The following is a 72,089-nucleotide window of genomic DNA, read 5'->3' as shown; positions in this document are numbered from 1 at the left end:
CATTGACAGTGGCTTGATGGAAAATGCAGACTGACCCCACACTCATCTGGTGCCTTCGGGAAGTGGAGATGTTTGGGATATATATCTCGAACTATCTACTTCTTTTGTAAGGTCTGATGGTGTAGTGGGTTAAAGCAAACTAGTTATGCCAGCTACTGGAAGGTAGTTGTGCTTTCTGGGTTCGAGTCCCACTGGTGGGTGTTGTCCAAAGATTATTAATCTTCACTTGTGGTTTATGCAAGTATAGGCTTATAAGCTGGACACGAGTTCTCTCACATTGACAGTGGCTTGATGGACAATGCAGACTGACCCCACACTCATCTGGTGCCTTCGGGAAGTGGAGATGTTTGGGATATATATCTCGAACTATCTACTTCTTTTGTAAGGTCTGATGGTGTAGTGGGTTAAAGCATACTAGTTATGCCAGCTACTGGAAGGTAGTTGTGCTTTCTGGGTTTGAGTCCCACTGGTGGGTGTTGTCCAAAGATTATTAATCTTCACTTGTGGTTTATGCAAGTATAGGCTTATAAGCTGGACACGAGTTCTCTCACATTGACAGTGGCTTGATGGAAAATGCAGACTGACCCCACACTCATCTGGTGCCTTCGGGAAGTGGAGATGTTTGGGATATATATCTCGAACTATCTACTTCTTTTGTAAGGTCTGATGGTGTAGTGGGTTAAAGCATACTAGTTATGCCAGCTACTGGAAGGTAGTTGTGCTTTCTGGGTTCGAGTCCCACTGGTGGGTGTTGTCCAAAGATTATTAATCTTCACTTGTGGTTTATGCAAGTATAGGCTTATAAGCTGGACACGAGTTCTCTCACATTGACAGTGGCTTGATGGAAAATGCAGACTGACCCCACACTCATCTGGTGTCTTCGGGAAGTGGAGATGTTTGGGATATATATCTCGAACTATCTACTTCTTTTGTAAGGGCTGATGGTGTAGTGGGTTAAAGCATACTAGTTATGCCAGCTACTGGAAGGTAGTTGTGCTTTCTGGGTTCGAGTCCCACTGGTGGGTGTTGTCCAAAGATTATTAATCTTCACTTGTGGTTTATGCAAGTATAGGCATATATATATATATATATATATATATATATATATATATATATATATATATATATATATATATATATAACTGAAAACTCACACCCCAGAAGTGACTCGAACCCATACTCCCAGAAGCAACGCAACTGATATGTACAAGACGCCTTAATCCACTTGACCATCACGACCGGACATAATGAGGTGATAGCCGAGGCTATATGAACCACCCCACCGCCGGCACTCGGATAGTTATCTTGGGCATAGCATTTTACCAAATCACCTCATTCTTTGGGGCACACGTGAGGAACACAAATGCGAACAAGCCTGAATGGTCCCCAGGACATATGCAACTGAAAACTCACACCCCAGAAGTGACTCGAACCCATACTCCCAGAAGCAACGCAACTGGTATGTACAAGACGCCTTAATCCACTTGAAAATCACGACCGGACATAATGAGGTGATAGCCGAGGCTATATGAACCACCCCACCGCCGGCACTCGGATAGTTATCTTGGGCATAGCATTTTACCAAATCACCTCATTCTTTGGGGCACACGTGAGGAACACAAATGCGAACAAGCCTGAATGGTCCCCAGGACATATGCAACTGAAAACTCACACTCCAGAAGTGACTCGAACCCATACTCCCAGAAGCAACGCAACTGGTATGTACAAGACGCCTTAATCCACTTGACCATCATGACCGGACATAATGAGGTGATAGCCGAGGCTATATGAACCACCCCACCGCCGGCACTCGGATAGTTATCTTGGGCATAGCATTTTACCAAATCACCTCATTCTTTGGGGCACACGTGAGGAACACAAATGCGAACAAGCCTGAATGGTCCCCAGGACATATGCAACTGAAAACTCACACCCCAGTTTTCAGTTGCATATGTCCTGGGGACCATTCAGGCTTGTTCGCATTTGTGTTCCTCACGTGTGCCCCAAAGAATGAGGTGATTTGGTAAAATGCTATGCCCAAGATAACTATCCGAGTGCCGGCGGTGGGGTGGTTCATATAGCCTCGGCTATCACCTCATTATGTCCGGTCGTGATGGTCAAGTGGATTAAGGCGTCTTGTACATACCAGTTGCGTTGCTTCTGGGAGTATGGGTTCGAGTCACTTCTGGGGTGTGAGTTTTCAGTTGCATATGTCCTGGGGACCATTCAGGCTTGTTCGCATTTGTGTTCCTCACGTGTGCCCCAAAGAATGAGGTGATTTGGTAAAATGCTATGCCCAAGATAACTATCCGAGTGCCGGCGGTGGGGTGGTTCATATAGCCTCGGCTATCACCTCATTATGTCCGGTCGTGATGGTCAAGTGGATTAAGGCGTCTTGTACATACCAGTTGCGTTGCTTCTGGGAGTATGGGTTCGAGTCACTTCTGGGGTGTGAGTTTTCAGTTGCATATGTCCTGGGGACCATTCAGGCTTGTTCGCATTTGTGTTCCTCACGTGTGCCCCAAAGAATGAGGTGATTTGGTAAAATGCTATGCCCAAGATAACTATCCGAGTGCCGGCGGTGGGGTGGTTCATATAGCCTCAGCTATCACCTCATTATGTCCGGTCGTGATGGTCAAGTGGATTAAGGCGTCTTGTACATACCAGTTGCGTTGCTTCTGGGAGTATGGGTTCGAGTCACTTCTGGGGTGTGAGTTTTCAGTTGCATATGTCCTGGGGACCATTCAGGCTTGTTCGCATATATATATATATATATATATATATATATATATATATATATATATATATATATATATATATATATATTATGCAAGGTTATACAGTTACATATCTGATTTTATACAAAAAATGAACATTAAGAGGACACAAGAAAAAGTTCGCTTCCTAGAGGCTGTAGATTTCCTCGAACTCCTCCGACGCCGGGCAGGAACCGAGGATGCAGCGGGCATTTCCCCTCTGGATCGCGACACTGAGGCGCTGAAAGAGAAAACTTGCTGCTCTAGGGTCTCTTGTGGTGTCAATGAGCTTGGAACCAAGATCCTTAAGAAACCTTCTTGCACTCTCACCCCATGGGCCTAGGGTCTCAGACCCTATTGGAACGAAATTGTACCTTTGATCTAATTGCCTGTACTTGACTGACTTTTGTTTTTCTCTGTGTGTCGCTGCGGCTCCTGCCGTGCCGGCAGAGAGGGTGATGTATGTCGTTGCCAGGGTGGATACGCAAGTATAGTCCCATGCTAACTGCCTGCCACCCTTCCATGGACGCAGTGTGATTCCGTTTGGTCGGCCGGCAAAGCTAACAGAGTCACGGTTCAGTAGGTTGCGGGGCTCTCTCTCCGCTGGACACTGAGCAGAGGCAAGGCTTCTTTTAATGATGTCGTTGACTTCGTCGTGTCTAGTGTGCCAACCACCCGATTTTCCACAGTGCAGGCCATGCAATCCATATTCGTCAGCATCTGCCTCGCCGCAAATACACCTGTGAACAGTGTGGATAGGGGCAGCAAGGCGGAGAGCGACTGCAATACGGAGCTCCTGCGGATCAAGACGTGTGCCTGTCGCAGACATAGGGACTGCCAGAAGGAAGTCCCCTGCATGGGGAGCCTGCACAGCTGTGAGGCGTGCACGATCACTGGGGGTTGTTGCTGCCTCCAGCAAAGCTGTGGCTTCTTTGTCTACAATGGGGCTGTCCCAACTGGATTGTTTCTTGGCTTTCGGCATGGCTGGTCTGAGTGCTGGGTCTGTCATGGCACCCCATTTCGTGTCACATTCCGTGTAGTGGGGGTCCTGTATCCCCGCTACATCACTCAGGGTGTCAGGTAGAATTTCCTTAACCAGGTCATCTGATGCTGAGGAGGAAGACAGGAAGGCTGGGACTGCAATTTGGGTGGCGGTGCGGACACCCAAGCCACCAAGCCTGACAGGAAGAGTGGCTTGTTTCCACTGGCATTCGTTGAGAGAGAGGTTAACAACTTTTTCCAGCATGGTCTTCAGTAGGAGGTCATACTCGTCAAGCTTTGGGTTGTTGTAAGATGGGGCGCACCTCAGAAAGTAGGTTAGCCTCGGAAGGGATAGGCATTTGGTGAGGAGATAAAAGCATATATATATATATATATATATATATATATATATATATATATATATATATATATATATATATATATATATATATATATATATATATATATATATATATATATATATATATATATATATGTAAACATATATTGTTAAATATGACCGAAAAAGTAAGATTAATAATTCTAACACGAATTTTCTCAATATATTTTATGTTTCTTTTCACTGTCGATGGTAATTGAAAAATTAATTCTCCAAAATTAATTTTTATTTCAAGTCAGACGTGACCCTTGAGTGCGTTTCGTAATAACTTATTACATTTTCAAAGACTTTACAGGTTACAGTTGTGTGTGTAAACTAAACATGCTAATCTGTCATACTTATACTCGCATTTGGGTGAGGTGATATGGTGCAACAGCTTTGGATGAGGTTATCATGAGGTTATCTTGAGATGATTTCGGGGCTTTTTAGTGTCCCCGCAGCCTGGTCCTCGACCAGGCCTCCACCCCCAGGAAGCAGCCCGTGACAGCTGACTAACACCCAGGTACCTATTTTACTGCTAGGTAACAGGGGCATAGGGTGAAAGAAACTCTGCCCATTGTTTCTTGCCAGCACGTGGGATCGAACCCAGGACCACAGGATCGCAAGTCCAGCGTGCTGTCCGCTCGGCCGACCGGCTCCGGAGGTGAACAAACTTGTGACAAACACAAGACAGAACACGAAACTATGGGTATTAATTGCATACGAGAGCATAAGAATGGAAGTAACTGCAGAGGGCCTATTGGCCCATACTTCCCCTTGATGCCTCTATATTGGTTCGGAGTCTTGAAGTGGGTAAAATATAGTTGTGCATTAATTGGCTGTTGATTGCTGTTGTTGACTTTTTGATGTGTAGTGCCTCGCAGATGTCGAGCCCCCTACTATCGCTGTACCTATTGATGATTTCTGTGTTGTTTGTTACGACTTCTCTGGTGATTGTCTGGTTGTGAAAGGAGATTATATGTTCCTTTACGGAGTCCTGTTGTTAATCGCCTGGAAAGAGACGTTGTTGTCTTGCCTTGCCTTGCAAGAATGTTGTCAACGCTTACGTCGACCATGCTCTCAACCACAGCTCTGATTGGAAGCAAGTGGATGAAGAACTCTGTAGGGTAAGGCAGGTCCTAGTCAACAAGTATATTGAGAAGTGATGACGGGTCGTCGCCACCCTGACTCAAGCCTCCAGTCAACGAAGAGATCCAGCCACCGACACTGCCTGTAGTTGGAGAAGAGATTCAGTCACCACCCCGAGTCGAGGAAGAGATTCAGCCACTAGGCTGTCTCTAGATGGAGAAGAAACCGACGTAGAGATACAGTCATCGCTTCTACCTGATGAATGGAACCAGCCCTCGAGGCCACCCAGGGCAGAAGAGCTCCAGCCCTTGGGCGCGCCTCCTCCCCAGCACGACCCCCAACCAGGCACCCTTAGCCAGAACATTGAAGAACTCATCCACCAGGGAAGGAACGGCCAACTTGCTCCTGTAGAAGATGGAGACAGCCGTTCAAGTATCGGTAACAACCAAGAAGCTGCAGATGGACCGACACCTCCACAACCCCATGTAACACGGGTTAGGGGTGCCTCTCTCTTTACTTCCTTCTTTCTACTCCCTCTACCCGTATTCTTACTTTTATTTCTAAACCAAGGGACTCCAAAACTTTTACCAAAGCCAACTCCACGCCACGTGGTCCTAAGACGATTGACCGACTTAGGATTCTACACCCAGTATGACGTGACCTAAGCTCTGAACAAAACCCTAGAGTCACCTCTGCTGCCACCACCAGACCAGTAATACAAGAGCAATGATCGAGGTCTGGATCGATCACGCTAATTAATCAACCTAGGGGCTTGATCCCCACTATAAACGATGACCTTGAGTGTGGAATAAATTACACGGTAATGATAATTCCGATTCGATGTTAGAATCGGCGCCCAATGCAACTCTGCCTCGTGTGGACCACGTGACCAGGACAAGTATACACACAAAACACATGGAAACAATAAAATGCAAATTAATAACAAATTTAATTTATTAAACGAAAACTAAAACAAAATCTAAATATGTTCACTCCCTATCAATTTAACACTCCCTACTTGACCTGAGTGGCAAATGAGACTATTTCTATACTTAACAATAGCAACTATACCTTGGGCGACCACAGTTCTAGGTGTTGGGCCTGTTCTTGGGGAGAGGTAAGATGTTTGACCTCTCCTAGCTGCTTCCGTGACCACACTAATTTTTTCCTTGTCTGGACTACCCCAGACAGAGTATTGTATCCTTCCGCCTAGTCAGTCAAAGTTCTACCAAGTTACTAGCCAGGTTTAAGTTATAACAATTAACCTCTGTTGTACTTAATTGATCCAGACTGGTTGAATTATTTTACTGAATTAAATTACAAACATCTAACGGCAGAGCTGTTCCCGATCACAAAAATGGTTATTAAAACTTTGAGAAATATTAGACCTGTCAACCCTGCTGACCTATGACCGCCAGTCACTCCGCCTTAAAAGTTAGATCTGATTCGTGACGTCACTGATGGTGACTTAAACTCAATAATTAGAATACTCTTGATATTGTATCCAGTACTATTATACAATACAATTTTAATGCAAAATGAATAAAGGCTAATTTTCTCTAAATTATTGAATACTATAGGATGGTTCATTATACAAAATTATGAACAAAGCGTTGGTTATTTCCACCGCGAATTCCCCTGGGGGTCAGGTCACCATGCGGCTCAGCTTCCCATTCTCTTTTGTCGATAAACCACTCTGGATAATTCTTACAACAGCCTAGTTTGTTACAACCCCCCCGCACAAGCACTTAGTAAACCTTGTTAATTTGTTAAAATTCACGAGGTTTAGTATCCAAACCCACAATTCAACTCCTGCCACAAACAAAAGCTAACCTAACTAATAAAATTTGACAAATAATAGTCCAACATCATAATGAACATGTTCATATTTCATAAATTTCTCAGCTGTCAACTGACAGCAATCCTCTAATATCAGGAAACATACATCCTATCCTTACTGACATAGCTAAATAACATGTCCCTACTCTACCATCAAAAACTAGCTATTAAACTCTCTTGGCTCTTCACTAGCCAAGTCCATGTGTCCTCTAGAGCCGGCCACACCGTGCTCAAACAAACATTAAAGTTATATCATCAGACTGAACTTTCAGTCATCCGGGAGCGTACTACGGAACTATCAGGTTCACATCCGTGTACTAACCACTCCCCCTCAATGTCAACCTTGACATGCTAAGGAACACACCTAACGTTTATTACATGTATCTAAAAATAAAAATTCCTATACTATATCACAGGTTTCAGCTGACTGTACAGCCAAGTGTTCTCACTCACTAGAAGTGTCAATGTTTATATTGGTCCGCCTCTCCTGTGTTCAAACATTCTGCAAAAAATAGCACAACATAATTTTCCATAACCGTTTGTTCTGGGCTGAGACAGTTACACAGGGGCTTCGATTTTGATTACTGACCAATTTATAGAGTAAAATTTTCATATATTATACCAGAATTATTTTAAATCTGTTTTTCAACATTTAAAAGTATTGATTCTAAATCTCTTTTTCAACATTTAAACAAAAGTGTCCAGATGTTCTTTACACAGATGTTCAGAGCCAACTTTGTTGTTTGTATCAATTGTTCATATTGAGTAATCGAAAAAAAAAAAAATCGATGCTGCTGGATGCTGAATGTAGTCGCTGACGATGACGGTGTCGATCTTGCTTCTTCTCATGTGTAGACATCAATACCTGGTCCTCTTGTACTCCCATCCGGTACTCTTGAATGACGACAGAGTGTAGTAGAGCGGAGTGCCAAGTGACAGCTGTAGAATACTGTTACTTCGGCCATTAATCTTGCTCTCGACAGTCCACACGCCTTCGTATCAATCACAGTTCACACGGTAGTCTTGATGTTAAACTTGTCGCAGATGACCACAGCAGAGCAGAACTGGATGTACCAACGGTGTCTCTTAGCAGGAGTGATGTTAGAAGGTCGTAGAGGCGGGTTGCTTGTTTGCAGAACAGGTGAATCTCGTCTTCCATCATTGCTCACGTCATCTCAGGCGTTTCTTGATGTCACCAGGTTACTAGGCCGTAAACACCAACTGTGCATACCCTCGTACCGCCGACTTTAGGCCAAAGGAGACAATTTTGCGACCTTCTATTGGCGAGTCCCGGTACTCTGTAGGGAAACCGTGCCTTCCACCTGTGACCGCCTTACTTCTGCTTTCTTGTTACTTCAGATGGCGTAATCATTAATCTTCCGGCGAAATTCTTGAGTACTGCTACGTGCTTTCCATTTCTTGACCTCTCCTCCAACACTGCTGGAATGGCTGCAGTCTTGATGACGCAGCAGGTGGGTAGTGGTGATCTCGAGACAGCTACCCCGGCGTTGTATGGCACCTCCGGTGACTGCTATAATGTGGACAGCTCGCTGGCCCTGACAACCTCGTTAGTGACGTGAGGCGTCGGCCGGGTGACTCTTGGACAGTCACTCATCCCCAAAGTAACTGATGTATGGGTTACTGGGTCTAGTGGGGGGAGGGCTTTGTGTAACGTGCCTCCCCCCTCGGTCTTTACAGACAAGGGTTCACGTGTGGCTGGAACAACTGGGTCGGTGTACCAATCAGACCTGGGAACAGACAGACACAACACAGCGGAAGCATAGATATACTCTGGGTTTGGTGGAGGTGGAACCCCAGAGCACGGTAAAAGTTGCTACCTGAGTTAAGTATAGACATAGTACATCTCATTGCCTTTACAGGAAAATCTAATCAATACTAAATTATACTAACTAAGGAAGTTACTTTACTGTATAGCGCGAGATCTCGTCACCATAGGGTGGCGAGACTGCACCTGACTACTGATGAGCGATGACAGAGGGTCATCCTCATCTTCTGACTCGTCGGTGAAGCCATGAGTCAGCACTGCTGAGTCAGGAACTAGACCCGCTGAAGGCAGTTCTAATTCCTCTCTAGCATGATAATGTTTCAATTTATTCACGTGAATTGTCCTTTCCACCTGGTCCTCGAACACTCCTTTTATAACAAGATTAACCGGCCCCGCCCTTTTAATTACTCTATATGGTCCTCGCCACCTCGGAGCTAGTTTCCTGCTCTGATTGGCGGGCGCAGCCTCATTCACTCTCAATACGAGGCTTCCTTCTGTCAACTCAAGAGGGCGCACTTTCTTGTCATAAAAATGAGCATACCGAGTCCGTGCCTTCTTGGACGCTTCAGCTGCAATATTCCATGCATTTCTCATTTTACCAAGAACCTCTGAAGGATAGTCCTCCCCGTATGCAACATTATGTCTGTTAAGCAGACCTGACGGGAAATTGCATGAATTACCAGTAAACAAATGAAGTGGTTGGGTGTTAATTGATTGGTGGATGGCAGTATTCAAGGCGAACTGAACATAGGGTAGGTGTTCATCCCAGGTGTTTGCATCATGTTCAGCAAGGATTGCAAGCATATCCTTGACTGAACGATTAGTCCGTTCCGTCATTCCGTTTGCTTGTGGGTGGTAGGCCGTTGTAAAAGCCGAAGTTGTCTCTAAAATCTTACAAACTTCTCTAAATATATTCCCATTGAATTCTTGACCCCGGTCAGAGACTAAAACTTTAGGAGGTCCGAATACAGTAACGAACCTACGCAAGAACGCATCTGCAACCGTACGAGAATCCTTCTGAGGTAATGCAACTAGTGTAGTGTATCTAGACAGATGGTCAACTAGCACCAACACGTATCTGTTACCCGCATGACTGTGGTGTAAATCAATCAGATCGGCCCCCACACGATCTAACGGTTCACGAATTTCAGGAAATTCCTGAAGTGGGGCTTGTACCTTAAGGGTGCCTTTCCTCCTCTGGCAACGAGGGCACGACTTCACGAAATTGATTACCTCAGAAAGTAATCCTGGAAAATAAAATAGAGACTTTGCTTTTAAGTGGGTTTTAAAGATCCCCGGATGCCCTGCAATTTTTGAAGCATGCGCAAGCTTTAACGCTGATGACCGCAACGCGTCCGGAATAACTAGCTGAAATACTGCCCTATCATTCTGGCTGTTGACATAATACAGGACGCCCTGTTTCATTTCAAAATCATGAATAGGTAAATTCTTTTTCTTTTTCGGGTATTTTCCTCCCTCTAAATACTCAATAATTTCTTTCCATCTAGGCTCGCTCATCTGGTATTTTCTCATTTTATCTGATGGAATGGTTTCAATGTTTTCATTAATCTGCATTGCCGCTATATTTCTACTTAGCGTATCTGGCACAACATGTGCTGGACCAGGCTTGTACAAGATCTGGAATGAGTGGGCCGAAAGTTCGTGAGACCAGCGTGACATTCGTGGGCATTTTGTTCGCTTCTTAAATATGTGTGTTAACGCTCGATGGTCTGTGTAGATTACAAAATGCCGCTGAAATAGGTAAGGCTCGAAATACCTAACTGATTCTACTACTGCCAGTGCCTCCCGATCCGTAGCTGAATAACGAACTTCAGGTCCTTTGACCTTCCTACTGAAATAGGCTACTGGATGGGGTAAATTATCTGCGTCTCGCTGAATTAAGCACCCGCCAATAGCAATACCGCTGGCGTCAGTGTGCACTTCCCACTCTTTCTCAAAATCAGGAATAGCCAATACCGGTGTCGTGATTAGTTGGTCTTTCAGTTTGCGATAGGCCTCGTCATGTTCAGATTTCCACACAAACTTCGCATTTTTCTTTGTCAGATCAGTCAGGGGTGCTGAAATGCCAGCGAAACCTTCAATGTGACGACGAAAATATCCGGCCGCCCCCAAAAACCTACGCACGTCCTTTGCTGTCCTTGGAGTAGGCATGTCAGCAATGGCGCGGCAAGAATCTGGGTCAGGTCGGATACCGTCTGGGCACACCTGGAACCCCAGAAATTTGAATTTCTGAGCCGCCAAGGTGCACTTCTGAACATTCAGCCTGAAACCTGCCTGATCTAACAACTTCAAAGTCTCAGTCAAGTCCTGTAGGTGTTCCTCAAACGTCCTGGAATATATCACAACATCATCCAGGTACGCTAAAGAATGCCTACCCAGTACCGGACTAAGGATAAAGTTGATGGCCCTCTGAAACGACGAAGGCGCTGTCTTCAAACCAAACGGCATCCTACGGAATTGATAAGTGTGCCTACCATCCGAGAATGCTGTTTTTTCCCTATCTTGTTCTGCCACCGGAATCGCCCAATACGCCGATTTTGCGTCAAGAGTTGAGAAATACTTAGCAGCACCAAATTGATCTATTATCTCCTGTATTCGGGGCAACGGATACACATCACCCTTAGTTAGTTCGTTCACCTTCCGGTAGTCAACACAGAAACGATAACTACCGTCCGGTTTCCGAACAAGCACAACAGGAGAGAGCCATGGTGACGTACTAGGCTCTATCACGCCCTGTCTCAACATTTTCTGGCACTCCTCCCTGATAATGTTCTTTGCCTGTTCCGGCAACCTCCACTGTCTTGTGTACACAGGCAAATGATCACCAGTTGGAATGGTGTGCTCGATCTTATCAAGGAGACCAATCTGGTCATCCTCTGTCGCAAACAATTTCGGGAATTTTCGTAAAACTCCTCTCAGTGCCTTCCTATCTGCCTGTGCAACATGTTGCAAATCAAGTGCTGAAATTAATTTTTCCACTTCCTCTACATTCTGTGCAACATTTCTCGTCTCGTATTGTACTTTGGATGGTGTTTTAGTTTTCAACATATTCAGTGCACTACATTGTGCAGTGACGGCTGGCGTCTCAGCTGACTCATGGTGAAAGATTTCTGTGTCCTCCACCATGGTTCCCTGAGATACCCTATCACCTGCCCTGAAGCGAAAAGTCTTATGTGAAAGATTGACAACTGGAATGAGTGCACCTTTATCGAGCACTACAACTAAGTGATGAGGAATTAATAAACTATCACATCTCCCAGCCACCTGAAGGGTGGTACCTGGTTGTATGTGACGTCCCACGGCTACTTTAATAAATTTAACAGAATGTGGTGGGCAACTCTGTTTGGTCAATGCATGCAATGCGCATGACCTCTTAACTGTGTCTGGAAGAGACTTAAAAATCAATTTTGGATAGTGCGCATTATATTTCAGCTTCCTCTTAATTGAAGCTACAACTGGGGGATGGTCGATCATCTCCACTGGGTAGGAAGTCTGTCCCAACTGCAACCTGCAGTTCCTAGCCCCTTTTTGAGCTGACAAGGAATAATTAAATCGCGACAGAAAATCAGTTCCCATTAGGATGTGACCAGGAAAATCAAGGTTCTCTACGATCGTACATGTGTGAGGCTGCAATTCCCCATCAATCTCAAAATTAACTGTACCTTGACCTACGATCTCAATCTTTTCCCCATTGACTGCTGTTAATGTCTTTGCGCAACGTTGAAGACGTGTATACTTAAAATTGCTGAAGGCTGACTTTTTAATTACCGTTGCCTGGCTTCCTGTATCAACAAAAGCTGTCAATCTCACACCTTCCACTTTCACCTCAAAAGTAGGCCTACCATCACTAGGAGCCTGCTTTCATGCTTTCGTAATAGTGACTTTACAGTCCCTCTGTATATGCCCGCGCTTCCAGCAGGAGTAACACCTCCGCGGATCTCTGTTGGTACCCCGCGCAGGGTGGCTCGAACTTGCAGCTGAGGGCTGCTTCCCGCCTGATGAACCCGCGCCACAGTTCCTCGGCTTGGCTCCCTCGCCTTTACTTAACGCCTCTACGTATGGCGACAACTGAGTGCCCGGCGTCTCCGTGCGCATCTGCCTGTCTAAGGCTGTGGCGGCCTGGGGTTGGGGTTGAGGTATGGTGTGGGTGGCCTCGGGTTGGGGTGTGGGTGGAGGTTGGGGTTGAGGTATGGTGTGGGTGGCCTCGGGTTGGGGTGTGGATTGAGGTTGGGGTTGAGGTATGGTGTGGGTGACCTCAGGCTGGGGTGTGGATTGAGGTTGGGGTAGGTATGGGGTGGCCTGGGGCTGGAATGGGTATGGGTATGGGGTGGCCTGGGGTTGGAATGGGTATGGGTATGGGGTGGCCTGGGGTTGGAATGGGTATGGGGTGGCCTGGGGTTGGAATGGGTATGGGTATGGGGTGGCCTGGGGTTGGAATGGGTATGGAGTGGCCTGGGGTTGGGGGAAGGGTTGGTATGGGAACTGAGGATGGGGTTGGGGTTGTTGTAGTGACGGATGAGGTGTACCTAGGTGTTGTGGGTGCTGTGGTATTGGTGTTATGTTGGGTAGTTCCTGCTGTTGGTGTGGTTGTTCATGTTCCCGTTGAACAGGTTGCTGTTCTCTACCGAGCGAAGTGGGACGTCCTGCCATACTAACTGAGGCCCCATGTCTGCCCTGCTGGCATGGCGTCGATGTTATTTGTGGGGGAACCCAAGACGGCTCTCCCCACTCATGGGACGACTCCCCGCAAGACTCCCCACTCATGTCAATAATAGTATCTCTCCAGGGATGGAAAGATACCCTCGACTGCCCAGTCCCATGCAGAACCCGTGAACTCGTCGCTTCAGTTCCACTGACCCCACCTGTGGTGCCAGTTGAGCTACCTGAGCGGTCCCCAGTGGTGTCGGAAGAGGTGCTGTCCTCTACACTCCCATTCCCACTGGTCCCTACTGACTGGTCATTATCTGGGTTAAACATTTTCTGTGATTCCTGGTGTGCCACGTCTCTTCTAAACTACCCTTTAGTACACCCTCGACCCGGACTCACTACAACCGTGATCTTACACAAATAAAAAAAAAAAATCGCAACTCTTTTCCAAGAAATAACTACTAAATCCCCAAAATAGGAAATACACCGATTTATCGAGAGAATCGTTGAAGTGAATCCAATGAATGAGTGTCTACCCCGCACTCGTGTCTGACCGTGAAATATCCCGCAGTTCTATTGCTGAAACCTAAGTCCTTTACGTTAAAAAAATTAAAGAATCTAATTTATATAAAACAATTTAAATGATAACGCAACTAACGCGCAGCACTCGTGATGGATTAATAAAGAATATTTACTGTACTTGAATACTAAGCGCACTTGAAGTGAGCAGCGTGGCCCCTGATGACTGATGGAGCGGGACCAGCTGCGCTGAAAAAACTAAGTCCCGCGCTTTTTCGCTTAAACGCTGAAAAATCAAAATTTTTGTTCTGAAGGAAAATAACTAGTTTTACGTTAATAAACCGCTCTAGCGATTAATATAGACACCCAGGACCTATAAATGCTTACTAAAAATTGAATTTTTATCAAAACTGCGTTTTTACTCAATTGCTGGACTCTGCCAATTTTCCTGACTCCGAGGGAAAAATATTCTATCACCCCAAATATCACAAAACTCCTTTAATTCACAAAAATTTGGGTTTCTCGTTCCCAGATATAAATACGTTATTATTTAATACTGACGTTGTATACAGAACAATACTGCCACCATTGTAACACGGGTTAGGGGTGCCTCTCTCTTTACTTCCTTCTTTCTACTCCCTCTACCCGTATTCTTACTTTTATTTCTAAACCAAGGGACTCCAAAACTTTTACCAAAGCCAACTCCACGCCACGTGGTCCTAAGACGATTGACCGACTTAGGATTCTACACCCAGTATGACGTGACCTAAGCTCTGAACAAAACCCTAGAGTCACCTCTGCTGCCACCACCAGACCAGTAATACAAGAGCAATGATCGAGGTCTGGATCGATCACGCTAATTAATCAACCTAGGGGCTTGATCCCCACTATAAACGATGACCTTGAGTGTGGAATAAATTACACGGTAATGATAATTCCGATTCGATGTTAGAATCGGCGCCCAATGCAACTCTGCCTCGTGTGGACCACGTGACCAGGACAAGTATACACACAAAACACATGGAAACAATAAAATGCAAATTAATAACAAATTTAATTTATTAAACGAAAACTAAAACAAAATCTAAATATGTTCACTCCCTATCAATTTAACACTCCCTACTTGACCTGAGTGGCAAATGAGACTATTTCTATACTTAACAATAGCAACTATACCTTGGGCGACCACAGTTCTAGGTGTTGGGCCTGTTCTTGGGGAGAGGTAAGATGTTTGACCTCTCCTAGCTGCTTCCGTGACCACACTAATTTTTTCCTTGTCTGGACTACCCCAGACAGAGTATTGTATCCTTCCGCCTAGTCAGTCAAAGTTCTACCAAGTTACTAGCCAGGTTTAAGTTATAACAATTAACCTCTGTTGTACTTAATTGATCCAGACTGGTTGAATTATTTTACTGAATTAAATTACAAACATCTAACGGCAGAGCTGTTCCCGATCACAAAAATGGTTATTAAAACTTTGAGAAATATTAGACCTGTCAACCCTGCTGACCTATGACCGCCAGTCACTCCGCCTTAAAAGTTAGATCTGATTCGTGACGTCACTGATGGTGACTTAAACTCAATAATTAGAATACTCTTGATATTGTATCCAGTACTATTATACAATACAATTTTAATGCAAAATGAATAAAGGCTAATTTTCTCTAAATTATTGAATACTATAGGATGGTTCATTATACAAAATTATGAACAAAGCGTTGGTTATTTCCACCGCGAATTCCCCTGGGGGTCAGGTCACCATGCGGCTCAGCTTCCCATTCTCTTTTGTCGATAAACCACTCTGGATAATTCTTACAACAGCCTAGTTTGTTACACCCAGTCACCGAATCTAGTACGACAACCCCAGCGAGATGGCGAGGTGCTCACCACATGGTTCCCTCTGCCCCCTCACTTCATCTGCCCTGAGATGTACTGCCGTAAGAAATACACAGGAAATGTATGGACGAGCAAACAGCAGTCACTCACCCGCCACCTTCGTGAGATCCATACCCTCCCAATAACCAGGATTATTCAGAAGTGTGCAGGTTGCTTCGAAGTCTTAGGAGCCTGCCCCACCAGACACAAATGCCAGACAATACGACGATTCTTTGATGGCAGACCCCAACAAGAAGTAGTTAGACACTGCTTCCAGTGTCCCAAATGCACCTCAAGCTTCTCCACCAGAACAGGACTCGACAACCATGGCAGAACCCACCGAGACCAAGATGCAGTGGCCCGCCGACGACCCAGACCCGACTCCCCACCCAACCCACAGCCTGCCCAGTCCTCACCTGCCTCCTCCTCTCCTCGCTCAACCTCCAGTCTGCCCATTCCTCACCTGCCCCCTCCCCTCCTCATCCGCCACCCAGCCGACACTCTGCCTACTCCACACCTGTCTCCTCTCCAGCCCATCCTGCACCTGACAGCCCCCCGACCCAACATCACCTGCCTCAACAACCGATCCTCTCCCATCCCACCTTACCCCCACTCCCACCTCTTAGCCCTGTTCCAGAGCCTGCTGATAACGCCCCGCTGTCTCCAGCTTCCAACACAGACCACCAAGACCAGTCACAACCCCAAGAAGATGAAGACGGTGGAGACGACGCTGGTGATGAAGTAGAGGACCAACCCCAACAACAAGAGGAGAATGTCCCAGATGAAGCAGAAGAAGAATGGCTACTAGAAGAATTCTCTGCACCCCTGCACAATATCCTCCACCACCCAGACTGGGATGCTTTCACCGAGCTACTGCAGCAGATAACAACAACAATGCAGGAGCACTTCAAGATAACAACTGACGGTAGTTCGACAACATCAACTCCAATCGACGTTAACGCCTGTGCCGCTATCCAACGACTGTATAGAAGAAATCGGAGGAGGGCAATTAGACTCATTACGACAAGGGAAAGTGCCCGCTGCACCATACCCAAGGAACGAGTTGAGGAGCACTTTACCGCACACTTAGTGCACAAGACCCCCCTCCAGAACTTCGACATCATCACTGCCATTCCTGAACCACCTGAGGACCGCACGGAAATGGACACAGGAGAGTTTAGAGAACGAGAAGTGGCAATGAGTCTTTCCAGAACAGAAAACACGGCTCCAGGAGATGACAGACTAACCTACAGCCACTGGAAGCGAGCAGACCCAGAATGCCGTGTGATCACAGCAATCTTCAACATCTGCTTGAGCCAACAGAGGATCCCAGAGGCTTGGAAGTCTTCCTGGACAGTGCTCATTCCCAAACCAGGCGACCCTGACGACATTGCAAACTGGAGACCCATCGCACTCTGCTGCACCATATACAAGTTGTATACTGGCTGCCTCTCCTCCAGATTGCGAAACTGGATCGTAGATAACAAAGTGCTGTGCCCTGCCCAGAAAGGATTCATGCCAACTGACAGAGTTCTAGAACATAACTTCGTCTTGTAACATTACCTGGATGCAGCAAGAATGGGGCATGGCCATAAGGACATCTACATCGCTTCCCTCGACATCACTAACGCCTTCGGCTCAGTCCCAACTGAGCTCATCTCTGCAGCACTCCAGAGGATGGGAGCTGGAGATGACTTCCTTGCAGTGGTCAACAGCATCACCAATGGAAACACCACTAGAATTATGACGGTTGGCGGCGAAACGACCGAGATCCCAGCCAACTGTGGAGTCAGGCAAGGATGCCCAATTAGTGGACTCCTCTTCAACATCGCCATCGAAGCTATTCTGAGGACTGCAATCAATGCTGGCCTCGAAGCTGACCCAGACCTGAAACACCCCTGCCTAGCATATGCTGACGACATCACTTTGCTTGCTGGGACACAAGAGAGGCTAAAAGCTCTACTAGACACAGTTGGAAGAGCCTGCCAAGCCGCAAAACTCACATTCAATCCGAACAAGTGCTACTCCATGCACTTGTCAGGACGGACACCAGTGAGATTGAGGGAGACCCAGTTCCAGATCGAAGGAAGAGACATCTAGTATCGGCTTGGTGGAGAACACTCCAAGTTCCTGGGACGCCCCGTCGGCTTCCAACTGATGTCTGGTGACGCCTCAATCGACGACTACATTGAACTTGGGAAGAAAGTTCTCATGAGCAAGTTGGCCCCATGGCAGAGACTCGACGCACTGAAGACATTCGTTTTCTCCTCGACAGTCTTTGCGATGAGAACTTGGCAATTTAAATAGACTACGTGGGCCAGGTTAGACGACGCGCTGAAACCGCACATTAAGAAGACTCTCTACCTGCCAAGCTGCGCAACAACCGGATACCTATATGGCAGCACACGAGCGGGATCCTGTGGGATCCCTCTAGCAGCAGAAGACTCCGACTTATTCCTCATCGACACTGCATTCAAACTTCTAAACTCGCCAGATGTTGACACAAGGGCTATTGCAAGAGAAGACTGCCACCTCGTAGTGGGCAAGAGAAGACGAGAAGAAGTGGAAGAAGTAACACCTTAACATGTCTGTTATTATCTCTCCAAGGACGAACTACCTGGAAGATCAAGCAATATCCAAACCATCTGGTTTCGGGCAAGAGATGCCTCCGGAAGAACGGAAACGACATGGACAGCTGATGGAGAAAACATCTCCATAACATGTGGTGACAAGACCCTGAAGGCTACCGCAAGAAGAATTGTAGCCAGAACCATCAGAAACCACCACGGACAACTTCGCGACGCCCGCCTGCAGACATTGAACTTGGGAAGAAAGTTCTCATGAGCAAGTTGGCCCCATGGCAGAGACTCGACGCACTGAAGACATTCGTTTTCTCCTCGACAGTCTTTGCGATGAGAACTTGGCAATTTAAATAGACTACGTGGGCCAGGTTAGACGACGCGCTGAAACCGCACATTAAGAAGACTCTCTACCTGCCAAGCTGCGCAACAACCGGATACCTATATGGCAGCACACGAGCGGGATCCTGTGGGATCCCTCTAGCAGCAGAAGACTCCGACTTATTCCTCATCGACACTGCATTCAAACTTCTAAACTCGCCAGATGTTGACACAAGGGCTATTGCAAGAGAAGACTGCCACCTCGTAGTGGGCAAGAGAAGACGAGAAGAAGTGGAAGAAGTAACACCTTAACATGTCTGTTATTATCTCTCCAAGGACGAACTACCTGGAAGATCAAGCAATATCCAAACCATCTGGTTTCGGGCAAGAGATGCCTCCGGAAGAACGGAAACGACATTGACAGCTGATGGAGAAAACATCTCCATAACATGTGGTGACAAGACCCTGAAGGCTACCGCAAGAAGAATTGTAGCCAGAACCATCAGAAACCACCACGGACAACTTCGCGACGCCCGCCTGCAGACCCTACGAGACCAAGGAAAAGTGATGTGTGTGGTCTCACAAGAAAAAGCTTCCTCTCACTTCATGAGAGAGGGGGAGTATACAACGTTTGCTGACTGGCGCTTCATACACCGAGCAAGACTGAACTTGCTACCCCTGAATGGAGCCACCTGACGACAAAACGCAAATATGAACTGCCGACGATGTACCTGACAAAACGAAACCTTGCCACATGTCATGTGCCATTGCATGACGTACTTCGATGCCTACAGAAGACGCCACAACGCCTTAGTAGACAGGATCAAGATAGCCGCTGTGACGGTGTTCTCCCCCTTATATTTCTCCCACGCCAGCTGTAAGAGTCATATCTACGTTACCCGAACGTTCTCTGCCTTCCAGAGAACAATTTGACATATGTGGGAGCATGAGGTGTTCTCGCGTTGGCGAGAAATTAACTAAAGAAGAGTGTTTTGGCCAGTGGCTTAGGCCCTTTTGGACGCCAAGATGGCGCCGACCCCTACGTTTTCGCACCAAGACGTTATGACGTCAGTGGCACAAGATTGGCCAAGAACGGTGACGTGGTACTGGGAGCCAATGAGAAACGCCCCTGGCAAGTATGACGTCACGAGTGAATGGGGGTCCAGGCAGCGCGTCCCGTGGTGCCAGGAGTTAGATACGACACGTCGTCAAGGGCGGACGTGCGATAGGGGGTCCTGTCAGTCTGACAGTTTTCGCCCCTCTTCGGTGAATGTACGCATCTCCAGTGGTCTGCGAGCATCCTGTGAGGTCTTCCTGAACTCCATGAGGCAGACAGAAGAAGGAATTGACGGGAAATGAGCGACTAGTGCTCCAGTGACAGGTGCTTAGCAAGAGTGAAGCCTGGGCAGTGACGTCAGGGACGATTGTACAGTTTCACCAGTTGAGTGATGACGTAGTGGCTGGGCCAGTTCACCGTGAGGAAGAAGAAGAACGAACTAGCTGGGAATACGCATGACTGCAGCCGTGAGTAAGGACTGCAGACGTAGTTGTGAGGAGGCGGCGATGGCCAGGAGACCGACTCCAACCCTTTAAGAGGTTGTGGAGGAGCACGGAGCCTGCAGAGGGAAGCAGTACGAAGAAGACGCACTTTTTGGGTGATGATTGAGGTCCTGGGAAGAGCATCAGAGAGTGTGTGTGTGGGGGTGTTCCCTACAGCAAGTCGTGAGCCGAGACCATGAGCTTCAATTCAACCCTCAACAGAGGATGAGTCCACATCATTGATGGTGGAAGTAGGTAATTCAGATTTCCCTCCCATTCCCCTTTAGTTAGCGATTAGCCAGAGTATCTTCTATGTCGTGAGCAGGGCTCACCAATGTCTATGTTTATAGTAAGACACAGTTGTGAAGGGAGATGATATAGAGCTCTCATGAGATATATATATGTGGTGTGTGATTACACCTGTGGTTTGATGAAGAGATTACTGTGACGAGGACATTTATATTTACGTGTCATTTATATTAGAAGTTCGTGCTAGAGGATATATTTATAAATGTACAATTTAGTAGTGTAAGGCTGTGTGCCTCGAGTTACCTTATTATTATGAATATTGATGAAGTGAACTATATAAATACTGTGATAAATATAAACTAAATATAAATAGTGAAATATAACTAAATAAATATAGTGAACTATAAATACTGAGCTAAATAAAGTCCGTCTTTGGCTAACTGCCAACAAACTCACCCTTAACATTGACAAAACTTTCTATATTCTGTTTGGCAATAAATCCTCTAATCAAATAAATCTCAAAATAAACAATACCCAAATTTGTAACAAATTAGATGGCAAATTCCTTGGCATTCTCATTGACCACAAACTGAATTTCCAGGGCCACATTCTAAATATATCAAAAAAAGTTTCAAAAACTGTTGGCATTCTTTCTAAGATCAGATATTATGTACCCCGCCCTGCCCTGGTGACTCTCTATTACTCCCTCGTCTATCCATATCTCAACTATGGTATTTGTGCTTGGGGTTCTACTACCCAAAATCATTTACGTCCTCTAATTACTCAACACAAAGCTGCTATTAGGACAATATCCAACTCTGGCCCCAGACATCACTCGGTACCCCTACTCAAATCTCTGAATATGTTAGACATTAAGTCACTGCACATTCTCTCATGTGTATTATACATATATAAAACGCTAAACTGTAATGCCAATCCTGACCTCAAAAGCTTCATAGAAGGTTGTAACAGAACCCATGAGCACCACACCAGAAATAAATACAGTTTTGATATTCCTAGAGTACGACTTAATCAAACTAGAAATGCTCTACAAATCAAGGGACCCAGATTGTGGAGTGACCTTCCCAACCATGTTAAAGACTGTACCTCTCTCAACCAGTTTAAGATTAAAACGAAGCTATACCTAATAAATTCCCTGTAACCTACCTTACCCCTCTAATGTCATCCAATGTCTGTGTTTTTTTAAAGAGCGCTGTTTGTCGACAGAATTGTATTTGTGCTGCTTTTTCAGCTATGTTTTCTTTCCATGTTTTCATTTTACTCTTTATGCTCAATTAGTATTAAGCTTTAGTCATTTAAGTTTTTTATGCCCGAAACGCTTTGCGTAATAGTGGCTTTAGGCATTGTATGTACTATAGCCCTAACTATAAATCCACCACTCTTTTTAAAATCTCTTTTATGTATGTATCTTACCTAAATAAACATTTTGATTTTGATTTTTTTTTATATATTCTGGAGTTATTAAATGATATGTTCGTATGTCTAGTGGTTAACTGATTATGCCAGTGTTGTGATAAACCTTGAATACGAAGGAATAAGAGGCGCCTCACGCCAATAGTGTGAGTATAAGTGAGGAAGTGAGCAGTGTGAGGAACAGTGAATAGTGTGAGTGGGCGTGGCATCTCGCGAGTTGCCAAACGTCCGATAATACTGCATGTGGAGCGTGGGAACGCACGACAGCTGGGAGTGTTGCCATTTCCCGGAGTGTTCCAGAATTGTGAAGAGGTGGAGAGAAGACTACTCATTTGTTCCTTTGATATGTATTGATGCAGAGTTGTGATTCTTTAATATTTTAGGTAAACTACAAAACCGCCACCGTGTTTGTGTCAACCCTCCATTACCTTATTGCTATTGAGAGTGAGTTGAAATTGAATTGAAATTGAAATAAGTTTATTGAGGTAAAATACACACAAAGGGATGAGGTAGCTCAAGCTATTCTCACCCCATTCAGTACAACGTGTTAATATATACATAGACACACATCACAAATAAACACATTACCAACATTTTGAGAGATAAAAATATACATTTCCTCCCTCACAAGTAGTATGGTATCAGACGTACACACAAATACTTTTATGACCTAGGTATACTGTATAGACAATTTGCAAGACACCTGCAGATAATTCAACAAAATATTACAATCTTGGTGCAAAATTCTTATATCTCTCAAGAATATCATCAACCTTTCCGTTGTGACACATCCAGGCTATTTGTTCAGGAACAGTCCTTATCTCAGTGTTTCTATATACATTAATCAACGGACAATCAAGAATATAATGGGCAAGGGTGTGAGACCTTAACATACCACATAGTTTACACTTCGTGTCATTACCATGAACATCTATCCCATATTCCCAGTAATATTTGTACCCAAGCCTGAGCCGCATGTACACAGAGTCACTCCAAGCATTTCTCCTTTTACCATAAGTGTAAGGTGTTTTGACTCACATACATGTAGTGTTGCATGGTTTGACTTCTCTCATACATTATCTCTCTCCTCTCCACTCCCGCCTGTGCCTGAATATTTCTGATTTTGTTTCTTATTTGTCTCATTGTGAATTCACATTCAATGTCAACTTGTGGTTTTGATGTGGCACGTTTGGCCAAGTCATCCGCCACCTCGTTGAGCACTATTCCAACATGAGATGGAATCCACATGAATTTCACACTATAACCTTTCAGCTGTATCTCAGTTATTCTTCTCTTACAGTCCTCCACTATAGACATGAAGACTGGGTTTCGACTGTTTAAGGACTCCAGTGCTCCTCGGCTATCGACAAATACAAAAACATTTTTGTCGTCATGACGTACTTCCTCCAAACACGCCAGAATGGCCTGCAGTTCAGCTTGTGTGGATGATATATAATTACTAAGCCGGAGTTCAATTATCCTGTCCACAGTCCCAAACTCCGTATAATCCCTTATTAGGACACCACACCCTGCCCTGCCATCTTCCGCCACCGACCCGTCGCAATATACATGTAAACTGTTGCCTCTTGGTAACCGAGATATCATGCTTCCATACAAACACCGTAATTGTCCCGGTTCATGATGTATCTTTTTCACCTTGAGGGGTACAATTTCGACGTCTATTTTCTGTACTTTCCAGGGAGCAGACATATTACACTGTCGAGAGGGTTTACAGCAGTCAAGTACGTCGTATTCCCTGAGGTCATGAGCTAATCCTCTCGTATAGCGTGTCTCCCTCAGTTTCCTGGAAGTGTGTACGTCACTCAAGCAGGTCTGAACGCTCTCAAACAGCTTATCCCCTCCTTTTCTCCGCATGAAACGAATAGATACTCTAGTGTTAATGTCACGGACTCTATCACACACACTCTGTAAATTTAATTCCATTCTCATTATTTCAATCATTGCATTTCTTTGACATCCAAGAATAATCCTCATAGCCTCGTTCTGTATCAGCTCTATTTTTTTAATTCTGCCTTGGCCTGTGTAAGACAATACGGGTGCTGCGTAGTCTATCAGGGATCGAACAGTGCTTATGTATAACATCCGCAAGATAGGTACCCCAACACCTTTACCAGAAAAAGCCAGTGCTTTTAGAGGATGCAGACGGGCTTTACATAAGGTGCTGATATGATTTATTTCAGCATTTTTACTCTCACATGTGTATCCAACATACATGCCCAGATACTTGTACTTCTGTACACGGCTCAGTTCCACACCATTTAGAGTAAGTGTTATATTTCTTCGTTTCCTATACTCGTATTTGGTTTTATCTGCATTTATAACTAAGCCTAACTTGTGACAGGTTGTACCAAGTATGTTAAGAGCATCTTGAATTTTGTTCCCAGAAGTGCCTTGTATAAGAATGTTATCAGCATATATGATCGTCGTGACCCCTGGAGGATACATCTCTGATGCTAATCTGTTCATTAATACATTGAATAAGGTGGGACTTAATACTCCCCCTTGTGGGGTACCTAACTGAAACCTCCGTTCCTCAGACATGTATCCCTGGTAATACACCTGACCTTTTCTGCCTTGTAGATAATCCCTTATCCAGTCTAGCAATCTCCCTGTTATTCCCAGATTGGCTAATTCGTATAAGATTACTTCCCCATTGGCTTTATCAAACGCTCCTTGTAGATCAACAAAAACTCTACAATTGTCATCCACATTAGACAAACACTTTAAGAGACAATCCGCAGTACTTTTGCCTTTGATAAAACCAAAGAGATTACTGGACATGTTATCACCTACAAGGTAGAGTAGCCTATTTAACAAAATCCTTTCCATCATTTTACAAAAGCAGGATATTAAGAAGACAGGTCTGTAGCCTCCGTTTGACTTAGGGATAGGAATGATGACAGCCTCTTTCCATTTTCTTGGTAACTTTCCCTCTCTATAACTCATATTAAACAAATCAAGTAAGGGATTAGGTTTCATACCGGCTAAATAATTAAGTATGTCATACGTTACTCCATCTTTTCCCGGAGCAGTGGAGCTGCCACTTTTTATAGCATCCAGTAGCTCATCGTGGGTTATCTCAGTGCATGTTATAGATCTTGTATTTAAGGCACATAAAGTTACTCCATTTCTAATATTTTCCCATGACTCAATGGTGACTCTCGTGTCTGCAGGTAAGGACTCCATACCAGCAGCACTTGCCCATTTATCTACTAACTCATTAGCAACTTTCCCTGGATCTGAGTGAGCAATGAATTTGGTCTTACAACCCCTGATTTTGTTTACTGCTCTCCATATGTCTTTAAGGTTCTTAGTATTACCAATGGACTGAGCAAATTCTTGCCAGTATCAGTCCCGCGCCTCCTTCCTCACCTGACTGCATTCCCTAGCCACTTCCAACATTGTATTTTTCTCTTCATCCCTCATTCCATTTTTTAACCATGCTTTATGCGCACTCCGTAGCATTCTCTCCCATCCCTTGACTTGCTGATCATTGGAATATTTAAATTTCTTAGGTCCGTGCGTCTTGCATCCCCTGCCCCCGTTATTTTCCCTCTGTACTAATTTCTCTATGTTCTCGACCATGTCCTCGTAAAAACTATCAACGCAGAGCGGCGTGTAATGTTGATACCAATCTCCCATATTTTGAATAAAATAATTTTTCATATCTCTATTAATATTTAGCCTTTTCCTTTGAAAGTGGACTTGTTTTTTCCCCAGTGGTAATTCAACGTTCAAGGCAAAGTGGTCACTAAGTAGTTCCCGAACAACCCGAGCCTCCCCCATAATCCCCTGAGAGTTTAAAACGCAGGCATAGTCAAGCCGTCCTCCCCTGATGTGAGTTGGTTCATTGTTTCCCAAGAGACAGGTATCTGGATGATCTTAAAAACTGTAACCACTTGACCCCATTAGCATTAATACTACCCACTGTCCCAAGGCTTGTGTGCCGAGCATTAAGGTCCCCAATGACCAGTGAAGGATTAGTATAAATGCAGTCAGGTAAATAGTTAGCGTCGAAGCAGTTCCTGGATACATACAAATTAACTACAATAAATTCCCCTTCCCTTAATGATAATTTAACACAGACACTCTCTATACCTTGCGTTTTTGATGGCGGTTCTACTAACTCTGCTGGTATGGAGTTCTTAACATAAATCGACGTGCCTCAGATGTTATTTGCAGCGAAGAGGTGAAACCCTTTATAGCCATTTAATTTCAATAATCCTTCATTCCTATCCCCTGTCTCTTGGAGAGCTACAACATCAATATCATTTCCCATCACATAACAATGAACATCTGTAACCCTGTTTCTCAAACCATTAACATTCCATGACAACACTTTCAGTCTAGGGTGATCCATTATTAATCAATTCATTGCCTAAGTCATCCCCAATAAGTTCACTAAATGATAGCCATACCTTGTATAACATCTCCCACCTCCTCCCAAGTTCACCAGTAAAAGCGACATTGCGATTCTCAAGAGATTTTTTCAGTCCTGTGACGTCCATTATTGGCCCAACTGATTCTTTCATTTTATGTGTAATTATAGGGTTCTTCCTTTCCCTACGACTATCATCATTCACACACACTTCACTTTCCTTCATTTCATCACTCAATATTTCATTTTTGTCCTCAACCACTATATCCTGACTATCCTTCACCGTTTTGTGATTTTCCTTGACCTCCTGAACGTTTAATTTAGCCTCGATGGACTCGATTCTCTGCCCCAGATTTCGGAGGAACTCGCCAACTTTTTTAAGTTCAGCCCACACTTCCTTGACCATATTATTATGACCCTCTTTCTGAGCCACAGTAGCCACTTCACTCACCGTTACACTGTCACTGCCGGAGTCCTGAGAGGTGGCGTGGCTGCTTGTTGCTGGAGCCTGCCTAAGTAAAGGTGACTCCTTTACCCACGCATTCGTCCGGTTCACTGGCACTGTTTGGGGCAGACTGTTTTGCTGTGCTCCCGGTGTCTGGGTAAGAGCTCTTGCTTGCTCTGTAACATTCACCGGCCGGAGAACAGCCATACTCGGCCTCTTGCTACACACAGCCGAGCTCGCATTGTGAACACCTCCACAGTTGCAGCATCTGGGAACTATTTTCTCACCCAGATTCAGTCTGTTTCTACACACAGTAGAGAGGTGAGACTTTCCGCAGAAACGACATCGTGGATCATTTTGACAGCTCCAGGATTTATGCCCCCATCTGCAGCATTTCAGGCATATTATGGGCTCTTCCACATACTTTGCTACATGCCTGTAGCCAGCCCCGGTGATGAACACTTTCTCGGGTACGTCACCTCTCACTAGAGCCACCACCTGACTCCTAGCTTCACCTTTAATAAGGTGACGCTTGGCCCACACAAATCGTTGGTCGTCGAGTATAAACTCGGGGTCCAGAATCTGAGGGTATTTATAGATAATTACCTTCGTCAGCTTCTCGTTCCCCTCCGGTATTTCCATAAGAATTCCATCATATCCTTGCTGGCTAAGAAACGTCACTGCCTCCATAGAACCTACCGTTAAGTAAGGTCTGTTTACACCTTCCTTCAGCAGGGGCTCGAACTTGCGGTGTTCTCTTCCGAGTTTGACGGTCCACAGCAGCTTCTGATGATAGGCCAACGTGCATGAGGCAGGGAAGAGAAGCCTCCATCTCCGCTGACCCTCACCTTCCTGACATCGTTCCGTCCGTTTGTCTGCATCAGTCTCGGCGTCGTTCTTCATTCTCTTATCGTTTCCGTTAAGTGTATTACTGTCCACACTACGCCTTGCCTCCTGTCTTCTTCGTTTCTTCTTATTCCTTGTCAGAACTTCTAGATACTCGCCCTCCTCGTCTGACTGGCTGCTTTCAGAGTCCATGTTAATAACGCCGTGAGAAGTAGCCATGTCTTCTGGTGACTGAGTCTCCATCTCAGTACCCAGCATGGGGGGAGGGGGGGGGGGAAGGTGTTGAGAGTGAGTGATTTAAACATATACTTACCTGTTACCAAATTGATTAGTGTTCTCTTGGGTCACTACTATATTTTTACTATTTCCACTGAGATTTCCACTGGTGTTTACCGTGTTACTGGACACGGTAAACACCAGTTGGCGACCTATAGTGAGCGGTAGAGCCCTCTGTCGGGCCGGGCACATGATCAAGTGAGGTGATCGTGTTCTCACTCGTCTTTAGGCTACGAGGCCGGCCGGAGACAGACTGAGAGAGACTCTCCTGGTGAACAGTGGCACCGTGAGGATGGAGTGAAGACCCGTGGGGCTACAGTAAGTAACGATTACCACTACTAATACTTGGTGGTGATTGGCTAGAGAGAAAGACAGACCACACACCCTGACATTGGCGACCTCGCCAGGATTACGATTAAGATTGTGGTGCTTAATAGTGGCCAAAGGTATTATCTTGAGGTTATCTTGAGTTGATTTCGGGGCTTTAGTGTCCCCGCGGCCCGGTCCTTGACCAGGCCTCCACCCCCAGGAAGCAGCCCGTGACAGCTGACTAACACCCAGGTACCTATTTACTGCTAGGTAACAGGGGCATTCAGGGTGAAAGAAACTTTGCCCATTTGTTTCTGCCTCGTGCGGGAATCGAACCCGCGCCACAGAATTACGAGTCCTGCGCGCTATCCACCAGGCTACGAGGCCCCCAGGTATTACCTGTATTAGGTACAGGTAACAGGTATTCACTCATAGCACAAGTATGGAGGACGAGAAGGTAGCAAGGTTTATTGATACCAGGGACGAACTGGTGCTGGAGGATTGCACCAAGGCACAGCTGCAGTTAATAGCTGACCACCTTGGAATCCAGTTGAGATCCTCCAAAGTGGGAGAAAGGAGGCTTGAGATTGTGGCACAGCTCAAGGCCCGAGATGAGGCTTCGAGGGAGGAACGGCCGCAGACATCTGCCAGTGCAGGGGAGGATTTAAGCATTGGTGGAAGCAGTAGGGGATCCAGCGGCAGCCGGCGCAGCGTCAAGCTGGAGATGATGAAGCTGCAACTGGAGGCACAGCTGAAGCGTGAAGAACGAGAAGCACAGCTGAAGCGTGAAGAACGGGAAGCACAGCTGAAGGGTGAAGAACGAGAAGCACAGCTGAAGGGTGAAGAACGAGAAGCACAGCTGAAGGGTGAAGAACGAGAAGCACAGCTGAAGGGTGAAGAACGAGAAGCACAGCTGAAGGGTGAAGAACGAGAAGCACAGCTGAAGGGTGAAGAACGAGAAGCACAGCTGAAGGGTGAAGAACGAGAAGCACAGCTGAAGCGTGAAGAACGAGAAGCACAGCTGAAGGGTGAAGAACGGGAAGCACAGCTGAAACGTGAAGAACGGGAAGCACAGCTGAAGCGTGAAGAACGGGAAGCACAGCTGAAGCGTGAAGAACGGGAAGCACAGCTGAAGAGTGAAGAACGGGAAGCACAGCTGAAGCGTGAAGAACGGGAAGCACAGCTAAAGCGTGAAGAACGAGAAGCACAGCTGAAGCGTGAAGAACGGGAAGCACAGCTGAAGCGTGAAGAACGGGAAGCACAGCTGAAGGGTGAAGAACGGGAAGCACAGCTGAAGGGTGAAGAACGGGAAGCACAGCTGAAGCGTGAAGAACGGGAAGCACAGCTGAAGCGTGAAGAACGGGAAGCACAGCTGAAGAGTGAAAAACGGGAAGCACAGCTGAAGCGTGAAGAACGGGAAGCACAGCTAAAGCGTGAAGAACGAGAAGCACAGCTGAAGCGTGAAGAACGGGAAGCACAGCTGAAGCGTGAAAAACGGGAAGCACAGCTGAAGCGTGAAGAACGAGAAGCACAGCTGAAGGGTGAAGAACGAGAAGCGTGAAGAACGGGAAGCACAGCTGAAGGGTGAAGAACGGGAAGCACAGCTGAAGCGTGAAGAACGAGAAGCACAGCTGAAGCGGCAAGAGATTGAAGCTAATAGAGAGGTTGAGCTGAAGCGGGCTGAACTAGGGCTAGCCCCACCTGCACCTCCACAGCAGGAAGACCGCCGGGTGCGAGAGCGTGATTTACCGGTCTTTGTGCTTAATGAAGCTGAGGGCTTCTTTGACCATTTCGAGAGGGTCGCTACCTTGAAGAAGTGGCCAAGAGCAGAGTGGGCGGAGCTGGTCCAGGGTAGGCTCAGAGGTGAAGCTCGCGAGGCTTGCAACATGCTTGACCTCGAGGAATGCACCAATTATGATGCAGTGAAGAGTGCAGTGCTTCATTCGTTTAAGTTGACTCCAGAGTGTTACAGGAAATGGTTCCGAGAATGTACCCGATCGCCAGGTAAATCTTATGCAGAGATGGCGAAGGACATGGAAAGAAAATTTCTGAAGTGGTTGAAAGCTGAAGGAGCTAAGTCAGCTGAGGACATCAAACAGCTAATGGTCATGGAAAAATTTATGTCCGTGCTCTCTCCTGAGATCAGAACTAGAGTCAAGGAGGCAGACATAAAAAACCTGAAGGCTGCTGCTGACAGAGCCGACATGGAGAAAGCCTTGCGACCACGCAGAGAGGGACCGCACCGACCGCCAGTATACTCCGGCTATGGGAGTGGTTTTAGGAAGACGGACGGATGGAGGACAGCAACGAGTTCTCCCATGTCCCACCTCTCGAGTGGAGACAGTAGGGGACTGAAAAGTTCTGTGGATCCAGTCAAGAAGCCCCTAGCTGAGAGTGCCGGATCTGTTGTTGTGCCTAGGGACGTTACGAGGGAGACGATGGAAGGCGCGAGGAAGACCCACGGAGCGACAGCCTCTGGAGGCGTTGCCAGGGCGAGCGGTGGTGGAAGGTCACCGCTAGGAAGGGTCCGCTGCTACAACTGTGGAGGATACGGACATTTCGCGCGGGATTGCAAACGCCCTAAGCAGTGGGAAAACATTGCTTTCGTGAGGATGGAGGACCAAGTGGCCGAGAGCGTGCGGGGTGAGCCCCTACCAAAGGTGGAGAAGAGAATTCATGCGTTCGTGTGTGAGGGGACGGTAAGGATGAGGGAGGCAGACCCCATTCCTGTGAAGATATTGAGGGACACCGGGGCTGATTTTACCCTGGTGAGTAGAACCCTGTTCCCCGAGGGTTATGAGAATACCAGTGTGGGGGTGGCTGTTGTGACCACTGTGGGAGGCCCAGTGAGGATGCCCCTGCACAAGGTAACATTGGATTCTGATTATGGCTGCCAGACCCTAGTGGTAGGGGTCTGCGCCTCAATGCCCAAGATGGAGGCGCAAGTCATTCTTGGGAATGACGCCTGTGGAGGATGTGTCCTCCCTAACCTCGTGAAGGCCGAGGAATGCTTGGAGCACTACAGAGAGAGAGGCGGAGTATTAGACGCCTGTGGGAACCAGAAGGGAATCGCCGAGGTGGCGTTCCCTGTATGTGCTGTGATCCCAAGGCGGTGCAACGAGCACGGAGTGAGTGGATCTGATGAGGCTGAAGAAGAGACGTCTGACAGCCTGGGGGTCGATCACCTCTTCGTGGGACATGGAGAACAAGTGGAGGGCGAAGGCAACCCGGATGGGGGACTACAGGTGACACTTGCCAGTTCTCTTGGGGTGGACCGCGCTCGTCTGGGGGAGTTACAACAGGTGGAGTTCCCAGAGTTGATTCGGGAGGCCAAAGGAAGGCGTGCTGGTCCTGAGAGTGCCACACATTTTCATCTGCAAGATGGGATGCTGATGAGACAATGGAGTCCTGTGAAAATGGAGGCCAGAGAGGAATCACTAGGTATGAGGCACCAGGTAGTGTTGCCGGCCCAATGCAGAGCGGCAATGCTGGATCTGTCGCACTCTGTAGATTCTGCAGGTCACCTGGAAGTGACCAAGACTCTACGCAAGATCAGGAACCATTTCTACTGGCCGAGTATGGACGCCGATGTGAGGCGTCACTGTAAGACTTGCTTACCTTGCCAGAGAGCAGGAAAGAGTGTACCAGCGATACCAAAGGCCCCGTTAGTTTGGGCCAGCGTTTGAACGTCTGTTGGTCGACGGGCCGTCGACGGGCCTTTCTCGACCGTTGCCACGGACGAGAAAGGGAAACACCTAAGTGATGACCATCATGTGTGCGGCGACGAGTTTCCCGGAAGCAGTCCCGATGCGATGTTTCACGTCAAAAGGTGTAGCCGGGCAGTTGCAGCGTTTTTTCTCTTGGGTGGGGATGCCCAGGAAAATCCAGACGGACTGTGGGAGCGTATTCCAGTCTAAGTGGTTTAGACAGACCGTGTCGAATTGGGGAGTAACTCAGATTCGGTCGTCGCCCTACCGACCGCAGTCGCAAGGGACGATCGAAAGGTTTCACTCCACACTGAAAACAATTCTGAGTGTTCTGTGCGGAACAAGGAGCCGAGTGGGATGAGGCAGTGTACCCTGCATTGTTTGCTATAAGGAACGCTGTAGTGGAGTCACTGGGTTTCTCACCGTCCAACTGGTATATGGACATGAGGTACGGAGTCCTCTATCCATGCTGAGAGAGCAATGGACGCCAGGAGTGACAGTGGGAACGGTCAGCGAATATGTGCAGAAATTTAAGTAGCGTCTCGCATTGGCGAAAGAGCAAGCAGGAAAGCATTTGAAGGAGGCGCAGCAAAAGATGTCAGAGTTGTACGATAAGAAGGCTACGCCAAGAGAGTTCCCAGGTTATGGTGTTACTACCAGGGTAGAGCCGTGTGACCGAGTCGCGATTTGAGGGACCGTATAAGGTGCTAAGACGATTGGGTCTAGTGAGCTATGAAGTCAGCAAGCCGGACAGACCCCGCAAGACACAGGTGTGTCATATTGACCGTCTGAAGCCTTTCTTCCCTGAAGAAGGAGGAGCTGCCGTGCAGGACGGAGCAATGCCACGAGAACTACAGCAGAAAGTGTTCTTATGCGTGCAGGTGAATCAAGAGATTCCAATAGAGGAAGGAAAGTGGTCCAGGGCGGACGGCACCCATCTCTCCAATGCGGAGAGTTTGGAGAATATCGGAGTCAAGCTTCGACACCTGGAAGGAAGACAGAGAGCGGATCTGACGGACCTGTTGAGAGAGAATGCATCTCTTTTTACCGACGTGCCCCGACGCCACAAGAGTGTGACGCACGAGGTAGAGGTGTGCAGAGTGCTAACCCTTCTTGAGCCCGGATGGACACATGTATAAGCAAGTAGATGGGGTCGCCATGGGTTCTCCCCTAGGTGTCCTGTTTGCAAACTTCTACATGGGTACCATCGAGCAAAAAGTCTTAGTCGACATGAACTTGAAACCGGCCATATACTGCAGGTATGTTGACGACATTTTTACACAGGTACCTGATGTCAGACATCTGCAGGAGCTGAAGGAGGCATTTGAGCAGAATTCTGTGTTGCGTTTCACTTACGAGATGGAGAAGGATGGGAAGCTGCCCTTTCTAGATGTAACAGTCATGGAAAGGAGCGGAGTTTTCCACACTGCAGTCTACACTAAGGAAACAAACATAAGAATGTGCCTAAATGCCAACAGTGACTGCCCGGACAGGTACAAGAGGAGTGTTGTTAACGCTTATGTCGACCGTGCCCTCAGCCACAGCTCAGAATGGAAGCAAGTCGACGAAGAACTCTGTAGGGTAAGGCAGGTCCTAGTCAACAACGGCTTCTCCAATGGTTTCGTCGAAGACATCATAAGAAGGAAAGTGAAACGCCATGCAACCTCTGAAGAGACAACTAACACAACACCTATACCCCCTATTAGACTATTTTACAGGAACTTCTTTTCCACAGCCCATAAAACGGAGAAAAGGGTCCTGAAAGATATTGTCAGTAGAAACGTTATCCCTACAGACAAAAATCAGAAGATACAACTGACAATTTACTATAAAACCAACAAAACGGCCAGCCTACTCATGAGAAACTCTCCAGACACAAAGCAGAACGCTTTAAAAGAGACCAACGTCGTCTATGCCTTCAAATGCCCTCTTGGGGATTGTAAGCCTAAAAAAAACTCAGTATATAGGCAAGACAACAACATCTCTTTCCAGGCGTTTAACGATGCTTAAGCAACAGGGCTCCATTAAGGAACATATAGCCTCTTCCCACAACCAAACCATCACCAGAGAAATCTTAGCAAACAACACAGAAATCATCGATAGATACAGCGATAGCAGGCGGCTCGACGTCTGCGAGGCACTACACATCAAGAAGTCAACACCAGCAATCAACAGCCAATTAATGCACAACTATATTCTACCCACTTCAAGACTCCGCTCCAATATAGAAGCATCAAGAAATATGGGCCAATAAAAATAGGCCTTCTGCAGTTACCTACTTTTAATACCTGTTTCATTGTTTCGTGTTCTGTCTTGTGTTAAAAGTTTATTTTCACCTCATCCAAAACTATTGTAACATGTCACTTCACCCAAATGTAAGTATAAAAACTCGAAAGATGTTCAAGCTCTATTCAGTTAAAAATGTGTGCTTGTGTAAACTAAAGTCTTTGAAAATGTAATAAGTTTTACGAAACGTGCTCAAGTGTTGCGTCAGACTAGAAATAAAAATGAATTTTGGAGAATTGATCTTTGAATTACCATCAACAGTGAAAAGAAACGTAAGAAAGATCGAGAAAATTCGTGTTAGAATTATTAATCTTACTTTTTCGGTCATATTTAATAATATATGTCTACAGGAAAGACTGCTACCAATATATATATATATATATATATATATATATATATATATATATATATATATATATATATATATATATATGTCGTACCTAGTAGCCAGAATGCACTTCTCAGCCTACTATGCAAGGCCCGATTTGCCTAATAAGCCAAGTTTTCCTGAATTAATATATTTTCTCTAATTTTTTTCTTATGAAATGATAAAGCTACCCATTTCATTATGTATGAGGTCAATTTTTTTTTATTCGAGATAAAATTAACGTAGATATATGACCGAACCTAACCAACCCTACCTAACCTAACCTAACCTATCTTTATAGGTTAGGTTAGGTTAGGTAGCCGAAAATGTTAGGTTAGGTTAGGTTAGGTAGGTTAGGTAGTCGAAAAACAATTAATTCATGAAAACTTGGCTTATTAGGCAAATTGGGCCCTGCATAGTAGGCTGAGAAGTGCGTTCTGGCTACTAGGTACGACATATATATATATATATATATATATATATATATATATATATATATATATATATATATATATGTCGTACCTAATAGCCAGAACGCACTTCTCAGCCTACTATTCAAGGCCCGATTTGCCTAATAAGCCAAGTTTTCATGAATTAATGTTTTTTCGTCTACCTAACCTACCTAACCTAACCTAACCTAGCTTTTTTTGGCTACCTAACCTAACCTTACCTATATATATATGTTAGGTTAGGTTAGGTAGGGTTGGTTAGGTTCGGTCATATGTCTACGTTAATTTTAACTCCAATAAAAAAAAATTGACCTCATACATAGAGAAAAGGGTTGCTTTATCATTTCATAAGAAAAAAATTATAGTAAATATATTAATTCATGAAAACTTGGCTTATTAGGCAAATCGGGCCTTGAATAGTAGGCTGAGAAGTGCGTTCTGGCTATTAGGTACGACATATATATATATATATATATATATATATATATATATATATATATATATATATATATATATATATATATATATATATATATATATATATATATATATATGTCGTACCTAGTAGCCAGAACGCACTTATCAGCCTACAATGCAAGGCCCGATTTGCCTAATAAGCCAAGTTTTCATGAATTAATATGTTTTCTCTAGTTTTTTTCTTACGAATTGATAAAGCTACCCATTTCATTATGTATGAGGTCAATTTTTTTTAATGGAGTTAAAATTAACGTAGATATATGACCGAACCTAACCAACCCTACCTAACCTAACCTAACCTATCTTCATAGGTTAGGTTCGGTTAGGTAGCAGAAAAAGTTAGGTTAGGTTAGGTTAGGTAGGTTAGGTAGTCGAAAAAACATTAATTCATGAAAACTTGGCTTATTAGGCAAATCGGGCCTTGAATAGTAGGCTGATAAGTACGTTCTGGCTATTAGGTACGACATATATATATATATATATATATATATATATATATATATATATATATATATATATATATATATATATATATATATATATATATATATATATATATATATATGCGAACAAGCCTGAATGGTCCCCAGGACAATATGCAACTGAAAACTCACACCCCAGAAGTGACTCGAACCCATACTCCCAGAAGCAACGCAACTGGTATGTACAAGACGCCTTAATCCACTTGACCATCACGACCGGACAAAATGAGGTGATAGCCGAGGCTATTTGAACCACCCCACCGCCAGCACTCGGATAGTAATCTTGGGCATAGCATTTTACCAAATCACCTCATTCTTTGGGGCACACGTGAGGAACACAAATGCGAACAAGCCTGAATGGTCCCCAGGACAATATGCAACTGAAAACTCACACCCCAGAAGTGACTCGAACCCATACTCCCAGAAGCAACGCAACTGGTATGTACAAGACGCCTTAATCCACTTGACCATCACGACCGGACAAAATGAGGTGATAGCCGAGGCTATTTGAACCACCCCACCGCCGGCACTCGGATACTAATCTTGGGCATAGCATTTTACCAAATCACCTCATTCTTTGGGGCACACGTGAGGAACACAAATGCGAACAAGCCTGAATGGTCCCCAGGACAATATGCAACTGAAAACTCACACCCCAGAAGTGACTCGAACCCATACTCCCAGAAGCAACGCAACTGGTATGTACAAGACGCCTTAATCCACTTGACCATCACGACCGGACAAAATGAGGTGATAGCCGAGGCTATTTGAACCACCCCACCGCCGGCACTCGGATAGTAATCTTGGGCATAGCATTTTACCAAATCACCTCATTCTTTGGGGCACACGTGAGGAACACAAATGCGAACAAGCCTGAATGGTCCCCAGGACAATATGCAACTGAAAACTCACACCCCAGAAGTGACTCGAACCCATACTCCCAGAAGCAACGCAACTGGTATGTACAAGACGCCTTGTCTTGTACCTTGTCGGCTATCACCTCATTTTGTCCGGTCGTGATGGTCAAGTGGATTAAGGCGTCTTGTACATACCAGTTGCGTTGCTTCTGGGAGTATGGGTTCGAGTCACTTCTGGGGTGTGAGTTTTCAGTTATATATATATATATATATATATATATATATATATATATATATATATATATATATATATATATATATATATATATATATATATATAATAATAAATAATGCAGCCCTCGTGATCGAAACTAATTCTGATGATCCTACACTTGTATGCTAGATGTTACTTAATGAACAAAACCCCCTCCCACTCCCCGCTCAGCCCGTTGATGCCGTGAGGGGGCTTAGTGGGCGGCTGCCGGTGTGTGATGCTCCTTAGGGCAGTCCTCTGTCCTTTTGTAGCCTTGTGCTCTTGCTGCCGTCCTCTCCAATTGTGCTGAGCGACTTTTCCTTCCCCTTCTGTTTCGTTTTTCTCCCCCATCTTCTCCTATCTGCTTGTCGTTTCCTGCCGACCTTTTGCTTGTTTTGGTTATTCCTTTGGACTTCCTCTATTTTGACGCCCGGGTGCTTGAGGAGGCATACTCTTGCACCCGTATAACTGTAGTACCCAACGTCGAGAGCGAGGGGGAACCTTTTATTGTCAATCCCCCTTTCGTCACTGATCCCGATCTCGATGGACTGTTGGTTCTTAAGGTGGCGTTTGTGGGGCGTATACTCACGACGCACCCCTAGGGGGCCCCAGGCATGATCGGCGATAGCTTCTTGTTGGATGTCCTGCCTCTAATTGTGGCTCCATGGTGGGTGTGGGGGCATATTCGTGAATGAATATTTCTTTTTCGTAGCAATGTTAACCGATGTTTCAGTTTCTCCTTTACCTTCTCAGGTTCGTGGGGTGGGCAACCAAGCCCCCGAGTCGGTCCGTGTTGGAAGACCGGGCTCTGTAGCCTCTGCTGCATTGGGCCCCGACCTTGCTCCTCCTTTGGCCTCTCTGACTCCTCCCCTCGGCTCCCCTCGCTCCTCTGTGGTTGGGTCGAGCCCCAGGTCTCCAGTGGTGACTACCTCGTCCCCTGGCGCGGCTCCTTCTCTAGTTGTAACTACTGCGCCTTTTAACCCCTCTCTCTCTCTGGGGGTTCTCAACGCCGTCCTCGCCCGATTCCTTCCCGTTTTGATACCTATCAAGCCTTGTTTGGTCCCGCTTCGTGGGCCAAATATTTTGATCTCTCTCTTGATTCTGTGCCTCCTGATGATTTCTCCCTCCATCGACATCTCGTTGATTCCGTGGATGCTTCTGTTACCTTCAACCCCACTCATGTCAGTACACATGTCATTGCTGCTCCTTCTCAGGATGCAGCTTCCCGCTTGGCTGCCTTATCCTGCCTTGGCGAGACCCCTCTTCGGGTCTCAAAAAACGCTCGGTTGAATGCCAGTGTTGGCACTATTCTCCTCCCGCTCCATGTTGCGACCGGTGTTCGGAATCTGCGGGACTGCCACGACGATATTCGACATATCCTTGATGCCCAGGGCCATTCTATTCTCCAGGTGGACACGTTTACTCGTCCCCCTCGTGGTAGTCGCCGTCAACCCCTTCGGGTTGTGAAGATTACCTTTGATGGTCGGACCCTTCCATCCTCTGTCATTCTTGCTGGTGCCAGGTGCTCTGTCCAGGAGTACATTCCTTCTCCTAGGCTCTGTAACAAGTGCTGGAGGTTTGGGCATGGTGCCCTCCGCTGCTCTGGGACTGTCTCTCTCTGTCCTTTGTGTGGTGGCGAAGGTCACTCTAAGTCGAAGTGCACTTCTCAGGCTCGTTGCCTCAACTGCAGTGAGGCCCATCCTACCTTCTCCCGTGTGTGTGTCCATTACAAGCTTGAGGCAGCCGTCCTCAACTTGAAGCACCGGGAGCGTTTATCATTTCCTGAGGCGAGGCGCCAGGTTCGTCGGCTCCCGCCTTATGCTAATATCTCTTATGCTCGCGTGTTGCACTCTTCCTCTCCTCGTCCTTCCCACCTTCCTCAGCCTCACAACCGTGCCTTCGACCCTGATACGTCCACTGCCCCCTCCTCTGTTCCTTTGAGTTCTGTCCTGAAGGGTCTACCTCCTGGTCCTCTGTCTGGGCTTCCCCTTCTTTCTACCCGGTCTGTCTTGTCTCCTGTGTCTTCTTCCTCGTCTCCCTCCGATCCTCCTTCCCATCCTTCCCCTCTATCTCTTGACTCTCCCCGCCGCCTGTTGGTGCGGGCTGATGTCCATCGCTCTCCAAACGGCCGTCGTGTGTGCTCTCGTTTAGCTTCTTCTGTTGAGACGCTAGAATCCGTTACCCAGTACGTTGTTGCTAGGACACCGGTCTCTTTAAGTCAGAAGCGTAAGCCTGGCTCCTCTCCTTCCTCCTCCCCGGCAGGTAAGAAGGTTTCGCTTTCTTCCTCGGCCCCTACTTCTGCCTCTATCGCTCCTTCCCCTCCCATTTCGGTGGTTGCGCCCCCTGTTCCTGCTATGGAGGTTTCTTTGGCCCCCCGCTTCCCTCTCGGTTGCTGCCTTTGCTGAGGTACGCTCCCCTCTTTCTCCTCCCCCTCTTCCTGCTGCTGTCCTTGACTGCTCCTCTCGGTTGCCTCCTCCTCTTCCCCCTCCTCCTCCGGACCCCGCCCGTCCACATCTGGTCTGTTCTCCCGCTTCCTTCCCTCCGTCTTTGCTCAGTTTACCCATGCCCCCTAACCCTGACTTTGCTGACCCTGATCCCGACCCTGACATTCTTTAACGTGCTTTGTTGCTCTTTCGCCTTTGTTTCTTCCTTGTTCTCTGTTGTTGTCCTTTCTCTACTCGGCGATGTCTATTCTTGAATGAAACGTTCGAGGTTATTACGCCAATTTCCTTGAACTCCAACTTCTGATTTAGCGGTTTTCGCCCCTTTGTGTCTGTCTCCAGGAGCCGATGCTTGGTGCTCGTCCTGGTCGCTTTCGTGGCTATTCCTTTCTCTCCCCCTCCCCCCAGCTGTTGCTGGGGCTCCTAACTCTTCTGCTCTCTTGATTCGCTCTGATGTTCCCTTTGTCCCCTTACTTTTTCCTTCGCCTCTCCATTTTTCTGCTGCTCGTATCTTTGTGGGGAAATGGTACACTGTTTGTTCCATTTATCTCGGCCTGAGTGTCCCGCTTTCTCTTCCTGATCTGAAACACTTACTGGACTCCTTGCCGGAGCCTGAGCTCCTGCTTGGGTCATTTCAGTTGTCGTCATTCCCTTTGGGGTGATGTTCTGACGAACACCCGGGGTCGACTTCTTGAGCCGTTTATCCTCTCTTCTTCCTTGTCTCTTCTGAATTCTGGTGAGCCCACGCATTTGGACTCTTGGACTCGCACCGTTTCCTGTCTTGATGTTTCTCTTTGCTCGTCTTCTCTTTACTTAGATTTCTCGTGGCAGGTTCTTGATGACCTCCATGGTAGTGACCATTTCCCCATCCTTGTTTCCTTTTTCTCTTTTCACCCTTCCCTCTCCTTCCCTAGGTGGCAGTTTGCGAAAGCGGACTGGAACCTCCTTACCCTCAGTGCTCTCTGACCTCTCCCTTCTGCCTCTCCCTCGCGCTCTCCTTCTTTTTCATAACACTGTCTTCGACGCTGCCCTCTGCTCTATTCCTCGTTCTTCCTCTCGGGGTCCACGGAAGTGCGTTCCCTGGTGGAATGCAGACTGTTCTCGGGCTTTCTGCTGTAAGCGTGCAGCCTGAAAGAGACACCGCCGTCGGCAGACGACCGATTCTTTTCTTTTCTTTCGGAAGGCGAGTGCGGTGGCCCGTAGGGCCATCCGTACGGCTAAACGTGAATGTTGGGCATCTTATGTCTCCTCCATTACGTCCGAAACTCTTCTGCCACAGATCTGGAAGCGTATCCGCAAGATAGCGGGTAAGTTCGTTCCCGATGTTTCACCGGTCCTTCACCTCTATGGTACTCTAGTGGCGGACCCGTTGCAGGTCGCTACCAAACTGGGTTCCCACTTTTCTTCTGTTAGCTCTGGTCTTCATCTTCCCCAATCTTTCCTTCTTCGTAAACCTGTCCTTGAGTCTCGTCCTTTGGATTTCTCCACTCATCTTCGACTTTCCTATAACGATCCCTTCTCTCGCTCTGAACTTAGTTCTGCCCTGGCCCTCTGCGGTTCTACGGCGGCGGGCTCCGATGGTATTCATTATGAGATGCTTCGCCATATCCCTCCGTGCACGTCTCGGTATTTACTGAGTCTGTATAATCGGATCTGGGAGTCGTCGTCGGCAGTCCCTGAGGACTGGCTCGATGCCGTTGTCCCTCCCTGCTTGCAAACCAGGGTCTCTGGGAACATACCCTAATGACTTTCGCCCTATTGCCCTCACAAGTTGTGTCTGCAAACTCTTTGAACGTATGGTTAACGTTCGCCTGATGTGGTTCCTGAAACACCATCACCTCCTTTCCCCTTCTCAATTTGGTTACTGCAAGCGCTGCAGCACGACTGATGTCCTGGTGAACTTGGAGGTCTATATTTGTACTGCTTTTGCTGCGAAGACCTCCGTTGTTGCCGTCCTTTTTGACCTGGAAAAGGCTTACGACACCACTTGGCGTTATCATATTCTATCCCAGCTTCATTCTTTTGGCCTTCGTGGTCATCTCCCTCTCTTTCTCTCCGCAGCTTGCTCTCTCGTCGTTCCGTTCGGGTGAGGCTTGGTACTGCTCTCTCTGCCTCTTTTTAGCAATACGAAGGTGTGCCCCAGGGTAGTGTTCTGAGCACTACTCTTTTTCTGGTTGCCCTCAATGGTCTTCTTTCCTCTCTTCCTTCTGGTGTCTTCTCCGCTCTCTATGTCGATGATCTTACCCTTTGCTGTCAGGGTGATGACTCGCCTCTCCTTCAACGCCGGCTTTAACTTGATGCCGTGTCGTCTTGTGCCACCGATCATGGCTTCAAGTTTTCTACTACTAAGACTTGTGCCCTGACCTTTACTCGGAAACGGGTCGTTCTTCGTCCCTCTTTGTCACTTTATGGTCATCCCCTTGAGTACAAAGATTTCACGAAGCTTTTGGGGTTATTCCTTGACACTCGTTTGTCTTGGTCTCCCCATATCTCTTACCTCTGTGTTGAGTGCTCTACAGCCATTACCCTCCTTTGGGTATTGTCCCATACTTCTTGGGGAGCGGATAGGCGCGCACTTCTTGCTGTACATTCCTCTCTCGTCCTGTCTAAGCTCGATTATGGTTGCCCTGCTTACTGGTCTGCTTCTCCTTCTATTCTTCGCCGTCTTGATGCTTTGCACCATACTGGGCGGCGCTTCAGCTCTGGTGCCTTTCGTTCGACTCCCATCCGCAGCTTGTATGTTGACACTGGCTTTCTGTCTCTCCAGGAACGCCGTGATCGCTACTGTCTTCGCTATCTTGCACGGTCCTTGCAACATCTCTCCTCTCGCCTCAATCGTGCTTTAACTTTTACCCCTCCTGCGGTTCCTGTTCCTCATCACCACCTCTCTCTTTCTGTCCGGTTATCTCGCTTACAGGCTTCTCTTTCCTTTCATATTTCTAATATTTTTCCTCGTGTTGTTCCTTCTTTGCCCCCGTGGAGAGTCCCCCTTCCACAGTTTTGTACATCCTTGACCCGCATCACTAAAGCTTTTACCCCTCCTACGGTTCTAAAACGCCTTTTCCTTGGGCACTTTTCTTCTCACTCTCACTCCGTTTCTGTCTTCACCGATGGGTCTAAGTCTGCGGACGGTGTTGGCTGCTCTGTTGTTTTTCCTGATCGCACTTATATGTGTCGTTTACCTCCGGAGACTAGCATCTTCATAGCAGAGCTTTATGCTATTCTCTATGCTCTTCGTCTCCTGCTTTCTCGTTGTCAGTCTTCCTTTGTAATTGTTGTTGACTCTCGTAGTGCCCTCATGGCTCTCGGGTCCTTTAATCCGGTTCATGCAGTAGTTGTCGAGATCCAGCATTGGTTGTTTCTTGTTCACAGTAAATTTCAGTTGGTTGAGTTTTATTGGGTTCCCAGCCATATTGGTGTCTCTTTCAATGAGCGTGCGGATGCTGCCGCCAAGGAAGCTGTCCGCTCTTGTCCCATCTCTCGTAAAGGTATTCCATATTCCGACTTTTACCTGGTTATCCATTCTTCCATTCTTACCTGTTGGCAGGCTTCTTGGTCGTCTGTTACTGGTAACAAACTACGTACTCTTAAATGTTGTGTTTCCTCAGTGGCCGTCCTCCTACCACCGTAACCGGCGATGGGAAACGGCTCTGGCGAGGTTGCATATTGGCCATACTCGCTTAACCCATGGTCACTTGATGGAGCGCCGCCCTGCTCCTTATTGTCCTAATTGCATTGTCCCTCTTACGGTCGTGCATATCCTTCTTGAATGTCCTGACTTCCAGGACGAGTGTGTGTCATGCTCTCTGACCGCCCCTCGCGGTCACCTGTCCCTCAATAGAATTCTTGGTGACTCGGATACTTTTGATATCGTTCACCTTATGCGTTTTTGTTCTCGTATTGGCATCCTTGGTGATATTTAGCGCCCTCTGATTATTTTGCACATTTGATGGTGCTACATAGCCTTCCTGGTTTGGTGCCTTCTTTTGATAATTATTTACTTAATGAACCAAAATTACCACTTACTCTAACAATATTGAGTTCAGCCATGCTAAAACACGTACCTGCTTATTCCCTTAAATGCTAAAGATTTCCGTTCATATATCCGAACTTGAAAACAAGGTTTACATTATTGATATTCTCTAACGAACAATGACACCTGGGATGCGTAGCCCAAATTAAATTTTTTCCAAAAAACTGAGATCGTGTACAATCGATTTAGTGATAATTTGTGAAATTTTTCTAATTTGGTGAATTGCTTGCAATCTAATTTTAATACATGAAGTTTAAAACATTTTATTTTTATTTTATTTTATTTATGCATATACAAGAATGTACATTGGGAATGTGAGGATACATAATATGGTAATAACAGTCTTGTAAAGCCACTAGCACGCGCAGCGTTTCGGGCAGGTCCTTAATCTAATAAAATTTTAAGGAGGTAAATACTTGCAAAATTTATAGACAAAAAAATGATAAGTTACATGGAATGAAAAAAAGATGAGAGAAAATTGTAGGTACAGTATATTAAAGCACATAGGTAGCTAAGATTGATTGCAATGACAGCTTGAATGGTAGTTGACAAAAATTGGTAGGCACAATACAGCAGAAACAATATAAGATTGATTGCAATGACAGCTTGAATGGTAGTTGAAAAAAATTGGTAGTCACAATACAGCATATGGCTAGCACATAAAAGAAGACAGCAATGAACACAATGATAAGGTTGTTTGTATATTACATAAAAATTCGGAGATTGGGTAACACTAGGTACAGAGCAAATTTAAAGCTCAGTGTAGGAAACTAAGAAGATGAAATTAGGTACTTTTTGGTTTTTCTTTTAAATAAGGCAAAAGTTTTACAGTTTTTCAATTCACTAGGGAGTGAGTTCCATAGACTAGGTCCCTTAATTTGCATAGTGTTTACACAGATTAAGCTTGACCCTGGGGATATCAAAGATATATTTATTTCTGGTGTGGTGATAATGGGTCCTATTACATCTGTCCAGGGAGAGTTTCAGAGCATGGTTTGCATTTAAGAACAGGGTTTTGTAAATGTAGTTGACACAAGAGAATTTATGGAGTGAGATTATGTTTAGCATGTTTAGGGAGTTAAACAAGGGGGCTGAGTGTTGTCTGAAAGCAGAATTTGATATTATTCTGATAGCAGATTTTTGCTAGGTGATGATGGACTTGAGGTGGTTTGCAGTGGTTGAACCCCATGCACAGATACCATAGTTGAGATAGGGATAGATTAGTGCATAATATAGAGAGATGAGAGCAGAGTTAGGTACATAATATCTGATTTTGGAGAGTATACCAACTGTTTTAGAGACTTAGTTATGTGTTGTATATTGGTACTGAAGTTGAGTCTCTTGTCTAGGAATAGGCCAAGAAACTTTCCATCATTTTTATTGCTAATGTTTACATTGTCTATCTGAAGCTGAATTGCATTTGTAGATTTGCTTCCAAATAGGATGTAGTAGGTCTTTTCTATGTTAAGTATTAGTTTGTTGGTTGACATCCATAAGTGGACTTTTTTTAGTTCATTATTAACATCATCATTTAATGTATGTGGGTTGGGGTTGGAGTAGATGAGGGTAGTATCATCAGCAAACAAAATAGGTTTCAGAACGTTAGAGACATTAGGCAGATCATTGATGTATATAAGAAATAGAAGAGGTCCCAAGATGCTGCCCTGTGGCACTCCAACAGTTATTGGTAGAATGGGAGAGGTTATATTATTGATGGCTACACATTGGTGTCTATCACTAAGATAGGATTGGATATAGTCCAGTGCATGGCCTCGGATTCCATAATGATGGAGTTTACGTAAGAGGTAATCGTGATTAACAGTATGAAAGGCCTTTCTCATGACAATGAAGAGTCCAATCGGAAACTCATTTTTGTCAAGGGCTCAGTAAATTATATCAAGGAGACTAATAATTGCATGGTTGGTACTCTTTCGAGAGCGGAAGCCAAACTGACAGGGGCTAAGAATGTCGAATTTTCCGAGATAGGAGTAGAGCTGTTTGTAGATCATTTTTTCAAATATTTTTGATAGAATGGGTAGGTTCGATATTGGTCTATAGTTGTTTATGTCTGCCGGATTACCTCCTTTATGAACTGGCGTTACTCTTGCTTCTTTAAGGATATCAGGGAAGGTATGACACTCAAGGGATTTGTTGAACAGCAGAGCTATAGGTGGCGCAAGGGCATGGAGGCACTCTTGTATACAATGGATGGGATTTCACTGATATTCCCAGCTTTGGTTTTTAAGAGTGTATGATGGACACAACATCTGTCGGGCTGACTGGTGAAAGGAGAAGAGAGTTTGGATAGCTGCCTGAGAGAAATGTGTTGATATGTGTCTGAGTCTGTGGGATTTTACTTGCAAGGTTAGCACCAATCGATGAAAAGAAGCTATTAAATTCATTCGCCATTTCTAAGTCAGATGACGGTGTAAGGCCATCCTTAGAGAGTGTTATCTGGTTGTAGGAGTGTTGTTTAGTTCCTAGGATATTAGAGATGGTATTCCATGTGCTTTTCATGTTGCCTTTTGCTTCTTTGAATCTAGTCTCATAATATGAAAGTTTTGCTTATGATACTGGTAAGCACTGATGAGTACCTTTTAACTACTTCCTTTGAAACTAGGCCACTCCTAAATTTCTTTTCATATTCATGTTTTTTGTTGATTGATTTAATTATGCCACTTGTGAGCCACGGGTTATTTTTTCTTTTATCAGTTACTTGTTTGGTAAGGAGACGACAGTGAGTGTTGTAGAGGCTTAGAGTTTTGGAGAGAAAGAGGTTAGTTGATGAGTTTATATCCTGTGTATTATTAAATTCAGATTCCCAGTTAATATTGTGAAGTGCATTAGAGAGATTGCCTAAAGCTGATTCACTATGTAGCCTGAATGAGAGTTTCTTGGTTTCTGGTGGTGATGTGTCCAAGTTTGCTGAGAGGAAGGTAGAATAGTGGTCAGTTGTTCTGTCATAAATTACCCCAGATGTAAGGGGAGCTGTTATATTAGTCCATAGGTGATCCAGGGTAGTGGCAGATGTTTGAGTGACTCGGGTGGGCTTGGTGATTGTGGGGATTAGCATACAGGAGTGCATGCTGTTACGGAAATAGTCAACTTGAGGGTTGTTTTGAAGACCCAGGTCAATATTGAAATCACCTCCGAGAATGATGTGATTTTTGTTGAGATTGTTATTTATGATAAGATTCCTTACATTGTCAGAGAATAAAGCTATGTTGGTATTAGGAAATCTATAGATGGCACCGATTGTCAGGGAGGATTTAAGGGGTTTACTGGAGAGCTTGGCAAAGGTATATTCACAATAGTCGTCTCTATCACTAATAACACTATTGCAAATGAAGGTATCTTTGTAATATATTGCTGTGCCACCACCTTTTTTATTAGGCCTGCAGTTATGAATGGCTTTATAACCAGCTAAATTGTAGAGTTGGGTATAGTCATTACTTTGCCAAGTTTCCGTTAAAATGATGAATGATAATTTAGTACCTAGTGCTGTAAGTAGTGCATTTATATCATCAAAGTGTTTACCAAGTGACCTAACATTTTGGTTGTAAACTGATAAGCAGGTGCTATTTAGGAGTTTGTTTTTTGCAAGATTTGCTGTGTAATACCTGCAATAATGATGATCAATGTGCTGATTTGGGTGGATATGGGACAGAAGATTTCGATCACGATCAATATCAGTAAGCATATAGATAAAATAATACGATACAATAAGATAAGCAATTACAGGAACTGTTAAATACTAAATCTGCTGTAAAATAGAAAGTAATTATAGCAAAACACAACAATACAATAATATAACAATACAATAAGAGCTTACAAAGTATTAAGTCTACTAAAATTAGAGAATAATTATGGCAAAACACAACAATAAATGCAAGTAAACAAAAGAAATGAAACAATTAGAGGTAGAGTAAAGGTCACTAGACAAAGGTCACAAGTTTGGTGGAGAGAACAAAAAAATCAGTAGAGACTGTCAAGATGAATATATAAAAAATTTGACAAATGATAATTGTAAAGTAAAATAGTCTTAAAGATAATAAAATTTTATTTAGCTTTTTAACCTATAATTAGTATGAACTTAATTAAGAGAACAAAATGAGATCAATATAATATGAATTAACCAAATTTAAATGAACTAACAAACAAGTTGGTCGGTAGCCATTTACCACCACTGAGGCAGCTACTGAGCCGCGAGTGTCATGCGGCTACCAGACACTAGTTCCCTTATTCTAAATGAGTCATCTACACTTGTCCCAGAATCCTCGTCACTTTAGAAAGAACTACTACATAGATCCTTTCTTTGTGAATAGCTTGGATCAAGTCTCCAATATAAAACTCTCAAAATTAAGTAATACCCTTTCTCACACCAAATTAACTAAGATGGAGTCTCGGAGTAGAAGGAAGGTGAGGTTGTTGGGGTGAGGCTGTGTCCCTGGTGACCCGGCTTAAGTCAGTGTTGCCGCCTCAAAAGTCGAGCTGCTCTGCTATCTACTAAATTCCCGGCTGGAAACCTACCTGACTATATATTTTCTCACTCAATCCTTCCTTAAACATACAATTAAGGAGTGCACAGAATCCATTCTTTAAAAGGGCAACCTCAAGATGAAACTTTACATAACAATTACCGGTGACAACATTTGTAATCTCTAACCCCCTAGCACTGAGGTGTTATGTCTTGGCCTGGCTAGACAGTTCCCTCCTGCAGTAATTAATGTGCGGGCGCGTTTATACAATCACATTTATGAAGAATACATGCTTATGAACGGTTTGGCTGTTACAGTGGCCTGTCAGGCTTCGGTTATGCTCTGTATTTCGGCTTTCCTTGAAGAACAGTCCGGTGAGACGGTGATGTGGGCGTCTCCACATAAGAGACAACGTTGCAATTCAGCTTGGCAGTTCCTGTAGTGAGAAGCAGGCAGAGGAAGAGACTTCAGAGGAAGTCTCGACCATTAACGGACGCAACCGTTTCAGCGTTTATCTGCACTCGGTGTGGTTGTGATGCCCTTCATGGGTTGGACTTAACACCCACAGCAGACATTGCCCCCAAGCAGACACCCAGGACACATTTCAATAATCCCACGGGACTGACGGATATCTACTACTTGGTTTCGTGCAAAGATACTACATCTCTGACCTGGCTGTGGCATTTCTGGACGTAGTGAGTGCATTGGTAACACCTGAAGCATTGACATAGGCGGCAGTATTGTTCCTTGGAGATATGATTGGGTGTGCAGGCCACGCCAAAAACATTTGAGGCCGTTGTCAGCCACGAGAGTGGCCTCTACTGGAGACTTGAAGGTGGCTCTTAGGTTTCCATTCTGCTGGATGAGATTTCCTGAAACGGTAGTCAGTGACAGGTTCTGAAGGGTGATTCTGTGGATGATATAGACTATCATTCTTTCCGCGATAAGAGCGCTCACTCGGTACACGAATGTGCTTCTTACCGCCTCATAGTGGTAGGGTGGCACGAGGATCAGGTTTTCTGGCTTTAATGCTGCGATTGTTGTGGGATTGAACATGCCTTGGAGTGTTACAGCACTGCCGGACAGAATCTGGAGTCCATTTTCCTCCATGATGACGTCGATGGAAGCTACATCAGAGTTCACCATCAAGAGGGCCAGAATCTCGACCTTGGTGTAGGTTCCTTGGAATCGAACCTTGATTTGGTGGAACATGGTGCTGTTTAACTGGCACCAGGAGTGAAGAAAGAGCCCAATTCATTCAGCTGACATCCCCTTCATCGGGTCAGTGCCGATGGAAGAAAGCTTTCTATCTGGATAGTGCTCTGATCGCCAATTCACATCACTGACGAAGGCCTTCCATCTTTTCCCGGTATAAAACGTCAGGATGGGAGTGGGGCTGACATTCTAAGAGTGAAATGCTTGGAGAGAAATTAAATATAACTTATCCCCCACCCCACCCCCCCCGCCCCCACCCTGCCACCCTATGTCGTCGCCTCACTTTACTGTGGTCAGGTGAAGATCGACGAATCACGAGCCTGCCTTCATAGCTAAGTAGGTAGTTACAATTTGTAACTAGAATATATAAATATGGGTCTAGTTTGTACAGGTAAATGCTAACATAAAAAATATTGGGACATTGGTTAATTTGGGAAGACTTGATCAAATTGCGTTCATCATTACCCCTGCACTTAGCAATATGTTTTGGCTCTCTCCAATTAATATTACGATTATATAAACTGACATGTATCTTATCTTGAGGCTTATCTTGAGATGATTTCGGGGTTTAGCGTCCTCGACCAGGCCTCCTTTTTTGTTATACATCCCCAGGAATCAGCCCGTAGCAGCTGTCTAACTACCAGGTACCTATATCATTGCTAGGTGAACAGGTGCATCGGGGCGAAAGAAACTCATGCCATTTGTTTCCGCCTCCACCGGGGGATCGAACCCGGAACCTCAGGACTACGAATCCGAAGCGCTGTCCATCCAGCTGTCTGGCTTCCTTACATCCACTTACTCATGAGTCATTTATGAGCTTACAAATTCGTCACATACTGTCAATGTCTCACTCCATTTTGCTATTTTAAGTACATTCACATTTCTTGTTCTATATTTCTCATAGACTTCACAAGCCACTCATAACACCTTAAAATTACTATACACTCGCATATTTTCCTCATAGATACTATTGCTAACTATAGTCCCTTGCACAAGATGGCAAGAGAGGCAGCCAAATAACAACTCTCATAGCTGATGGAACACGTTCCAGTTGAGTGAGTAAGAGGGTGTAAGAAACTACACCCGTGTCGTTGACCTATTTGACCAAGTTATGTGGATATAAAAAGTCCATGGGGATTAATACATGTAGCTCCACCTCTGGGGAAGAGAGATGGTATCCATAAATCATCATCAATTAACATGGGATCAAAATAATTCTTAGTATACAACAGAACAACTGCCGGCCAAGCAATATTAATATGAAATATTGTTGCATCTTTGGTGAAGCAACTTTTGCTTTGGTCACAGACAATAAAACAGCTTCAAATGTCTGAAGCAATTCCCACTGAGCAAAACAATCTTCCTAACGTCTACTGGGAAGAATGGAAGTAGAGCGATAAGGATATGGCTGAGAAGTCTTGCTGGGGGTCAGTGGAGGATATCTTGTGACTAGAATCTTGGACAAAAAAGGTTGGACACACCAACCACCAAAGAAAACAAATGCATTTAGCAACCATTGGTGTTAAGCACTGGATCAGCCTCGTTGGCACTGATGGTGAAAACAGGAAGTGACAAAGCAAAGAGACATCCACTAATATACATTGAAGATTGATACATTGTGATAAGTGCCAGGGGAAGGCCAAACCCCATGAAGTACGGCCAGTTCTCCTCGATGAAACTTAATCTCTTCTATAGTTCCCAACCCATGTTGAACCATCTGCACTCAAAGGCATAGAGTGCATTAAGCATACACAGGTGAATACCGTTCAGGATCAAATCTACACCCACCAGAGGCACCAGCTTCATCAAGCTAGCCTGTATGAGAAAAAGAAACTGGACAAAGATGGAGATAAGAATACCGGTTACAAGTTTACTAATGCTGCTGATTAGGTGGCGACGTCCTAGGTGCTGGGGATACGCATTGTCAGCTGTGTCTTGAAACCATATGGTGTTAATGATCCTGGAGAGCACAAGGAGTGGCAGGAACCACAATGTGTTGAAGATGGCCCAACTTGTCCTCTTACAAATTACGGGTGAATTGGCCATTTGCCCGTATGGCCGAATATGGACGTAATTTGAAAATGGAAAAAAATAAAAGTATAGTTTGGATCTCTTTTTCCAAAACAGTAAGTTTAGGGTCCGCTGGTAGGTTAGGTGGGCAGGAAATTCTCCTTAAGTTTTAAGACATCATGAAAAATGTTAATTGAAAGTTTCCTCTCCTAACCTTTCTGAGTAAGCCAGAGGACTCAAACAGAAAACGGGACAGTACATCACTTTTGTGAGCCGATTTCATTTAACATTACGTCCATTTTCGGCCATAGCACACGTATAAGCGAAAAGCGACTTTATTTTTAAGAGGACGGGTTGGTGAGGATGGGCAGCACAAACGATCACACTGGCCCTGCTTCCTCATCCAGGAAGAGCCCCAGCACCTGCTTCAGTCCCGGCAGCAGCATGTAGCGGAAGAATGCTACACTGAGGCCGAAAACAGCACCGTTGAGGATGCAACGCTGCAATGTAAATACAATGCATTAAAAACATGTTAATGCAATGCATTGGATTGTTAGGCCCATTCTAATCACACAATGTTGATAAGTGTGAACTCAAAGATTTACTAGTTTGTCAAAGCTTCACACACCCAATCGTTACAAGAGATCGAAAACACACTCACTTCCCCTGCTGAAGACGGGGGCGAGTTCCTGATTAAAATGGGCTTAATCATGTTATTTTTAACCACTAGATTGATGTTCAGGTGCTTAAGAACTGGGGAAAGTTTAGCTCGTTGTTTAAAGTAACACAAGCGAATTTCTATTATCCGGTTTAGCTTTGAGGGGGTATGATAGCAGTGTTGGAAATATCCAGCACTTTATTACTAATATTCAGTACCTTAAGAAACTATTCTTGTACTGTGTAATATAATTTTACTAACACTACTAACCAGTAGATTAGTGAAATTAACATCATTTAATTAACTCATAATAACGCCTCATTTCCCCACAAATTTTAGTCAAGTGTTCCATCAGATCACACGACGAAAGGGAAAATATTTACATTCTTGAGAATTATATTAAATTCTCTTTATTTCACATTCTTTAGAGTATTATTATTTAATAACTCTATTGCATGAATATACTTAGTGAATTGAAGCAGATAATACATTTATATTCGTTTATATAGTATTGTTTATTAGCTGGTAATAATTCTTGCAATTACCAATTGCTATTCCAGCGCATTCACATACTACTGAATTTATATCCAGCACTCTCTCATATTGAACAACGTTCATTTAATTATGAAATGAGAATTTGAATATTGTCAAATAAGACAAATTAATTCTCTAATTCCTGATAATCTTTAGTTCCTATAAACCGGGATATTAATTAAATCAGATAATATTAAGCGCGCCATAGCAAAACTGCGCATGATGAGCTACCCGGGAAGGAGGAAGGACTGGCAAGCGACGCCATTAAGCTAGAGAGATTGTCTGGAAGCTGGTCAAATTACCGCCTCATCAACCCACCATCCATTCCACTATGGACGCTAGGAGGACGTGACTGCTTCATCATATCACAGACATCAGTATCGGCATATCTATAAGTTCATTTCCCTTGTTTTTTGTGATCACATTCAACATAATAAGTAGGACAATTTGTCGTTATGCTGCACATCCATTAAAAATAACCAGTAAGTGTATATACAGTGCTTTATCACATATAATTTAGAAATGTGGTATTATAACTCTCTAGATGATTTCTACATACTACTCGCCTTTCAGCTAGGAATTGCTAATAATAAGGAAGATATGATGCCGCCTCGATCAAGTGTTCCCAGGATAGCCTGATGAAACAAGTTTCTCGTGACGAATATATCCGAATGCTTGCTAGCTTTCCTTCATACAGCTAAGCTGTTATTTCGTTCTAGTAGTTTGTAGAATATTGTATTTTATTATTAATCCAAAGATTATTTAAAATCTCCAATATTTCATATTTTATTCAATATTTCATGTGTATTAATCTTCATTTATTTGTACTTGAAATGCATTAATTTCTCTGTACTAATCAAACCCCCCAAAGTGTGTGGAGGGATTTGGCTTCGTAATTTATTATAACTACAGTTCATTCATTATACAGTAATAGATTTCCATCATACTTATATAAGAGATCCATAGGCACTGGTTCTCCAATTATTAGTTCCTTATCTTAAGGATGGTCCTTCAAATGATTTATGAGATTTATTATCTTGGAGCCAGATTCCCCCAGAAGCAGAACGTATAAACATAGTTGCCTCTAAAAAGAGAGAAGAAACATGTTAAGGGTATTGTAACCACAACCCAAATTCTAAATATATTTTAGCTATTTTTTCATAAAAAAATTGAATGATGCAGGAAACGCTCGAAAGTATTGCTCACTTAACTTTATGATGATTAAAATAAAAATTAACACACAGAGTTTCATATAAACATTATATTTAAAATACCTGCAATCTCTGACTCTGTCCCTTGGGGACATCCTGGCTGCCTTAAGGTCAGGTGACCTTGTGGCTGTGGCTGCTTACCTCCTCCTCCTCCTGTGATCGCTATTGCGTCCTTTTTTATTTGTTTGTTTATTTAATAATTTCCTCTCCGGTAACCACTAAACTAGTCAGGACGTCATCTGCACATTCTACGTTGATTTGTTTTGCTGTATTCATAAAGTTCTTTGGTACTTTCTTATAATTTCGTAATTTAAACCATTTTCATTATCAGTTATTTGACTTATATTTTAATAGCCAGGTGTTGTCTGTAATCTTTGTTTCATCTGGTGAAACACTGAAGGCTTTCTTTGCTTGCCCGCAATACGTACTTTTTTCTTAAATATTCTTGTCATAATTCGTTTGTATTGAGCCTTCTTTTTTTCTGATTAGGTTCTTTAGTGCCATGGTTATTCATTTTGGGTCACTACTATTTTAAATCAGCAATCTAGAGCGTACAACGTTTCTGGGCTTTATTTGTAATTTTTTTTAAATAAAAACATAAACATAATTTTTAAATAAAAAGACAAGACTCAAGAACTGCCCAATTCCCATATTCAGGTTTGCCAAATTTAAAATTCCCTAAGAACACCTAAATATATGAATCAGAAGAGAAAAATCTGGCGCCTTAAGTTTCTCTCAAATAACTTTTTCGTGTCTCGTTTAAGGTAATTTCCTCGTGATGTCTGTTGCCTAACTCACTCCCTTTTAAGATGCTACTTATCAGTGTCTCCCTGTTACACAAGTCTATATTATCTTACTGTGTTGACACAATATTATTTTGTTTAATGAAGCGGATACAAATTTAAAACTAATTTCCTGTATAGCAAATAAAGTTTATTGTACTCAAATTAGTCGGTGTTTGTTAGACACCGATTTTGGTGTTTACTGATGTTTATTGTTAGTTAGTTTGGGGAGCTGGTGGCTGAGCGAACAGAACACTGGGCGCGTGATCCTGTGACCCCAGGTTCGATCCCGGGTGTCGGAGAGAAACAATGGACAGATTCTTTCACCCTGATGCACCTGTTACCTAGCAGTAAATATGTACCTGGGTGCTAGTCAGCTGTCACGGACTGCTTCCTGGGGGTGGAGGCCTGGTCGAGGACCGGGCCGCGAGGACACTAAGCCCCAAATTATCTCAAGATAGGAGACCTAGAAGCTTTAGATATTAGTTACCATAAAATCTATTCTTCCCTCTTAAAGTTTGATGGATTGTGTGTAACTTCTATTATTAGGTACATCATTTTTCATTTAATTCTCTCAACAGTTTGCTGAGCAAAATTTTCAGTCCCACTCTTGCACTGCATTTAATACTTAGACGTATTGCCACGGCCCATCCTCGACCGAAATAGATCAGTGTAAAATAATTTATATTCTCTATATTGTTAATTGTTCCGTGTTTTCCTCATACATTGACGTTTGTTAGTGGTTTCATTTATTTTTGTTTGTCGTAAACTCAAACCCAGATTCGTTTTGAATAAAATATTTACCCTACTGTATATAATTAGCCTCATGAAATTGTTAACTTCATACAATCTATTTTTCGCCACCTAGACCCTTGAGGTGTACCAATAGGTTTGTACTGGAAATTGGTAACTCTTGGCAATAAACGCCCTAGACAAACCTGCCCATCATCTACAACTCATAACCTCAAATTAAGTTCCTAACCCAGAATCATTACTTCAACACTCCACACCCGGTTAGTCTCCCATACAATACTCTCTATCACATTGCAGACTCGACTGGAGTCAACAAGATCACATCGGGTCCCCACATTAGGCTGGTTTCTCTGTCACTGCCACAAGCAGATAAAGAGGAGTACTTGATGGAACCGCGGCTTCCACAAGACTATCCTCCAACTGGTCATTGTATTCACCACCACACTCAGCATCCCAAGGACGCTATAATTACATTAAATGTATATCTATATGTTTCCACGAACTTTGGGTCAGCCTTTGTGACCTTTTGGCTGTAGCATTTGCTTACGTGACCTAAGGTTGTCTTAATCTTTGACCACACCTCGGTGTGACCACAATCTGACCACTCAAGTGTATTACCACTCATTTCCCTCCACCATTTGATAAGTAATGTAGTACTTGATTCCCTACCTCGTACTTTCTTCTATGTTGTATATTGCAACAGTACATCGACCTAATTCACGTTGAAGTGGCTACAACAGCAGCCACAGCTTCCAATGGCCATAACCATATCACTATTACTGTGATGCCTACAACAGTCCTACGCACTTAACTCTGTCAGCAAAAGCTGCCACACGCCTACCATGAAAAGTATATCGTGTAGCTAGCATACATGGTGTTCTTGCTAATGTAAGCTTTCCAATTATTCATTAATGGAATTGCATTACTCGTACAATACCTTTGTCATTGCAACTATATTTAAATTCCTCTTTGTTTGTAGCTCGGTGGATATTGTTTACGGAGAAGCGGACAGTGGGCTTGATCATATTGCGTCACACTATTTCTTATTAACTTTATCCCTTGCCCGCGGAGAATATACCCAAACACTTGCATTTGTAGAGCAGGTTTTGCCTAACCAGCACATGTGCCAAGATCGCAACACATCTCCAGACTTTTGTTGTGATGTTGATCTACATGTTGATTCAAAGCGACATTTTCCTTTCCTTAGTATATTTAAACACTTTTTGGGGATGGTTATGTAACGTATGATTGTTACGTCGTTGGGTAGATTAGATACACATTGTTTAGTGAGTTTTCATATTTATTTATTAGTCTTGATTACAGTAGTTGGTTGGTGACATTGTCGTAAACGTTCAGACGGAGTTTGGAGCAGAGCAGAGAGCTGAGTGAAGCCGGAGTCTCGGAGCTCTATGTGGGAGAGCGTGGCAGCTCGATTGGTAATTGCCAGTGTCTGAACTCGGGGAGCGAGAACGTTGTAGCTCGATGTGGTCGTAGTCTGCTGTCTGCTCTGTGTTGAAGCTGTAGCGTCTTGGGTCAATTAGATCTGTACACGCTGAGTGCTACATTGTTAACTGTGGAAATTGTACTGTTCGCTATTCCTCATATCGCTTGCTTATATGGTGACTACACCTCGGCTCCCTCCAACAAGATGAGAAGAGTATTACCGGTAATTGGGGGAAAAGAATGTAGCTTCTGTAATTAGTGCTAATTAGTTATGCTATTAAGATTATGAGATAATGGAGCGAGTATAAGATTAACTCGCTACAGTTATAACTGCATTCTAATCCTTTTATATTTCCTGAATGTTTGCAAATGTCCCTTACATATATGTACTTGTATAGATATATATATACATTTTAAAGTTATATGCACTAGTTAATTTGCTCGAAACATACTTAAAATGGCTTTTCTATTGCAGGTGTGTTGGAGCTGCAGGTGTGTGCAAGGGCGCTTCAGGTGTGTATGAGGGAGCTACAGGTAATGTCCACCGTCCCCTCCACATGGTCACTGCTGTTAAAACCCTTGTGTCGCAACACGTGGGGAGCTCAGGTTACAATACATGAACACATTGCAGGTATGATATGTATACAGGTGTGTGAGGAAACTACAAGTATGTGAGGAAGCTACAGGTATGTGCAAGGGCGCTGCAGGTGTGTGAGGGAGCTTGGGTTACAATACGGGAACACATTGCAGGTATGATATGTATACAAGTGATGTATGTTTTAAATTACTGAGGACAACACTGGTTGTATTAACATCAATTCAGAAGTTTCGTATCATAGTGATTAGACATCAGCAAGAGAACTCGGAGAGATTTTACTAGTCATGTATTAATGATGAAGATGCTGTTGATAATGTTCGAAGACTGACAACAACAGTAATATCTACTGAAAATGTTTAAAATATTAAACTAAATATTTTCACAAGCATAGTGAAGGTCAAGCGGACATAATATTCAATTATTAATATTCTTTTAAGTGACTGGTGGTGTTATACGATACGTTTTTAAAGCCGTGTGTATATTATTCCGGTATGTATGAATCTCGTAATCATGGAGATATTTTGATAGAGCATGAACAAATCGGCAACCAGAATACAAACATAAGAACATAGGAATGAAGGAAACTGCTGAAAGGTCTATTGGCCCATACGTAGCAGCTTTAACTTATATCCACCCAAACTCAAGAGATCCTACGTCTGTTATGTTACCCAGTAATTTGTTCTACAAGTCAACAACGCTGTTACCAAACTAGTATTAACCCAGGTATTTCTTAAATCTAAACTTGTTCAATTTATATCTATTATTTCGCGTTCTATTCAGTGAAATATATAATACCTTATTAATATCTCCCTTATTATGCCTTATTATAGACTCGTTCCTCTCAATGTTTGCTGATGATGCAAGAATTATGAGAAGAATCAAAACAGATGAAGATAGACAGAAACTACAGGATATCCTGGACAAACTGGAGGAATGGTCTATAAAATAGCTGCTAAAGTTCAACTCAGGAAAGTGTAAGGTAATGAAATTAGGCGAAGGGAGCAGGAGGCTGAACACAAGATACCATCTGGGAGGTGAAATCCTGCACGAGTGCAATAGAGAGAAAGATCTGGGGGTTGATATCACACCGAACCTGTCCCCAGAGGCCGACATCAAAAGAATATCATCAGCGGAATATGCTAGACTGGCCAACATAAGAACATCCTTTAGAAACTTGTGTAAGAAATCGTTCAGGACCCTGTATACCACTTATGTCAGACCAATCCTGGAATGTGCAGCTCCAGCCTTGAGTCCATACCCAGTTAAACACAAGACAGTTAGAGAAGAATCAGCGGTATGCCACCAGGCTTGTCCCGGAGCTGAGAGGTATGAGCTACGAGAAAAGGCTAAAGGAGCTGAACCTCACGTCCCTGGAAAACAGAAGAGTAAGGGGAGACATGATAATTTCCCTGAGAATTTTGTAGGTGGTTGACAGAGTGGACAAAGACAAACTCTTCAGCACGGGTGGGACACGAACAAGGGGACACAAGTGGAAACTTAGTACCCAGATGAGACACAGAGACTTTAGAAAGATTTTTTTCAGTGTCATAGTAGTTAATAAATGGAATGCACTAGGCAGAGATGTGCCGGAGGCTGACTCCATACACAGTTTCAAATGTTGATATGATAGAGCCCAGTAGGCTCAGGAACCTGTTCACCAGTTGATTGACAGTTGAAAGGCGGGACCAAAGAGACAAAGCCCAACCCCCGCAAGCACAATTATGTGAGTACAATTAGGTGAGGTGAGTACCTCACACCTTTCTCTGACGAAAGAGCAGAGTTCAACCACAGCATGCACAACTAGGGGAATACAACTAGGTGAATACACACACACACACACACCTAAAAAACATTATATTAAATAAAAAAAAATATATTAAATAAAAAATAAAACATGCTTCAATACGACGGCCAGGTGGTTGCGCCCGTCAATACGACGGTCAGGTGATGGCACCCGTCAATACGACGGCCAGGTGATGGCACCCGTCAATACGACGGTCAGGTGATGGCACCCGTCGATACGACGGCCAGGTGATGGCACCCGTCAAAACGACGGCCAGGTGATGGCACCCGTCAATACGACGGCCAGGTGGTTGCGCCCGTCAATACGACAGTCAGGTGATGGCACCCGTCAATACGACGGCCAGGTGATGGCACCCGTCAGTACGACGGTCAGGTGATGGCACCCGTCAAAACGACGGCCAGGTGATGGCACCCGTCAATAGGACAGTCAGGTGATGGCACCCGTCAATACGACGGTCAGGTGATGGCACCCGTCAATAAAACGGTCAGGTGATGGCACCCGTCAATACGACGGCCAGGTGATAGCACCCGTCAATACGACGGCCAGGTGATGGCACCCGTCAATACGACAGTCAGGTGATGGCACCCGTCAATACGACGGTCAGGTGATGGCACCCGTCAATAAAACGGTCAGGTGATGGCACCCGTCAATACGACGGCCAGGTGATGGCACCCGTCAATACGACGGCCAGGTGATAGCACCCGTCAATACGACGGCCAGGTGATGGCACCCGTCAATACGACAGTCAGGTGATGGCACCCGTCAATACGACGGTCAGGTGATGGCACCCGTCAATAAGACGGTCAGGTGATGGCACCCGTCAATACGACGGTCAGGTGATGGCACCCGTCAATACGACGGTCAGGTGATGGCACCCGTCAAAACGACGGCCAGGTGATGGCACCCGTCAATACGACGGTCAGGTGATGGCACCCGTCAATACGACGGTCAGGTGATGGCACCCGTCAATACGACGGTCAGGTGTTGGCACCCGTCAATACGACAGTCAGGTGATGGCACCCGTCAATCCGCTGGAGGTTCCAGCCTTCCGTCACCCACAACTTCACTACTGTAACCAGCGCCTGGGAGCCTCGTCAACATTCTCAAGGGCCTAACACCAATGGATGGGAACTATCAGGGGAAAGTGCAAAGCCATTACGACTATATAGCACTTGGAAGGCATCAGGATAAGGATTTGGCCTGGGACGGGGAAGGGGATGTGAGGAATAGTGTCCAACCACTTGGACAGTCGGGAATTGAACGCCGTCCAGCAAGACGCAAGACTGTCGCTCTACTTTTTAGCGCAAGTGGATTTAATTTGGGTTTGTCCTTATAATGTGATAATTATGTAGGAAGAGGATTAGCTCATTTATGTTAAAACTAGTTCTCATTTTTGAAGACAAAGTCACTTCTCTTGAAAAATGACTAGGAACATAATTGTTAAAAATTTAGTATTTTATGTATTTTCTTTCCTTTAGAATTGATGAAAGTTAAGTCAGCTTGCAAATACTTGTGACTTGGGTCTTCACTGATTTCTATTCTCTCGTAATAACATGTGATGTTTTCGGTGTTCCTTACTTGGCTAAGATAGAGGATGGCCTTTCTTTCATTTATTTCCTTGACCCTCATACAGGCTGGTGCTTCCACACGCGACAGCCTGTAATTGTCTGTAACACAAAGAGTTGCCTTTAAGTTATAGGCAAGGTTTCCCGTTATGCCTAGCTCCTCCTCAATGATGTTATAGACGTCGGTGTCATGCTCTACACCGACGTTGATGCCTCCAGATTATATCACTTTCTGCTGGATAGCTTCGTCCAGAATAATCTTCTCTTACCCCAGAATGTTAACGAGACTGAAGATGCCTGGCGCTGACGCCAAGATGTCAGCCGCGTCAGATGGCATAATATTGCCTGCATTTAGTACAACAACTTTACCTACAGCGTCAGCGGTCAGCGCCACCGCTTCACTAATGGCCTGACTAATTACTGAACAATGCTGGGAGACGAGCCACGTCATTTACGTCGTTATCGAAAATACATCCAAACAAGTACTCTATAAATCCTGTATTTAAGACCGCAGGTTCAATTGTTTCAGCTAAGCTGACTTGTACTAGCCTGTTTAGCTATTAATGATAATCATTTAAACGGTAATGTTACGCGGAAGCGACAATTAACACAAAAAGTTTTCAAAACTTTCGTTAATGTTGTTTACGTCAATAATAACAGCGTATTTAAGGACGAAAGTTTCACTGTTTCTTATTTCATAGTTACTCATGTAATTATACAGGTTCCACCTGGGTAACCTGGCAATGGGTTCACAAAACTGACATATTTTCATACCGTTGTCATACATCTCAGCATTATTGGGGTACAAAAAACATTTCGGACACTGTACCTGTTTGTCTGGCGAGACGCTCACGAGTCTTGTGCCGATGTCAAGTTTGAAGCTCAAACTGGATTGTTAATTGTTGTGGAAGCTATGTTCCTCTGTAGCCTCCTGGAGCCCCATTTGATCTTGACACTCCAGGTCTTCTTGAGGGAGTGTGGAGTCGTGAGAGGGCAATACCACCGGCAGAAGTTTACTAAAGCCCCTACATCTTGTAGCGTCGAGCTCCCTCACGGCTTTTGTTAGTGCCTGTGAGTGTGCCTCGTAGTCTTGGCTCCCGAGCGGGTTTGATGATACATTTATTAAGCAGGTAGTAATTTTAGCGAGTTCGGCGGTGGTCATGTCTTTGTAAGGAAGAAGTTTGAAGGCAGCGCTCATCAGCTAATGCTGGCGGGTGAAGTCGAGGAGCATGGTGCCTGAGAAACTTTTGACAGAGTCGCTATTATTATCTGTATTATCATCATCACTATGACCGCTCTCCTCGATATTAATTTCGGTATTAATATCATCATTATTCCCGCTGTCCTAGGTATTAATTTCTGTATTACCATACATAGTGGCATTAACGGAGCCAATATTTGTGTCTGGCCTGGAAGATTCAACCTGGTCCTTATCGTTGTCTATATCTTTCGACACTGACCCTGAAGACTGGTCGCTCTCAGACTCCCCTCGGAAACAACAACACAACACTCTCACAATTTTCTTAATCACTGATAAACACATTTTTTATGCTAGTAAATCTGTTTTAATTACCAAAATATATAGGTACAGTACAATCATCACATCTATAAATCTACTGCATAATTTAGTAAAGTTAGAATGTAACGACTAAACCACACATCAGAAAGTTGAGAAAGGACAAAACTTTGGTCCGTCCTGGACAATCATCGATTCTTATAATGTATTGATAATGAACATGACATTCTCAGCCACGTTATTGTCACTCATCGTCTGATAACTTACAATGTACTAACCTGTTTGTGGAGAATATTGTTTGGTGGTAGACAGCAGGAAGAATGTTGGAGAGTTCGGAGTAGTTGTTAGTGAGAGTTGTGGGGAGGTTGTTAGCGAGAGTTGTGGGGAGGTTGTTAGTGAGAGTTGTGGGGAGGTTGTTAGTGAGAGTTGTGGGGAGGTTGTTAGTGAGAGTTGTGGGGAGGTTGTTAGTGAGAGTTGTGGGGAGGTTGTTAGTGAGAGTTGTGGGGAGGTTGTTAGCGAGAGTTGTGGGGAGGTTGTTAGGGAGAGTTGTGGGGAGGTTGTTAGTGAGAGTTGTGGGGAGGTTGTTAGCGAGAGTTGTGGGGAGGTTGTTAGAGTTGTGGGGAGGTTGTTAGTGAGAGTTCTGGGGAGGTTGTTAGCGAGAGTTGTGGGGTGGTTGTTAGCGAGAGTTGTGGGGAGGTTGTTAGTGAGAGTTGTGGGGAGGTTGTTAGCGAGAGTTGTGGGGAGGTTGTTAGGGAGAATTGTGGGGAGGTTGTTAGCGAGAGTTGTGGGGAGGTTGTTAGAGTTGTGGGGAGGTTGTTAGAGTTGTGGGGAGGTTGTTAGTGAGAGTTGTGGGGAGGTTGTTAGCGAGAGTTGTGGGGAGGTTGTTAGCGAGAGTTGTGGGGAGGTTGTTAGAGTTGTGGGGAGGTTGTTAGTGAGAGTTGTGGGGAGGTTGTTAGCGAGAGTTGTGGGGAGGTTGTTAACGAGAGTTGTGGGGAGGTTGTTAGGGAGAGTTGTGGGGAGGTTGTTAGCGAGAGTTGTGGGGAGGTTGTTAGCGAGAGTTGTGGGGAGGTTGTTAGTGAGAGTTGTGGGGAGGTTGTTAGTGAGAGTTGTGGGGAGGTTGTTAGTGAGAGTTGTGGGGAGGTTGTTAGTGAGAGTTGTGGGGAGGTTGTTAGTGAGAGTTGTGGGGAGGTTGTTAGTGAGAGTTGTGGGGAGATTGTTAGTGAGAGTTGTGGGGAGGTTGTTAGCGAGAGTTGTGGGGAGGTTGTTAGCGAGAGTTGTGAATAGTTGTTAGCAAGAGTTGTGAACAGTTGGTAGTGAGAGTTGTGAACAGTTGGTAGCAAGAGTTGTGAACAGTTGGTAGCGAGAGTTGTGAACAGTTGGTAGCAAGAGTTGTGAACAAGTTGTTAGCAAGAGTTGTGAACAAGTTGGTAGTGAGAGTTGTGAACAGTTGGTAGTGAGAGTTGTGAACAGTTGGTAGTGAGAGTTGTGAACAGTTGGTAGCAAGAGTTGTGAACATTTGGTAGCAAGAGTTGTGAACAGTTGGTAGTGAGAGTTGTGAACAGTTGGTAGTGAGGGTTGTGAACAAGTTGGTAGTGAGAGTTGTGAACAGTTGGTAGCAAGAGTTGTGAACAGTTGGTAGTGAGAGTTGTGAACAGTTGGTAGTGAGAGTTGTGAACAGTTGGTAGCAAGAGTTGTGAACATTTGGTAGCAAGAGTTGTGAACAGTTGGTAGTGAGAGTTGTGAACAGTTGGTAGTGAGAGTTGTGAACAGTTGGTAGCAAGAGTTGTGAACAGTTGGTAGTAAGAGTTGTGAACAGTTGGTAGCAAGAGTTGTGAACATTTGGTAGCAAGAGTTGTGAACAGTTGGTAGTTAGAGTTGTGAACAGTTGGTAGTGAGAGTTGTGAACAGTTGGTAGCAAGAGTTGTGAACATTTGGTAGCAAGAGTTGTGAACAGTTGGTAGTGAGAGTTGTGAACAGTTGGTAGCAAGAGTTGTGAACATTTGGTAGCAAGAGTTGTGAACAGTTGGTAGTGAGAGTTGTGAACAGTTGGTAGCAAGAGTTGTGAACAAGTTGTTAGCAAGAGTTGTGAACAGTTGGTAGTGAGAGTTGTGAACAAGTTGTTAGCGAGAGTTGTGAACAGTTGGTAGCAAGAGTTGTGAACAAGTTGTTAGCGAGAGTTGTGAAGAAATTGGTATATGCTGTAATCATCTTGCATTACTCTCTCATAGGCTTCAGATGCGACCAAACTGGCATCAACTATGACTTAAATTAATTAAGATGGAGGGTAGAAATATCCTAATCTTCTCTATTGTTTTGATATGCATCTTATTGTCTAAACTTACTCGAACTTGTACTTGAATGACTTAAGATTTCGTCGTTACTTGCAAGTCACATAAGTCACTCAGATATCTTATCATAGATAAATGAATTATCTAGCTCCAATAGTCACTTATCTAGTGCATCGTTATGACAGATTTAGTGTGTGTGTGTGTGTGTGTGTGTGTGTGTGTGTGTGTGTGTGTGTGTGTGTGTGTGTGTGTGTACTCACCTAATTGTGCTTGCGGGGGTTGAGCTCTGGCTCTTTGGTCCCGCCTCTCAACCGTCAATCAACTGGTGTACAGATTCCTGAGCCTATTGGGCTCTATCATATCTACATTTGAAACTGTGAATGGAGTCAGCCTCCACCACATCACTGCCTAATGCATTCCATTTGCTAACTACTCTGACACTGAAAAAGTTCTTTCTAACGTCTCTGTGGCTCATTTGGGTACTCAGCTTCCACCTGTGTCCCCTTGTTCGCGTCCCACCAGTGTTGAAAAGTTCATCCTTGTTTACCCGGTCGATTCCCCTGAGGATTTTGTAGGTTGTGATCATGTCCCCCCTTACTCTTCTGTCTTCCAGTGTCGTGAGGTGCATTTCCCGCAGCCTTTCCTCATAACTCATGCCTCTTAGTTCTGGGACTAGTCTAGTAGCATACCTTTGGACTTTTTCCAGCTTCGTCTTGTGCTTGACAAGGTACGGGCTCCATGCTGGGGCCGCATACTCCAGGATTGGTCTTACATATGTGGTGTACAAGATTCTGAATGATTCCTTACACAGGTTCCTGAACGCCGTTCTGATGTTAGCCAGCCTCGCATATGCCGCAGACGTTATTCTCTTTATGTGGGCTTCAGGAGACAGGTTTGGTGTGATATCAACTCCTAGATCTTTCTCTCTGTCTGTTTCATTAAGTACTTCATCTCCTATTCTGTATCCTGTGCCTGGCCTCCTGTTTCCACTGCCTAGTTTCATTACTTTGCATTTACTCGGGTTGAACTTCAACAGCCATTTGTTGGACCATTCACTCAGTCTATCCAGGTCATCTTGTAGCCTCCTACTATCATCCTCTGTTTCAATCCTCCTCATAATTTTTGCATCGTCGGCAAACATTGAGAGGAACGAATCTATACCCTCTGGGAGATCATTTACATATACCAGAAACAGTATAGGTCCAAGGACTGACCCCTGCGGGACTCCACTTGTGACGTCTCGCCAATCTGAGACCTCACCCCTCATACAGACTCGTTGTCTCCTGTTGCTTAGGTATTCCTCTATCCACCGGAGTACCTTCCCTCTCACTCCAGCCTGCATCTCCAACTTTCGCACTAGCCTCTTGTGTGGCACTGTATCAAAGGCTTTCTGACAATCCAAAAATATGCAGTCTGCCCACCCTTCTCTTTCTTGCCTTATTTTTGTTGCCTGGTCGTAGAATTCAAGTAACCCTGTGAGGCAGGACCTGCCATCCCTGAACCCATGTTGATGCTGTGTTACAAAGTTCCTTCGCTCCAGATGCTCCACTAGTTTTTTTCGCACAATCTTCTCCATCAGCTTGCATGGTATGCAGGTTAGGGACACTGGCCTGTAGTTCAGTGCCTCCTGTCTATCCCCTTTCTTGTATATCGGGACTACGTTAGCTGCTTTCCAAATATCTGGCAGTTCCCCTGTTGCCAGTGATTTGTTATACACTATGGAGAGTGGTAGGCTCAGTTCTCTTGCTCCTTCCTTTAGAACCCAAGGGGAGATTCCATCTGGGCCTATAGCCTTCGTCACGTCCAACTCTAGTAAACACTTCCTTACTTCCCCACTGGTAATCTCAAACTCTTCCAGTGGTTCCTGGTTAGCTATTCCCTCACTTACCTCTGGAATTTCTCCTTGTTCTAAGGTGAAGACCTCCTGGAATTTCTTATTCAATTCCTCACACACTTCCTTGTCATTTGTAGTGAATCCTTCCGCCCCTATCCTTAATCTCATAACCTGTTCCTTTACTGTTGTTTTTCTCCTAATGTGGCTATGCAACAATTTTGGCTGAGTCTTTGCCTTGCTTGCGATGTCATTTTCGTATTGTCTTTCTGCCTCTCTTCTCATCCTGACATATTCATTCCTGGCATTCTGGTATCTTTCTCTGCTCTCCAGTGTCCTGTTATTCCTATAGTTTCTCCATGCCCTTTTACTTTGCTGCTTAGCTAGCCTACATCTTTGATTAAACCATGGGTTTCTCATCTTCATTTCTCTGTTTTCCTTTTGGACTGGGACAAACTTGTTTGCTGCGTCCTTGCACTTCTGCGTGATGTAATCCATCATATCTTGGGCCGTCTTTCCCCTGAGCTCTGTTTCCCATGCTATATCTGTTAGGAATTTTCTTATCCCCTCATAGTTTCCCTTTCGGTATGCTAACCTTTTGGTTTCGGTATCCCTCCTCGAGTTCAATAACCCTTCTTCAATCAAGTACTCAAACACCAGTACACTGTGGTCGCTCATTCCTACTGGGTCCTCAAAACCGATTTCTCTTATGTCGGAGTCGTTCAGAGTGAAGACTAGGTCGAGTCTCGCTGGTTCGTCATTGCCTCTCATCCTTGTGGGTTCTCCGACATGCTGCGTTAAAAAGTTGCTTGTCACCACCTCCAATAGTTTGGCTCTCCACGTATCCTCGCCTCCATGCGGTTCCTTGTTCTCCCAGTCAATCTTTCCGTGATTGAAGTCGCCCATGATGAGCAGGTGGGATCTATTTCTACAGGCAGCAGAGGCTGCCCTCTCAATTATAGTGTTAACTGCCTTGTTGTTGTTTTCATACTCTTGACTGGGTCTCCTGTCATTTGGTGGAGGGTTGTATATTACTGCTACTACTATTCTTGGTCCTCCCATTGTTATGGTGCCTGCTATGTAGTCTCTGAACTCTGTGTGTGTGTGTGTGTGTGTGTGTGTGTGTGTGTGTGTGTGTAATCACCTAATTGTGCTTGCGGAGGTTGAGCTCTAGCTCTTTGGTCCCGCCTCTTAATCGTCAATCAACAGGTGTAAGGGTTCCTAAACCTATTGGGCTCTATCATATCTACACTTGAAACTGTGTATGGAGTCAGCCTCCACCACATCACTTCCTAATACATTCCATTTGTTAACCACTCTGACACTAAAAAAAGTTCTTTCTAATATCTCTGTGGCTCATTTGGACAATCAGTTTCCGTGTCCCCTAGGGCGTGTGCTCCTTATGTTAAATAGCCAGTCTTTATCTACCTTATCAATTCCCTTGAGAATCTTGAATGTGGTAATCATGTCCCCCCCTAACCCTTCTGTCTTCCAGAGAAGTAAGGTTTAATTCCCGTAGTCTCTCCTCGTAGCTCATCTCTCTCAGCTCGGGTACTAGTCTGGTGGCAGACCTTTGAACCTTTTCCAGTTTAGTCATATCCTTGACTAGAAATGGACTCCATGCTGGGGCTGCATACTCCAGGATTGGTCTGACATATGTGGTATACAAAGTTCTGAATGATTCTTTACACAAGTTTCTGAATGCCGTTCTTAAGTTGGCCAGCCTGGCATATACCGCTGATGTTATCGTCTTGATATTGGGTGCAGGGGACAGGTCTGGCGTGATGTCAAACCCCCAAGTCTTTTTCTCTCTTTGACTCTTGAAGAATTTCATCTCCCAGATGATACCTAGTATAGATACCTGTGTGTGTGTGTGCGTGTGCGTGTGCGTGTGTGTGCGTGTGTGTGTGTGTGTGTGTGTGTGTGTGTGTGTGTGTGTGTGTGTGTGTGTGTGTGTGTGTACTCACCTATTTCTGTTTGCGGGGGTTGAGCTTTGGTTCTTTGGTTCCGCCTCTCAACTGTCAGTCAACTGGTGTTCAGATTCCTGAGCCTATTGGGCTCTATCATATCTACATTTAAAGCTGTGAATGGAGTCAGACTCCACCACATCGCTGCCTAATGCATTCCACCTGTTAACTACTCTGACACTGAAAAACTTCTTTCTAACGTCCCTGTGGCTCATTTGGGTACTCAGTCTCCACCTGTGTCCTTTCGTTCGCGTACCACCTGTGTTAAAAAGTTTATCCTTAGCTACCGTGTTAATTCCTCTGAGAATTTTGTAGGTTGTGATCATGTCTTCCTTTACTCTTCTTTCTTCCAGTGTCGTGATGTGCATCTCACGCAGCCTGTTCTCGTAACTCACGCCTCTTAGTTTTGGGACTAGCCTAGTGGCATATCTCTGAACTTTTTCAAGCTTCGCCTTGTGCTTGACAAGGTACGGGCTCCATGCTGGGGCTGCATACTCCAGGATTGGTTATGAACAAGGTTCAGGGCAGGACAGGACAAGGTTCTGAATGATTCCTTACACAGGTTCCTGAAGGTAGTTCTGATCTTAACCAGCCTCGCATACGCCGCAGATGTTATTCTTCTGATGTGGGCTTCAGGTGACAGGGTTGGTGTGATATCAACTCCTAGATCCTTCTCTCTGTTCGTTTGATGAAGGACTTCTTCTCCCATTCTGTATCCTGTGTCTGGTCTCCTGTTTCCACTGCTTAGTTTTATTACCTTACATTTACTCTGGTTGAACTTTAGAAGCCATTTGTTGGACCATTCATGCCGTCTGCATGTCTAGGTCATCTAGTAGTTTCATACTGTAAAATAAATAAAAGGTTTCAAGTCTTTTACCCTGTCGTAGCTCAGTCGATTAAGGCAGTGTCTGGGATGCTCCCGAACGCAGGTTCGAATCCTCGTCACGGCCCTCGTGGATTTGTTCATTTGATGCATCACGTTAGTGTGATCTGTGTGTGTAAAGTCTCATACTGTCTTCACTCGTCTTAATCCTCCTCATAATTTTTGCATCATCAGCAAACAATGAGAGGAATGATTCTATACCATCTGGAAGATCCTTTACATATATGAGAAACAGTATGGGTTCAAGGACTGAACCCTGCGGGACCCCACTGGTGACGTCTCGCCAATCTGATACCTCACCCCGCACAGTAGCTCGCTGCCTTCTGTTACTTAGGTACTCCCTTATCCAATGGAGTACCTTCCCTTTCACTCCTGCCTGCATCTCCAGCTTTCGCACTAGTCTCTGGTTTGGCACTGTGTCAAAGGCTTTCTGGCAATTCAAAAATATGCAGTCTTCCCACCCCTCTCTTTCTTGCCAGATTCTTGTTGTCTGATCGTAGAATTCAATTAGTCCTGTGAGGCATGACTTGCCATCCCTGAAACCATGTTGGTGTTGTCACAAAGTTCATTCGCTCCAAATGTTCGACTAGTTTTTTTCGCACAATTTTCTCCATTAGCTTGCATGGTATGCAAGGTAGGGATACTAGCTTGTAGTTCAGTGCCTCCTGTTTATCCCCCTTCTTGCATATCGGGACTACGTTTGCTGCCTTCCAAATTTCTGGCAGTTCACCTGTTACCAGTGATTTGTTATACACTATGGAGAGTGGCAGGCACAGTGCTTCTGCTCATTCCTTTAGTATCGATGGTGATATTCCATCCCGGCCTAAAGCCTTTGTCACATCCAACTCTAGTAAAAGCTTCCTTACATCTCCACTGGTAATCTCAAATTCCTCTAGTGGTGCCTGGTTAATAATTCCTTCTCTTATCTCTGGAACTTCTTGCTCTAATGTAAAGACTTCCAGGAATTTCATATTGAGGAAACCCCCTCGCACACTTCCATATTACCCCCCTCGCACACTGCTTCGTCATTTGTAGTGAATCTGTCTGAACCTATCCCCAGTTTCATTACCTATTCGTTCATTGATGTCTTTCCCCTGATGTGGCGGTGCAGCAATTTGGGTTGGGTCTTAGCCTTGCTTGTGTCATTTTCGTATTGCCCTTCTGCCTCTCTTCTCACCCTGACGTATTCATTCCTGGCTCTCTGGTAACCTTCTCTGCTCAAAAGTGTCCTGTTATTTCTATAGTTTCTCCATGCTCTTTTACTTTGTTGTTTAGCTAGCTTACATCTCTGTTTAAACTATGGGTTTCTTTTTCTTGCATTTCAGTTTTCACCTTTTGGGCCGGGATAAACTTTTCTGCTGCATTCTTGCACTTCTGCGTGATGTATTCCATCATGTCTTGGGCCGTCTTTCCCCTTAGCTCCGATTCCCATGTTACATCCGTTAGGAATTTTCTTATCTCCTCGTAATTTCCCTTACGGAATGCTAGTTTTTTGCTTTCAGTTCCCTTTGTAGGTCGAGTCTCGCTGGTTCATCGCTCCCCCTCATCCTAGTGGGTTCCCTAACATGTTGGCTTAGAAAGTTTCTTGTCGCCACCTCCAATAGTTTGGCTCTCCATGTAACCTCTTCTCCATGGGGTTCCATGTTCTTGCAGTCTATCCTTTCATGATTGAAGTCCCTCATGATGAGCAGTTGGGATCGATTTCCACAGGCAGCAGAGGCTGCCCTCTCAATTATGTTATTACCTGCCATGTTGTTTGTCATAATCTTGCCTGGTTATATATAAGCTATATTCAAGTGTGCGTAAGCTCCCCCCCCCCCCACAAGCTCCGCCCCCCCACAAGCTCCCCCCCCCACAAGCTCCCCCCCCCATACAAACTCTCCCCCCACAAGCTCCCCCCCCCACAAGCTCCCCCCCACAAGCTCCCCCCCACAAGCTCCGCCCCCCCCACAAGCTCCCCCCCCACAAGCTCCCCCCCCACAAGCTCCCCCCCATACAAACTCTCCCCCCCCCACAAGCTCCCCCCCCACAAGCTCCCCCCCAATACAAACTCTCCCCCAATACAAACTCTCCCCCCACAAGCTCTCCCCCCCCCACAAACTCCCCCCCCACAAACTCCCCCCCCCCACAAACTCCCCCCCACAAGCTCCCCCCCCATACAAACTCTCCCCCCACAAGCTCTCCCCCCCACAAACTCCCCCTACACAAACTCTCCCCCCACAAGCTCCCCTCCCCCACAAACTCTCCCCCCACAAGCTCCCCTCCCCCACAAACTCTCCCCCCACAAGCTCCCCTCCCCCACAAACTCTCCCTTCCAAAAAAATTCCCCCCCCCCAAAAAAAAAGCTCTCCCCCACCACGAACTCTCCCCCACAAGATCTCTCCCCGACAAGCTCTGCCCCACAAACTCAACCCCCACAAACTCTCCCCCACAAGCTCTCTCCCCGACAAGCTCTGCCCCACAAACTCAACCCCCATAAACTCTCCCCCACAAGCTCTCTCCCCGACAAGCTCTGCCCCACAAACTCTCCCCCACAAGCTCTCTCCCCGACAAGCTCTGCCCCACAAACTCAACCCCACAAACTCTCCCCCACAAGCTCTCTCCCCGACAAGCTCTGCCCCACAAACTCTCCCCCACAAACTCTCCCCCACAAGCTCTCTCCCCGACAAGCTCTGCACCACAAACTCAACCCCCACAAACTCCACCCCCCCACAAGATCTCTCCCCGACAAGCTCCCCCCCCCACAAGTTCCCCCCCATACAAACTCTCCCCCCCCATACAAACTCTCCCCCCACAAGCTCCCCCCCCACAAGCTCTCTCCCCGACAAGCTCTGCACCACAAACTCAACCCCCACAAACTCTCCCCCACCAGCTCACCCCCGCCGAAACATCAATACCCCAGCCATAGGTCT

This window comes from Procambarus clarkii, chromosome 12 (genome assembly GCF_040958095.1).
Source record: "Procambarus clarkii isolate CNS0578487 chromosome 12, FALCON_Pclarkii_2.0, whole genome shotgun sequence".
Classification (NCBI taxonomy): Eukaryota; Metazoa; Arthropoda; class Malacostraca; order Decapoda; family Cambaridae; genus Procambarus; species Procambarus clarkii.
Note: the sequence above shows the minus strand (reverse complement) of the source record.